Below are 69,747 nucleotides of genomic sequence, written 5' to 3' on the forward strand. Positions count from 1 at the left end.
AAAAGCAGCTCAGGCATGGTGCCCAGGCCCTGAGTTCAAGCTCCACTACCTACGAAACAAAAACAAAACAGAAAAAAAACACAGCTCATGCAGATACCTTGTAGTCGAGGCTCAGAACTGGCATCAGCCTGGGCCCCAGGATTTCTTCCCTGTGGCATCTCTGGGCTTGGACACATGAAAACTTGACATTTTTACCGGTGCTCTTTTGTTTCTCTGGTGCTAGAAACAGAGGTCCTGAGATCCCCCTGCTTGCTGCATGAGGGGACTCACATGCCCCCTCATGGTGGCCTAGGGAGGGACCCTGGGTCATTTATCGCCTGACAACCCCCCCCCCCCACACACACACACATCTCAACCACAGCTCACCACTCAGAGCTACTGTGCCGTGAGGGGAGGGGGCCAGAGCCACACCTTGCCGGCCCTTGCTGGGGAAGGCTGGTGTCTCAAGGGGAAGCCTCACCCCTCAGTCCAGCCGTCCTTCAGCAGAGAGAGGGTGACCTGTGCCTTTACCAACCTCATCCACCCTGTGGGGCGGCATCCAGAGCGACACCTCCAGACATCAGATTAGGAGAAAGAGACTGCACGGAAAACACCATTCTGTTTCCACATGTACACTTTCGCCATTGCATATTTAGGATGGGTGAGGGTTCAGCGACGCACATGCATAGACGTTCTCACATGGCAGGGTCACCCACCCGTCTGACACAGCGTTTGAGCGCTGTGGTCACAGCCCACGTGCCACATCGCGGAGGACACAGTGATCTCCTTACGTGAGCAGCTCCGAGGGAGGGAAACCCTGAGCCAAACAAGGAAATCATCTTGATTTTACTCAGTTGCCACATTCTGGGGAACATTTCTTCTTTTGTACTAACATTGGCCCCAAAGCATTATAGATCTGCACGGGACCAGCTGAAGATGATGGCGGGCAAGTGCTGATTAGAGGCATGGTGCTCCCTGTACTGTGTCTAGCAGGAGCCCAGAGGCTGGGCAGCCACAGAGGCGGCAGCCCAGGCTCTGGGCAGAATGGTTCCAGGCTATACAACCTTCAGCGCTCAAGGACCCCACCAGCTGAGGCCTCCGGGGCCCCTCGATTCCCGTGGATGCCAGAGAATAGCAGATTGGCAGTTGGTTACATTCAGTGGGATAAGCCAGGCGCAGAGAGATGAGCACCACATGTGCTCGTCAGGGAGCAAACGCCACAAAGGTGGGTTTTGTAGAAGCTGAGACCCTGCCATTCGATTAGAATTGGGGATGGAGTTCACGAAGGTCGGGGATGGGGTAGGGGAGGTCAGGCAATGGTATCCAAATGCATGCTGTCAACAAGAGGAGAAAGTGACAGTGCTGGGTAGCACGGTAGGGTGATGATAGTTAACAACTATTGGTTGCATATTTCATGAGGAAGTAGAAGGAAGCTGGATGCTCAGGACTCATGCCTGTAACCCCAGCTATCAAGAGGCTGAGGGTTTTTTGTTTGTTCGTTTTGTTTTTGTTTTGGCCAGTCCTAGGGCTTGAACACAGGACCTGGGCTCTGTCCCTGAGCCTCTCTGTGCTCAAGGTTAGTACTCTACCAAGTAAGCCACAGCCCCATTTCTGGCTTTTTCTGTGTATGTGGTACTGAGGAATCGAACCTGGGACTTCATACCTGCTAGGCAAGCACTCTACTGCTAAGCTACATTCCCAGCCCTCTGTGAGACTCTTATCTCCAATAAACTACTCAGAAAAGGGAAGTGGTACTGTGGCTCAAAGTGCCCCTCAAGCAAAAGAGCTCAGGGACAGCGCTTAGGCCCTGAGTTCAAGCCCCAGGACCAGCCTCCTCCCCCCCAAAAAAGGAAAGAAATATGACATGTTTAAGCAGAGGCCACAGAGTAGGCTGTGAGCTGGAGCTTACCTGCTCTGCTCTAACACCGTGTTAGGAGATGGCAAGGGGTCGTCATCCAAATGTGTCGCCCCTCTGGGGCTCCCCAGGCACTCCTGCAGCAAGTCAGGAGTCTTGAGGGTCCCCAGCCAGCGTGGCTACCTGCTCTGCTCACCTGGCCAGACCATGGCCTCCAGCTATTTGGCCAAGACTCAAGAATGTCCCAGAAATCCTGTCTGAGTCAGGACACCGGTCTATCTGTCTGTCTGTCCGTCATCTCCTGTCAATGATGTCCACCTGACAGCCTCCTACTTCTGTGTGTCTTGAGAACCTTTATGGATTGCACAGGCCTTGGTTAACGCACAGGTATGGACCGGACCGCCTTTGTGAGAAACAGAGACACCTGAGGAGATAAAAGCCGGCCAGCAGACATCACCAATGGGGTATGAATGGGGTGCCAGGTGGTCACAGAGCTTCCGGAGGGGGACAGGTAAGGAGCTGCTCCTAGGTTTGCATCTTGAGCCACGTGGTGGTCAGCAAAAATGCCCTGGGCTGGGCCAGCCTGGTCTGAAACACTGAGATGGGCCAGCCTGGGCTGCTGGAGGAAGCATAGGATCAGATACATCGGGGAGGAGGAGATGCTGGGGTATTTGCCATTTCTCCTCAGCCAGGGGAAAACTGAGCTTTCAAATCAGCCATGGAATTTTCCACTGAGCGAATGTAAATAAATAAATAAATAAAGCAAACAGGCCTGATTCCCAGAATTGTATATACATCCCTGTGTAATTAAGGACCAAAAAAGGTTCCTCTGAGACACAAAACAATGCAGACAGTATTCTGAGGACGGCTGTTTAAAATCATGTTTGTCTAAACAACCATCTGTTCCGGAGATTAGCCCCCGATTGGGCCCCCACCCCCTGGCCCAGCTGACAGGCTGGAGTTTTACAGTGTGCAGGCTTTGTCTTGGGTGTTTATCACCGTGTCTGGAACATCAGGTGTTCCCGCATATCTGCAGAGTCCATTTCCCTCACATCACCAGCAAACAAACAAAATCGTTCTCATTCTGTTCATCTGCACTCTCTTTTGAAAACCATCCATGTAGTACGTTTCATTTTTCACTTTTACACGATAAGATTTAACTGTAGAGTATATCACAGTATTAGTCACCTAATTAGATCATGTTTGATTACCTGCTGTTTGTAAATCATATACTAAATATAAAATATATGTAAAGATGATATACAAATATGTATATTTACAAAATCATGTATATTGTATTGAGTGATACAGCTATACATGGGTAACATTTGTAAGCTTGCAATTACATGCTAAAAATCAAGTAATGAGTATCAATTTGTGTGATGTATTGTAGTTACACTGGCCTAAGGACATGTCGGCATGTACCCAGATAGAGACCATCCTTGAGGAAGACTGGATATAAGCTGGACATGGTGGCTCGCACCTGTAATCCCAACCACACAGGAGGCTGAGCTCTAAGGACTGAGGTCTGGAGACAGCCTAGGCAGGAAAATCCCTGAGACTCTTACCTCCAGTGAACCAACCAAAAAGCCAGAAATGGAGCTGTGGCTCAAGTGGTAGAGCACCAGGTTTGAGCAAAAAAAGCTAAGGGATAGTGCCCAGGCCCTGAGTTCAAGTCCCAGTACCAGTATATTAGTGCACAAAGCAAGCAAGCAAAGAAGGAAGAAGAAAGAAAGGGAGGGAGGAAGGAAGAAAAGAAGGAGAGGGAGGGAGGAGGAGGGAAGGGGAAAGCAGAGAAAAGGAGAGGAGAAGAGAAGGGGTTTAACCCTTCTTTGTCTCCTCACCACACCCAACCATCCCCCTCAGGTGGCTCCAGCCACCTGAGCTGCACCCTGTAATGCTGACCTCTATCCTAGCCCAGGAGCCACCGCTGTCCGGACCACAGGACAGGGCCTGTTCCTCCCGTGGAAAACTCTCCATGGTTGCCTCTTGTCCAGAGGAAAAGCCAAAGTCACTACTATTAAAACAAAATTTAAAAAATTTTTAATTGTCTGGGCATTGGTGATTCAGGCTTGTCATCCTAGCTACTCAGGAGGCTAAGATCTGAGAATTGCAGTCCGAAGCCAGCATGGGCAGACAAAGTCCATGAGACTTTTATATCTAATAAAACTATTCAGAAAGGGCTGAAAGTGGCCCTGTGACTCAAGTGGTGGAGCCCTTGCCTTGAGCACAAAGAGGCTCAGGAACAGCACCCAGGCCCTGAGTTTCAGCCCTAGAACTAGCAAAATCAATCAATAAAATAAAATAAATCAAACTGGACTCGAGGCCTTACTGAGCACCCAGAACCAGGCATCTATGGTGCACAAAGCTAAATGTGAGCGGATCGTTGTAAATGAGACTTCAGCTGCCTCCCCACAAGAGCCAGAGGTGGACTGCAATGGGGGCCAGCCATGGAGGGATTGAATATGCAGTGAGCAGCGGGCTGAGCTGAGCCCACCTGCCCAGGGGGAGGCCTCTCGTTCATGACCTTTTCTTTTGTATACATGGAAAACTTAAAATTCTTTTCATTGGCAGAAGATAATTGCACCCATACCATGTGATATTTTGATCTACGTGTACAATGTGCCATGATTAAATCAAGCCAATTAACACGTCCATCGCTTCCATTTACTTTTTTTCTGGCATGATTGTTTAAGGTTTGTGTCTGGGGCTGGCGGGGGGGGCCCTCACCCAGCAGACACAAGGCCCTGGGTTCTGTCTCCTGTTCGGCAGGAAAATCAACCCTGTCTCAGGAATGCTGACATGCCGCAGTCACCAGCCGCATTCCTTTCCTCCCCTGGAACTTTGTCCCTTGGGCCAGCATCTCCCCCAAACCCTTCCCCAGCCCCCAGCCCCAGACCAGTGCTCTGCTTTGTGTTTCTTTGAACTAATTCAACGTTTCAAGGTTTTAATTGGAGTGAAATCATGTGGTATTTATCTCTCTGGGCCTGGCTTATCTCACAGAGCATAATGTCTGTTCCATAGCACTTCTGTAAATGCTTGAGTTGATTGGGTTTGAGACCTGGCTATGATCACGAAGCGATGGTGCCTCTCCTACTTTCCCTCACCCTCTTCTTCTCTGACCTCCACCCACCCAGGGAGAGGCCTTGCCAGCCCCCACCTGAGCCCCCTCTGTCTCTGCACCTGTCCACCTCTCCCTGAGAGGGGAAGAGTCCCGCCAGCTCAGACCGGCCCGGCTTCTGAGAGCCCTCACTGTGGTCCCACATCCTGTCAAACATCAACGAACAGTGCGTGCCCAACAATGTGTTTCTATACAACATGGGCCTCAGATGGCCAGAATCAGCCACAGCCAGCCAGAGCTGGCCAGAAACATGGTCACCACAGTCGTGTCATTGCCCAGCACAAGAACCTCCCCAAACCACAAACACACGAAGCAGCGCCTGTCCTAAGCCTCTGGGGCCCCAGCCTCTGTTGACCGGTTGTTTGGTTGTTGGCTGGTTGGTTGTTGCGTTGACTGATTGTTAGGTTGTTGTTGTTGATGGTGGTTGTTTTGAGACAAGGTCTTTTTATGGAGCGCAAGCTGGCTTTGCATTCAGGATCCTCCTGTCTCAGTCTGGGATTTCAGTGTCTGCCAGTGGTGATACCACATTGTTCTTCTTTGAAAAAACAAAGAAAAAGATGTATTTGCAGGACCCTCTGAGCCGCTCACCTCCTGATACACCCGTCTCCCCCTCTACCACTCTACTCTGGGACAGTGAGTGCCCAGGCCAGGAAAAGTGGGGGGTATGGGGGAGAGGGGGCAAGGAGGGGACTGGCACCCATCTTCTTCTCTAAATTCATCTGTCTGGACAAAACAGGGATGGATGGATGGATGGATGGATGGATGGATGGATGGATGGATGAATTGGTTCCATTTTAGAAGTACAGGAGACAGCCTTCCTTCACCTGGTCTCAGACAGTGTTCTCACCGCGCCCCCTGGTGGCAGGTGTTGGGAATCACAAGCGAATGCACGGGGCTGCTCAGACCTGCTGAGTTTCGGTGGAGCACAGGCAGTGAGTTCTCCCCCCACTCGCCCCCATCCCTTCCTCCCTTCCTGTACCCCATTCTGAAGGAGTGCGTGCGCCCACTGATGGTAATCATTAGGCGCACCCATTGGTGATCTAGTGAGGAAGCCTTCTGTGTGTGCATCTGGGTTGACTAAGGTTCTAACGCTTGGCTTTGCAGTTGGTAGGCCCACACCCTACCCCTGGAGCCCTACATCCAGCCCTCAAGACAAACATCTTAATCTATTTGTGCCTCTTTCCTTACCTGCTAAATAACATTCAGATCTAAATTGAATTAGGGTGTGGGACTCATGTCTGAGGTATAGGACACACCATGAGTAGCAGAGCTGTTTGCGCCTAACACAATGTAACTCTGGCGCTCGAGACTCTGAAGCAAGCAGAAAGCCTCAACTACATATGGAGACCTTGTCCAAAAATAAAATGAAAAATTGCATTGTTTCCTTCTTTCTCAATAGAGCCATAATTCAGCATTTTTCTAAAATCAGGGAGCAATGGTAATAGTAATTTGGGGCCTGTTGAATTATACCCTAAGAAATGGACATTGTTCTAAATTTTTTTTTAAAGAAAGAAATAGACATTGTTCTGACCAGACCAGACAGATGTGAAACTCACACAAATTGTAGTGTGGGGCTGGGAAGGTGACTTAGTGGTAGAACGCTGTTCGATTCCTCAGTACTACACAAACAGAAAAAGCCAGAAGTGGTGCTGTGGCTCAGGTGGTAGAGCACCAGCCTTGAGCACAGACAGGCTCAGGGACAGCGCCCAGACCCTGAGTTCAAGCTCCAGGACCGGCAAAAAAAGAAGGTATAGTCTGGCATTACAGAAACAATGGGGCCACTGGGCTTTGGGTCTTGGCGATCTGCAGTGACAATCTGGTGGCATTGTACTATACACTTGCTTTCTTTTTCTTTCTTTCTTTTGTCTTTTTTTGTGTAGCTAGGCTGGCCTGGGGCTCAGGGCTCTCCTGCCTCTGCCTCCCTGGTGTTGAGATGACAAGAATGTGTGGAAAATATGCAACCACATGCATCACTTTTCCTGTCTCTTTCTAACAAGAAAAAAATAAGTTGCTTTTTTTTTTCCAGTCCTGGGGCTTGAACTCAGGGCCTGAGCTCTGTTCCTTGCTTCTTTTTACCCAAGGCTAACACTCTACCATTGAGCCACAGCGCCACTTCCAGCTTTTTCTGTTTATGTGTTGAGGAATCAAACCCAGGGCTTCGTGCCTGCTAGGCAAGCACTCTACCACTAAGCCACATTCCCAGCCCCCCCATTTTTTAAAGTAAGGATGCTCAAACCAGGCACTAGTGGTTCATGCCTATACCCTAGCTACTCAGGAGGTAGAGATCTGAGGTTTGTGGTTCAAACCCATCCCCGGCAGGAAAGTCCGTGAGATTCTAATCTCCAAATAACCACCAGAAAATTGGAAGTGATGCTGTGGCTCAAAGTGGTAGAGCATTAGCCTTGAGGGAAAAGAGTTCAGGGACAGCGCCAAGGCCCTGAGTTCGAGCCCCATGACTGACAAAAATAAAATAAAGAATAAAGTAAGGATGCTCAAAATTGTAGACTGAGCCAAGTCAGCAATAAATGGGAATAGAAGTTCTGCCAGGAGCAGTGTTCTGAGAAAACTGATGGAAGTTGGGCTGGGGATATAGCCTAGTGGCAAGAGTGCCTGCCTCAGATACACGAGGCCCTAGGTTCGATTCCCCAGCACCACATATACAGAAAACGGCCAGAAGCGGCGCTGTGGCTCAAGTGGCAGAGTGCTAGCCTTGAGCGGGAAGAAGCCAGGGACAGTGCTCAGGCCCTGAGTCCAAGGCCCACGACTGGCCAAAAAAAAAAAAACTGATGGAAGTTAAATCTTTGGATTGCTAATCCAATCTGCTTGATAGGGTGGGGCTTTGACAGGGCTTGATGATCCTAAAGTTAATCCTTCACAAGTGATGAGTTTTTTTGAGGGGGGTGATTGGTTCATTATTTTCTTTTGAGAGATCAGCCAACTAAACAAGGGTGGGACAAGGTGTTGAAGGTTTAAATGAGGCTCCCCTTTGAGACTGATCTCCACAAGCCCAACATCTCTGCCAGCCAGGCTCCCTCCCTGGATTTTCACTGGAGTTCCTTGCAAGAGACTATGTTCAAGTAAAAGGTAATTTTTATGTTGTTTTACTGGAACTTTGTTATTTTATCTGAAACCACAATGTTAAAGAGAAGGCATTCTGTTTTTAGCATGGTTGGGGTTTGTGTGTGTTTGTGCCAGTCCTGGGGCTTGAACTCAAGGCTTAAGCATTGTCCCTGAGCTTTTTTTCCTCTCAGAACCGGTATTCTACCACCTGAGCCACAGCTCCACTTTTGGCCTTTTGATGGTTTCAGTGGAGGTGAGTGTCTCACATATTTCCTGCCTGGGCTGGCACCCTATCCCAATTCCCAGATCTCAGCTTCCTGAGTAGTTAGAATGACAGGCAAGAGCTCTGGTGACCAGCTTGTTATTGCTGTTTTCCCATATGTATCAAATGTACTTCAATCACATTCACCCCCTTGCCCCTGCCCCTCATGCTGGTGCCTTTCCCACTGAACTCCTTTTTTACAATCATGCTGTCTTTTTTATTGTTGCTTAATTTGGGGGAGGTCTACGCATGTGCTCTTTTTGTTTAAGTTCTGTACATTTTATTTGTAGAGGAAGAATGACTCTTCATGTTATACATGGTTCCACCAAATATCAGACAAGTCTGGGAAGACTAACTAGGAGACCGTGAACATCGAGAATAAGATTAACGGGTGGTTTCCTTTCAATTGTAGAATCTGCAAGGACTTTGCCACTGATGCTAAAAGCGTGGTCCTCAGACACGGTGGAGGGAGACAAAGGTGCTCGAGCTTCACTTTGCGAAATCACACCTCCTTTCTTCTTGATAGATTTACCTTTGTGAATACCACGCTGCTGAAGATGTCTGTGGACTTGTCTCAGCAAAACACATTTCAACCACCCAAGAAACCCCAGGGGTACTGGGGGGTCCTGAAAACTGGGGGCACCAGGGCCAATGACAAAAAGCTAACCTATAGAAGCCTGAGACACAGGAAAGGAAGTGAAATGCCTAGGAAGACATCTTTGTTAGTAACAAAAATACTCACAATGACTAAAGACAAGTTGTCAGAAAAGGGAAGTGACAAAAAGAAGGAAAATTTATCTGTTCTAGAGATGTATGAGGATTTCTTGAAAGAAAACAACCCTGATCCAAATGAGAAATTCAAGAGCTATCAATCCAGGTATGTGTGCAGCAAGAGAAATAAATTGTTGAGCTTAGATTATATGATGAAAAAGGACAAAAATGTGAAGCTTGGACCAACATCCCCGACTAAGTCTAACAGACATCCTAACCAAGATGAGATTGTCCTTTCCACTCAGTCTCCCTCTGCTGGAAGAAGTGACATATTTCCACCAGAATCAAAGCCAAATCAGAACAACCCAAGAAGAGACACCACCCGAGGGGCTTTCCTTGAGTTCTACCAGTGGGAGCAAGGGGGAGGCTTCCCCAACTTGGGGAACACGTGCTACATGAATGCCGTTCTGCAATCGCTGTTCGCAATCCCATCATTTGCTGAGGACTTACTCACGCAAGATGTGCCCTGGATGAAAATTCCCTTGAATGCTCTGATTAAGCCCTTGAGCCAGCTGCTTCTTTGGAAAGATATTTTCAAGGTAGAGACCAAGGGAGAGTTACTTCTGAGTATTAAAAAAGCCATCTCGGCTGTTTCAGACATATTCTCTGGCAACCTGCAGAATGATGCTCATGAATTTTTAGGCCAGTGCTTAGACCAGCTGAAGAAGGATATCAAGGACTTGAACAGGAGCATAGAGAGGGAAACTGAACACAAAAACTCACCCACACCAACACAGCCAGACGGTGCAGCCGTCGGAGTGTCCCTTTGTCCAGTGGTGGCAAATTTTGAGTTTGAATTGCAGATTTCCATTACTTGTACAGCCTGTGGTCAGATGACGCACAAGACAGAGTCGAGTAATTACCTCTCCATCAATCTACACCAAGGTGACAGGCTACTTCCACCATCTGTTCAAAGTCTGCTCAACCTTTACTTCAAAACCGAAGACGTGGAGCATACCTGTAAGGAGTGTGAGAGCAAGAACGCCATGTTACAGTGCAGGTTTAGTCAGCTCCCCAGAGTCCTTATTGTTCACCTGAAACGCTACAGCATGGATGAGCGCTGGCAGCCGGTGAAGAACAGCCAGCAAGTTGGGATTCCCGGGCATTTATGTTTAGCTCCTCATTGCAAGGAGAACCCCCAGCCGCCACCCAGACACAGACCCATGGTGGATGACCAAGTCCTGGAAGTCTTTCAAGACTGGACTTCTGAGAACCTCGGCTTGCCGACTCCATCTGTCATGCTGAGCTCAGCCAGCCAGCCCCTGGCTGTGCCTGGGAGACCAGAGGAATATGCTGAACAACAGCGAGCCCAGATAGCCGGTCAAGAAGGATTGAGGCACGAGCTGGAGCAGAGCAGCCTGGGAAATGGTTCTGCACTGGAGCTACAGCTGGGAAACTCTGGATCTATGGTGCAGGATGGAGAGAGGCTGCCAGCCCCTGCTTCAACAGTGGGTGAGGGAGACGTCTCTCTTTGTATGATCCATGAAGATGAGAAAATGACAGTTAGCGTCCCTCACTCACATCTTGGAGACATGCATCCTCCGCAGGTGCCTGAAAATCCAGAACTGAGTCCTGAGGAAACTGCCATGCTTACAGCGGCATTAAATTTATTAGAAGGATTTTATGATCATATACAAATGGAGACTCTAGAAAGAGGTCAGAGAACAACTGGCTGGTTCCACCAGAATGACCAGAAGCGGATGGAAGAAGAACTCCTTCATCAGGTAGCATCTCTAAGCGCTGGGAAACTAGATAGCCTGGAAAAGACAGAGAAGGACCTGAGCGGGTCTTCAGAATTGAGACCTCAGAAGACTGACCCAATTTCCCTGGGTGCACCGGGCTCCAGCAAGGCTCCTGAAAATAAAGACATCTGGGAAAGCGAGAGCTCCACGGTTGAGGCCGGCGACCCAACCCTTGAGCAGACAGGAGATCCTCTTGGGGCTTACCGGCTCATCAGTGTGGTCAGCCACCTGGGGAGCTCCCAGGAATCAGGCCACTACATCAGTGATGTCTATGATTTTGAAAAGCAGGCATGGTTCACCTACAATGACCTGCAAGTGTTCAGAATTCCGGAGGCTGTGGTGAAGAAGGCAAGGCGCCATTGTGGATACATCTTTTTTTACATGCACCACAAGCTATTTGAAGCCCTGGTAGGAAGGCAGCAAACTCCCAGCTAGTCAGCACACAGGTGGGGTGAGCCCTCCAGCGACTCTGAGGAAGGTGCTTTCTCCTCAGACATCTTGCTCTCCCGTCTTCCACAGATGGAACCTGGGAAGCCTTTTCAGGATGAAGAAAACAGCAGCTCCAGATGAAAATGCTCCAGGAGAAACACTCATGTGGAGCCCATTCTCTCCTACAAGCTTAGAGCGGGGATTGTCATGCTTGAATGGAGGTGGGTTTGAAAATATGGTTCCTGATCACCAACAGGGCTGTGGAAGAGATGGGTTAGAAATACAAATGTTGGGCTGGGAATGTGGCTTATTGATAGAGTGTTTGCCTTGTATACATGAAGCCCTGGTTTCAATTCCTCAGCACCACATATATAGAAAAGGCCAGAAGTGGCGCTGTGGCGCAAGTGGTCGATAGAGTGCTAGCCTTGAGCAAAAAGAAGCCAGGGACAGTGCTCAGGCCCTGAGTTCAAGCCCCAGGACGAATGCTGGGGTTCAACTCCAGAGTAACCAGAAGAGAGACTCTATGATTTATGCAAATGCCCCCACCCCAAAACTTGAGAAGCTCTTGTTTAGTGTGTGGGATATCTTAGTTCATTTTGGTGGTGCACACATGAATTGCATATGTCCTAAAGCCAGATTAAATCCACCCATATAAGTCTTTCTTTGTAAACCTATTAAAAATCAATAAGGAAGCCCTGGATGAAGACAGATTTGTGAGCTCAAATGAACTCTATGGCCACAGGACTTAGCACTACAGGTTATTTTAGCTTCTGTTCTGTGGACAGTACAAAGCATTCCAGCCAGAGATTTGAAGTGAGTATCCCACCATCCAGTTTGCTAAATGTAATGATCTGATCATGCTGAATAAATGTGTCTTTAAAAAAATTTAAATTAAAAAAACAATGTCCTTGCTTGCCTTCTTCATGTGTTTGTGACTCATTACCGGCCAGCTTTTCTGGCTGGAAAACCCTCATTTGCATATGCAAGTGCTTACATTCCTCCCCAGGGCTGCTGGGCACTCTATCAGGGTTACCAAGGTTGGGAGTGGTGGTCACTCCTTTAATACCAGCTTCTCAAAAGGTGCGGATCAGGGGCTGGGGATATAGCCTAGTGGCAAGAGTGCCTGCCTCGGATACACGAGGTCCTAGGTTCAATTCCCCAGCACCACATATACAGAAAACGGCCAGAAGCGGTGCTGTGGCTCAAGTGGCAGAGTGCTAGCCTTGAGCGGGAAGAAGCCAGGGACAGTGCTCAGGCCCTGAGTCCAAGGCCCACGACTGGCCAAAAAAAAAAAATTAAAAAAAAAGGTGCGGATCAGAGGATCTGCATCCCTATGCTCCCCTCCAACACTTGGGGCCAACTCATTGTCTCTTAAATTGTGATTTCTGTTCTCATTGTGCACTTCTCCCTAAACTTCCTGAGTAGTTTGATTTTTTTATTTTTGCCAGTCCTGGGGCTTGAACTCAGGGCCTGAGCACTGTCTCTGGCTTCTTTTTGCTCAAGGCTAGCACTCTACCACTTGAGCCACAGGGCCACTTCTGGCCTTTTCTGTTTATGTGGTGCTGAGGAATCCAACCCAGGGCTTCGTGCATGCTAGGCAAGCACTCTGCCACTAAGCCACATTCCCAGCCTAGTAGTTTGAATTTTTAAGCAAAATTATGGAAGCTGCAGGACCCATCCTGAATCAATAAATTACATACATTTATCTGTTTGGCTGTTTCTTTTGGTGGTGGGGTTTGAACTATAGGCTAGCATTCTATCCATGGAGCTACAGCACCAATTTCGGTTTTCTGAGTGGTTTATTGGAGATAAGAGTCTCACAGACTTTCCTGCCTGGGCTGGCTTTGAACTGGGATCCTTAAATCTCAGCCTCCTGAGTAGCTAGGATGACAGGTGTGAGCCACCTGCGCCCAGCGGGTTGTTTTTTTTTTTTTTTTGTTTTTTAAGAGACTCTCCTATGGTATAAGAAAGTAAATCAAAACTCTAGCCGGGCTCTGTGGCTCACGCCTGTTATCCTAGCTGCTCAGGAGGCTGAGATCTAGGGATTGTGGTTTGAAGCCAGCCTGGGCAGGAAACTGGAAGACTCTTATCTCCAATAAACTACTGAGAAAAAAAAAAAAAGCTGACGTGACACTGTGGCTCAAGGGGTAGAGCGCCAGCCTTGAGCACATAGAGGCCCTGAGTTCAAGCCCCAGGACCGGCAAACAAATGAACCAAACCAAACCAAACATGTCTAGGCTATTTGCAAAAAGCTCCCTGAGCGCTGGGTGCCGCGGTTCAGCCGCGGAGGACGCCGCCAGGCCCTGGGTTCGGCCTCAGCGCCGTAGACATAGTAGGGTGCGTCCGAGGCAGCACCGCGACGATCGGCCTGCGGCCGGGGAGCGCGCGTGAGACCGGCACCGCCCGCGCATCTCCTTCACCATAAGGCAGAGGGCTTGAAAAACACATTAAAGTCCTGAGATTCTCCAGGAAGATGGACTGGCCCCGTGTTGTGTCTCGTTCCTACAGATGTCTCTCTAGGACGAAGGCCGGTGGCACTACGCCCGCCCTGGGGCCAGGAGTCGCCGCACTGTGGGGGCTCCAGGTGCTTCACACCCGGGAAATTCGACCGCCATTCACTGGAAACCCTGGGAAAACTACATTACCCACAGGGCTGTGCTTTGCACGTGTGCTAGGCGCAGCTGGGGCCGCCTCCACCAGAGGGGGCGGGGCTTCCGGGTTGTCCCTTGCCGGCGCCATTTATATCCGGGCTTGGCCCCGGGGCGTCCGGGGCCGCTTTCTGGGCTTTGGGGAAGGAGATCGTAGCCCGTCGACAGCGTTATGGCTGTGTTCTCTAGCTGCCCGCAAGACGCGGCCTAGGCCCTATAGTGGTGCGTCATCTCCACGGAGGAGAAGCGGCGTGACCCGGCGTGAAGGGCCGCCGGGTCGTCCAGCCGCAGGACGTGAGGACGTGCGCGCTCTCGTGGGTCCCGCGGGGGCGATGGCGACGGCGGGGGCGCGCACGCAGGTGAGCTTCGCGCCGGCTGGGCGGGGGCGCGCACGCAGGTGAGCTGGCGGCGGCCCACCCTGGCCGAAGTTGGCCCGTGGGCAGCCGCTTTCCGCCCCTCCCTTCGCGGCTGTCGTCCGTCCCAGTGCCCTGGCGTGGCACGACTCCCGGTGCACACGCGGTCCTGGGAACCTCGGAACCGTGCTCAGGAGCGGGGGGCCGGTGGCACACGCCTGTCGTCCCCGCCACTCGGGCTTAGTTCTAGGGCTTAGATCTAGGATCTCAGTTCGAAGCCAACCTGGGCTGGAAGGTCCGCGAGGCTCTCAGCTTCAGGGCACCGCCGAGCCGCCGGAAGCGGCGCTGTGGCTCAGGTAGTGGGTCAGCAAAGAGTGACAGCGCTCAGGTCCGGAGTTCAAGCCCCAGGACCGGTGCTCAGTGACATTGTGTGAATGATTTCCCGAAGGACTCTGAGGAGCAGGCGACCCAGGCAGAGGACGTGGAGAAAGACAATGTTCACGGCTGACTTGAGGAGGCCCAGGAAGGCTTTGAGGGTGCTGTGGCTCCTCCAGCCAGGACAGACACTGCCTGTTAACCATCCTCGAGCATGAGGGTTCCCTGGCTGGAAAATGCACTGGGCTGCAGGATCGAGGGTTGTGTGGGGGCCCCAGGGCAAGTCCAGACCTTGGGGAAATCAGACCCCTTTAACCTGTCTTCTGTGAGGTCAGTGATGCCGGCAACCTCTGCTTCCTCTGGCACATGTACAGAAACACCTCCAGGAATGACATGGACTTAACATGATCACTACTTCCTACTCCCTCTCAGTTCCTAGGGCCCTTGCCGCCTGCATCTCACAGTTCACAGATTCTTTCTGTCCTCTGATTTTCTCTGATGGCTCTGCCATAGGAGGGGTCTCTCCCTTCAGGACTATATTTTGTTCAAAGCAGGGTCTTTTTGGTGTTTGAGCTCAGTGCAGAGCATAGAACACTGGATGTGCTGTGACATCTGGAACTTCTCTCTGCTTTCTTTCCAGAAGGAACAGGCAGGTTTCTGTCTCATTCAACAGCCCCAAGGCCAACACTACTTCTGTTTGACTTTGCAGATGTCTGTGACCTTTGAGGATGTGGCAGTGACGTTCACCCAGGAGGAATGGGGGCAGCTGGACCCAGATCAGAAGGCTCTGTACCAGGAGGTGATGATGGAGATCTTTGGACTCCTGATCTCACTGGGTAAGGCTATCTACCCCCAACAAGCTGTCGACCTGCCTCTTCCCTTCCACCCTCTGCCCCAGGCTTGGCTAATCCAGGTCTCTAGGTTCAGCTTTCCCCCTTCCCATGGCTGCAGTCAATTTCTGTGTGCAGATCTTTCTGCTTCCAGCAGGTCCGGAGCAGAGCACATGCTTTGTGTGCACCTTACCTACACTAAGGAACTATTTCTCCATTCAGACCATGTGCATTCTGCTCTGTGCCCAAGGCATGCCAGATTTGACATCCTGTTCCCATCCACCTCCAGCCTGTGAACCCGTCCTGAGAGAGGCAGGCCCTCCTCACTAACAAAATCTCTTTGTCTTTGTATGACTCCTGGGTTACAGTGCCCTGCCCACTTTCTCGTTATGGTAACTCTCTGGCCAGAACCCAAATCTGCCACCAACTGCAAGTTAGAATTTTCCAAAACTATCCTCAGGCTCACAATGACTTGCTAAAAAAACTCACCTAACCCTCAAAGACCTATTATACAGTCATGCTTATTACTGACAAAGAGTAGAAATGCTCAGGATGGAATGATCCAGGCGTGAGGTTCTACAACTTCAGGCTCATATTCTGTCCTGGAGACAGCATCAGCACCCCCAGGAGACTAACTGGTGCTGCCTGCTGGTAAGGAGCTCTACTGAAGCTCCCTCACTTAGGCCCGTCAGTAGTCCTTGCTCTTGCAGCTCAGGCTTCACGGCTGCTGCTTTTTCCAAAGGTCTAGCTGATCAGCTGACAGATGTGGCTCATGTTCCACTCCTCCTTTGCAGTACTGTAGATGAAATCCAGGCCTTGTGCGTGCTAGGCAAATTTGCTGCCACTGAGCTGTATCCTCAGCCATTTTTTTTTAAATGCTATTTTTTAAATTTCCCTTTTTTAAGTTGTTGTACAGAGGAGTTGCTATTTGTTTTTGTTGCCAGTCCTGGGGCGTGGACTCAGGGCCTGAGCACTGTCCCTAGCTTCTTTTTACTCAAGGCTAGCACTCTGCCACTTGAGCCACAGCACCACTTCTGGCCGTTTTCTATATATGTGGTGCTGAGGAATCAAACCCAGGGCTTCATGTATAGGAGGCAAGCACTCTTGCCACTAGGCCATATTCCCAGCCCCCCTCAGCCATTTTTATTTGAGACAGTGTCTCACTGTGGTCCAGGCTGGCCACACATTTGTGATCCTTCTCTGGGAATCACAGGTGTGTGCCATCATGGCCAGCATTTGAGCCCTCATTGCATGGTTTGTTTTTCTTGTGTAGCCAGACCTCTCCTTGAGCCAGCTTTTCAGGACAATACAGTTGTCCTTTGCTATATTGCAGTTCACTGATTGTGGTTTCACTGTATCATGGGTTTTAACACACACACGGTGATCCCTCACCTGTCGCAGAAGCTACATTCTAGAGACCCGGCCCCCCACCCCCTACTACAGTATATGAAAGTCCACGAAGTAGCATTATTAGTTGTCCCTGACTATCTCTCAGCTCACTTATTGCAACCTGGCAAATTTTCACCTATTGTGAGGGGCTGTGGAACGTAGCTCCCGTGATGGGCGAGGGATCATTCTACTTAGGAGTCCACGCTTATTCCCTGCTAGCAGAACTAGCTGTTGCAATCCTAGTAACCTACTATGAATTCAAATCTGAATCTGGAAGTCTTAGCTCTTGGAGGTGACTCTCCTGAGGCAGTTGAGTTTTTCACTACATCCCATCTTCCCTGTGGGTACTTAAAGGAAATTTAACCCCAGGGCCATTCAAACTCTGCCCAGCCCTGGCCATCTGTCATTGTGAGGTGACCCCCGTGACCTTCATTTGGTGACCCAGCCTCATCCCAGAGTGGTCCTGTCATAGCATCTGAAGGCCAAGGACCAGAAGAAAAGCAAGATGCCAGATTAACATTCCAAGATCACATGGAGGTGCTGTTTTCAGCTTCATCTTTGAAATGAACCCAGTTGTTTCGTCTATGCTGTCCTTACTCTGTGTATGCTGGATTTTTTTCAGGTGACCATAAAGAAACAACAGCCACAGAGTCGACCACTTGCTGGCCAGTTGTATGTGAGGGAGCCTCATTCCAGGCATGGTTAACACCCGGAGCCTTGGGGGACTCCTGGTTGGCACAAGAAGTGGGCCAGAATGGCCCATCTGGAGTGTGGAAAGGGCTCTTGAAACCAGGGTCAGAGGCTCAGATGGAGAAAAGGCCCAGGAAAAGGAGCCCTGGACAGAGTGGTGGAAGGGCAGGTGAGGATGTGTGTTCAAAGACTGTCCAGGAGGAGGAAAATGTCTTCAAGTGCAGTGCGTGTGGGAAAGTGTTTAACAAGAAACATCTCCTAGCTGGCCACGAGAAAATCCACTCTGGCGTGAAGCCCTATGAGTGCACGGAGTGTGGGAAGACATTCATCAAGAGCACACACCTCCTGCAGCACCAGATGATCCATACAGGGGAGAGGCCCTACGAGTGCCTGGAGTGCGGAAAGGCCTTCAACCGCAAGTCCTACCTCACCCAGCACCAGCGCATCCACAGCGGGGAGAAGCCCTATAAGTGTGGGGAGTGCGGGAAGGCCTTCACCCACCGGTCCAACTTCGTCCTGCATAGCCGGCGGCACACTGGGGAGAAGTCTTTTGTGTGCACCGAGTGCGGGCAGGTGTTTCAGCACCGGGGAAGGTTCCTGAGACACTACGTGGTTCATGGTGGGGAAAACCCCTACGAGTGCTTCACGTGCGGGAAGGTTTTCAAGCACAGGTCCTACCTCACGTGGCACCAGCAGACACACGCAGGGAAGAAGCCTTTCGAGTGTAGCGAGTGCGGGAAGGTCTTCCTGGAGAGCGCGGCGCTGATCCACCACTACGTCATCCACACTGGCGAGAAGCCCTTTGAGTGCCTCGAGTGCGGGAAGGCCTTCAACCACAGGTCCTACCTCAAGAGGCACCAGCGCATCCACACCGGTGAGAAGCCTTTTGTGTGCGGTGAGTGCGGAAAAGCCTTCACCCACTGCTCCACCTTCATCCTGCATAAAAGGGCCCACACTGGAGAAAAGCCCTTTGAGTGCAAAGAATGTGGGAAAGCCTTCACTAATCGGAAAGACCTGATCCGGCACTTCAGCATCCACACCGGGGAGAAGCCCTATGAGTGCATGGAGTGCGGGAAGGCCTTCGCCCGCATGTCGGGCCTCACGCGGCACAAGCGGATCCACAGTGGGGAGAAGCCCTATGAGTGTGTCGAGTGTGGGAAGTCGTTTTGCTGGAGCACAAACCTCATTCGACACGCTATCATCCACACTGGGGAGAAGCCCTATGAATGCAGCGAATGTGGCAAGGCCTTCAGCCGCAGCTCCTCCCTCTGTCAGCACCAAAAGAAGCACAGCGGGAAAACCCCCCCCAGCATGGCAAGTGATCGAAGGCCTTTCACGAACATGCATGTCTCAGTGACTCTCCGAGAACTCCTGGTGGGGAAAGGCTTTTTGAGTGTACCCACTGGGGGAAGCACATTGCCAGAGAAAACATCTTCCTTAGCATCTGGTCATACCAAAGAGAAAGTCCAAAAGTGTCTCCCCTATGAGGAGGAGTCTTTCTGTTCATCTTTTTTGTCATCTAAAGATGGATACTAAAAACTGGCCTGGTGTAGAGCATTATTGTCCACCTGAGAGACACCGTCACCTGCATCTCTCTTCTAGTTTACACTGCAACATCATCTCAGGAATTGTTTTTAAAAGGAGATGTAGAAGAAAATCCAACGCAAGCACAGATCTCTGGGCAGCTCTCTGCCAAGCCTGCTGCGCTCTGTCCTCGACTCCTCAGCTTCTGTTAGAGGTGAAGGCCTTGGCCTTTCATTGTCTTGTGTACACACTAGTTGCTGCCTGGTGTCAGGAGTGAGATGCTCAGGAAGGCTGCAGGTGTCTCACTCCCATACTTGCTGTGTTCTGCAATAGCTTATTAGGGGGGCTTGAGTCGTGAAGCACTTTTATGTTTAAAGTAATAATGCACATTGGAACGAACATACTTTATTGCACCTGTTAAGACTTGTTTAAGGCTTGAATTCTAAAAGAAGCCAGTTTTTGTGTGGTTTTAGAAACTTCACACTGAAGCTGGTATGGTGACAACCTTGTAATTCCAGCCCTTGGATAGGAAGGAAGAAAGAAGCTAGGGTTCTGTGCCAGCCTGGACTATATAGCCAGACCCTGTCTCAGAACAAAAAAGAGAAATACTTGTTCTTGGCCTTTTGTCTGATTGCTGTCGCTGTGTGGTAAGTCTTCAGACTGTGTGACTCTTCTAGATTATTTAAAACCATTGTAGCATTTCAAGTTCCTTCTGGCACTGTTGGGACACTTTTATGTCGGCCTTTTGATGACAGCAGGATGCTCTTACCCTCTCCTGCATCTGCTTCCTTAACCCTTCTCCCTGCTTCATTCCCACTTTTTCCCCTACTCCCTTTTTGTGTGAGAGACAAGGTCTCACTATGTGGCCCAGGTGCTTCTTGAGCTCCAGGTCCCATCTGTGAGTAGCTGAAACTTGCAGGCACCTAGGCTGCCGCACCTGGCTATTCTCTGATCTTTGTCAGTATTCTTACACATTTGTCAATTTTCATGGTCATTTCAAACTCATTAGCATGTACATTAGTTTCTTTTTCCTTCTCTGTTTCATTTGGGCAGTACTAGGGTTTGAACGTGAGATCTCACCTTTTCTAGGCAGGTGCTCTACCATTGAGCCACTCCCTTTCTTGCACTGGCTATTTAAACTTTTCTATCAGTGAGTTGGGGTTAGAGGAGTGGCTCAGTTGGTACAGCCCTAGCCAGTGAGTAAAAGTGGCAGGTACCAAGGTAAAGTTCTGGTCTTGGACCAAAAATAAAAGCCACAATTCAAGGTGGTGACCTACAAAAGCATAACCATTGTAATAAATTCTATCACACTAGATCTTTCAATTTAGTGATGACAAGGACCATAGAGGTATGGTGAGAGAAAGACCTCATCTGTCTAGTGTATATGTGTGTGTGTGCCACTTGAAGTCTTGTATTTCTGCTGGACTTACATATAAAGTTTATGGCTGAAAGTGGTCTGGCTTAGAGATGCTGTCATTATAGCACTTTTCTGCCTGATAGAATGTCCAGATCTATGAGATCTATTTCTGTGATGTGGATGTAATCTAAACAGTTTCTCAACCCTATATTGCTGCTATTTGAACTGTAGTTGCTGGCCTCATGAGAGAAAGCAAAAGGATGTGTGGCTCAACGATTCCTGTGGCATTAAATGCAGGGAAAAAAACCCCAAAAAACTGAAGAGTGTTACTGCAGTTCTGGTGTGTCTTCCTTTTTCTGGCCAGAGCAGTAGTTGGTCACAGCTGAGAGGCCCTGGGAAGCACTGCAGCTTGCTTTGGGCTTGAATGGGTCTGAGGATGGTATTTCCTGGCTTGAACGGGTCTGATTGTGGCCATTCCTGGCTCGGTTGCAGAAAAGTGGGTGGTTTTTGGGATGTTCAGTGATTTAGTTTTGACAGCTGGTGATGTGTACTCTGTGCTGGCAATGCAGCTCAGTGGTGGAGTATATCGGCTTCTGCCACTGCTCTACCTGCTGGTGACTTTAAAGACATTTCTGACTGGGAGGTATAGCTCTGTGGCAGAGTATGTGCCTAGCCTAGGATGTGCCAGGCCCTGGACTCAATTGTAGCTCCAGTAAAACAAAACAAAGTCTGGTCCACTGCTTGAACATCCAAGATTTAAACATTCATCTCTATTCTGCTGTTACGGCAAATGGGATCTTTCTGATACCAGAGTTTTGCTTGCTCAAGGGCAAGGCAATTCCAAGATGCCCAGGGGCTTCACTTTCAGAGAGCTTAGGAATCCTCAACAACTGTCTGGCCCAAGTTCTATCTGTTCTCCCTCCCACAAGGTCTCAAGAAACTAACATGGCTCTCTGAAATTACCCAAACGAGGCCATTCTAAGCTTGGCACATTTCAATGTTGAAGGTCTTAAGGACGAGTACCCTGCCCCTTTTCTCTGTGAACATTCCCCAGGCCTCATCAGTGGTTTGGGACTCAGTTACCTACCTAACTGTCAACACTATCCATTCTCTGTACCTGCTTTCAGGGTTCCCCGTAAATGAGATGCAGTAAATGGCTCCCAGGTGGAAGCAGTGGAACACACCTGCACTCCGAGCTTCTGCAGAGGCTGAGCCAGGAGGATGGATCACTTGTTAGAGGTTTTCTGAATTGAGGTTTTATTACTAATCATCCCCCTCCCCCACATGCTACATACTCGTTGGAGTACTTACCACTGCCAGAATTGTCTTGGGGCTGGAAATACCCAGTAAGGTGTCCAGGAATGGTGCTGGAACTCGGCTGTGGGAAGGAGGGGAAGAGCCGGTGAGGCGCTGAGTCGTCACCATGGCAACTGGGCCGCGTGGCCCCGGGAGTGTGGCGCGTGTTGAGGGGGGAACCAGGCCTCAGGAGTTCCACCGTGGGGACCTCCATACCCACCTCCGTAGCTGCCCCATGCAGAGGACCCTAGGGCGTGGCCTGAGGTGACAGGACCCAGACATCACCTGTGGTTTCGGGGTTTGTGGACTGCACAGGAGTCCGCCCGCCGTCCGGAGATTATGTGTATTTGAACGCATGCATGCACGCACGCGCACGCACACACGCACAGGACGTACGTCCACCTCAGCCTGCCCACTCGGACTACAGCCAACCTGCTACCTCCTTTGCTCCACCCCCTGGTGAAGCCCCGCTCCACCTCTGGCGTCCCATTGGCCAGTCGCAGGAGGGAGGGGTAGATATCTACCCTATTGGACACACTGCAAAGGGCGTCTGGATATTTGACCAGTGGAAATCACCCAAAAGCTGCTGGCCCTGCCCTGGGAGCTGCGAATCCTATAAAAGGCCCCAGGGCAAGCGTCGCGGTTGGGTTGGGGTCGTCGCCCTTCTACTAGGTCTTCCCTGCGGTAGCTGAAGTTGATTGGCATAGGCCTAGGTGTCACCTCCGTTCCCCTCCCATCCCGCACTCCCCCCTGGAGCACATGGACCCCAGGACTGAGGGCCTCGGCTCTCCCTCACCTCGGCGCATGGTGTCCTCTGCAGAAGCTCAGCCTGCAGAGAAGGGGTGAGAACCTGGACCAGAGGGCGGGGCAGGCCTGGTGTCTGCTGTTGCAGCAGGCCTGCACGGAGAAACCGCTGAAACCCCTTCTCCCCATCTGCTTCCCAGGCCACCTGAAGCCCAGTGCCCCCGCCCACTGAGTGTGGAGAGTGGAGGTGGACCGGGGCCGGGGCCGGGGCAAGTGCACTGTAGGCCCACGGATCCAAGACGGCCAGTGCTAGGCCCTTGGCAGTGGGGGCAGAGGGAGAGCAGTGTCGGGGGGAGCACTGAGCACCTCGCTGTCCTTCCTCCCCGGCACCCAGGCTCAGGCACTTCTTTCCTCTTGGTTCAGGAGGCGTCTCACAATCAATGACTTTGAAATCGGGCGTCCTCTGGGCAAGGGGAAATTCGGGAATGTGTACCTGGCTCGGCTCAAGGAAAGTGGCTTTGTTGTGGCCCTAAAGGTCCTCTTCAAGTCACAGCTGGAGAAGGAAGGGATGGAGCACCAACTGCGCAGGGAAGTGGAGATCCAAGCGCATCTACAGTAAGGCCGCTTGCCTGAGTCCCTGCTTATTCACTTACTGTGGGCCTTTTTCTTCTGTTTCCTCTTCCTGCTGTGCCACTTGAACCCAGCCTTTCCCACTAACTCTCTTTGCTTTCTTTGCTAAGCTCTTTGCTTTCAAGTTGGGCTGCTCTGCAGCCCATTCCAGTTACTCTGTGAGAAGCTTTGTTTCTGTAATATGGAGGTCAGATCTGGCCAGCGCCATTATTGGCCACATGGCAAGTTGTGCTACCTGGCATCTTGTCTTGATGTGTGTGCCTAGATTCCTACAGGAAGGGAAGTCCCATCCCTAGGTAATGGGTGTTCCTGAATCCCAAGAGACAGGGGTGGGCACATGGCCTATAGGTTATGAACCTGTCTGTCAAGTGCTTGGAACTGGGAGCTTCCTGTGACCCAGCCCCCTGACCTGACCCTATTTAGGGTCAGGCCAGCTCAGGTGTCATTATGCCATGCCACATGTCTCCATGTTTACATCCTGTGTCCTGTCTCCTGGCTCATTTTTTATCCCCATGGCATCCCAATTCAGCTCTGATACAGAGCTGAATTGGTTTGTTGGTATCATTTTTTTTCTTTCTTCCCTCTCTGGCCTGTTTCCTAATAGTGTTAAGGCCATGTGTAGGCTGCAGGAGTTACTTAGAAATCTTCTGGAAGTAATTCTCTGTGCCTCTGTCCTGTTTCAGTCTGGATGTTTCTCCCTTGCTCCCCTCACAGGCCCCCAATTTGGGCTGTTTGTATCAGACCCTAGCACAGTATGCTGGGACTGTGGGACTCATGCTTGTGGGACTCAGAAGTCTGACCTTTCTTTGTCCCTCCTTCAGACACCCTAATATTCTACGCCTGTACAACTACTTCCATGATGCTCGGCGGGTATACCTAATCTTGGAATATGCTCCACGGGGTGAGCTCTATAAGGAGCTGCAAAAAAGCCACACATTTGACGAGCAACGGACGGCCACGGTGAGGTGGGACTGGAAGTGACCTGCATTCATGGGCTTACTGTGATGACTGATGGAGAGATCTCTGGTTGTCCAGATTGCCTGTTTAGTTTATTTCTGATTTTTTTTTTCAGTGCTGGGAATTGAACCGAGGGCCTTAGGCAAGCAAAGCAAGCACTCTACCAAATGAGCAAGTCTCAGCCCTTGTCTTTCTGATCTGTTCTTGAATTTGCAATCCTCCTGTCTCTGTCTCCCAAGTACTAGGATTACATAGATGTAGCCACCACACCTGGCCCTGAATTTTATTCTGTAAAGTTTACATAATGACCCACCATACACCTGCACACTGCTGCTAGTATTGCCCCAATACTAATAATACCTACTCTGTAAGTGGTTTATCTGGTTGCAGTTGCACTACCTTATACAAAAAAAAACAACAGAGCTGGGCATCAGTGGCTCAGGCCTATAATCCTAGCTACTCAGGAGGCTGAGATCTGAGGACCACAGATTGAAGCCAACCCTGGCAATAAAAGCTTGAGACTCTTATCTCCAATAAACTACTTTAAAAAGCTGGAATTGGTGCTGTGGCTCAAGTGGTAGAGTACTAGCTTTGAGCACAAAGAGGCTCAGGGACAGCACCAAGGGCCAAAGTTCAAGCCCCAAGACCAGGAAAAAAAATACATGTATTGAAAGATTTCTAGATGGCCCTAGGAAGGGAGCCACAGCAATATTCATTCAAATAGTAGTGGTTGGATCATCTTGCTAATTGAATGAATGGCATTCCATATCACCTCCTCCTGCGTCTCCATCATCCCTCCATGTCACCTCCAGCTGCTCTATTATTCCCTCAAGACTAAGGCTTCTGGGAGGCCATTGGATTAGTGGACATTTTGTGTCTGGCTATTTGCTATGACCACTGGGAGAATCTGTCCATTTTCAGCATCCATTCTATACGACCTCACGAAGTAGGGGAGAGAAAATCCTTGACATTAACTATAGTTGCTTATAAAAAGGAGATATTGAAGTGATTAACCAAGAAATTAAATTCCACTGCAATGGAATTGGAGAGCACCCGGTTGAGGGAAACAAGCCAGATAGAGAAAGACCAATATCACACCTTTTCTCTCTACAGAATCTAGACCTAAACCAAGAAATTACATGAATGCAAAATGGGGGGGGGGGGTGTTGAGAGAATGGAATCAGTAAGAGCACAAGATGTGTCAAATATAATGAAATTATTGTATAAACATTTATGAAAATAGAAAAGTGATGAAACTGGACAAGAATGGGTAATAGAGGTGGTGGTGAATCTGATGAAAGTGTACATGAATGGAAATAGCATGAGTACCTGTGCAATTAACATGTACTAATAATAAATCGACAGTAGACGTATAGACAGATAGAAAAAAGTAGAACTGAGGATAACAAGACTGGAGAGGAGGGCTGAGAATATGGCCTAGTGGCAAGAGTGTTTGTCTCGTATACATGAAGCCCTGGGTTTGATTCCCCAGCACCACATATCTAGAAAATGGCCAGAAGAGGCGCTGTGGCTCAAGTGGCAGAGTGCTAGCCTTGAGCAAAAAGAAGCCAGGGACAGTGCTCAGGCCCTGAGTCCAAGCCCTAGGACTGGCAAAAAAAACCCAAAAAACAACAAGAGGAAAGAGGGGCATATTAATGACTAAAGAGATTTTGCTTGAGATGATGAAAATGTTCTGGAAGCGGTGATATGGTTGCATAACAACATGAATGTGCTTAATGACATTGTCCATTGAAAATTGCCATAGTGCTTGGTTTCATGTTATGCATAACGATTGACACATAATTAAGAAGTCATAGCGTGTTCTTCCTCATAGGTAGTGGTAGAAGGCTTTCCATCTGGATTGCTTTGAGTTTGTTTGTTCACACAGATAATGGAGGAGCTGGCTGATGCCCTGGTCTACTGCCATGACCAGAAGGTGATTCACAGGGATATTAAGCCAGAGAACCTGCTTCTGGGGTTCAGGGGTGAGGTGAAGATTGCAGACTTTGGCTGGTCCGTGCACACCCCCTCGCTGAGGTAGGTCAGAGCGATGGGATGGGCCCGTGCAGTGCAGAATGACCCGCCTGAGCTCCTTCCACACACAGCGCCCAGACACAAAGCTGGCTTTGTGCTTGAATATTCCCCTTTTCAAACACCTAAACTATCCTTGTAGACTTAAGGAATGTGGCCAGTTAGTCTTCTTTATTTTAATTTGGGAAGGAGGAGAGGCCACAGATGTTTGAACTCATGTTTCTGCACTTAGTAGGCAAGTGCTCCACCACTTGAATCACACTGCTAGTCCCCAAATCTTTCTTTTTTGGCCAGTCCTGGGCCTTGGACTCAGGGCCTGAGCACCATCCCTGGCTTCTTCCCGCTCAAGGCTAGCACTCTGCCACCTGAGCCACAGTGCCCCTTCTGGCCGTTTTCCATATATGTGGTGCTGGGGAATCGAACCAAGAGCTTCATGTGTAGGAGGCAAGCACTCTTGCCACTAGGCCATATTCCCAGCCCCCTCAAATCTTTCTTGATGCTGGAAGTCTGTTTCATGAAGGGATTCTGGATCAGGAGCTAAATAACTGTGTGGGTAATCTCAAAACAAGGACTTTTCAGGTCTCTCCTGCCCTGGGTCCATATTGGAAATCGAGGTTGCCAACAGGGTCTGTGACCTCACTGAAGCTGGGGAAGGAGATTTTTGCTCATTTTGGGCCTCTGCATAGTGCTCCCTGTGGTGTCCTTCAGGAGAAAGACCATGTGCGGGACCCTGGACTACCTGGCCCCGGAAGTGGTGGAAGGGAGAACCTATGATGAGAAGGTGGATCTATGGTGCATCGGGGTGCTCTGCTATGAGCTTCTGGTGGGAAGTCCACCCTTCGAGAGCACCTCTCAAAGTGAGACCTGCAAGCGCATTCTGCAGGTACAGTGGCCAAACTTGGGGCATGTATAGAGGGAGTTGGTTGGTGATAGCTCCTGGGCCTGCAGAGACCCACAGAAGATTATGCATTGCCAGGCATGGTGGTACATGACTATAGTCCCAGCTATTCTGGAGGTGGAGGTGGAGGCAGGGGGATTGAGAATTCAAAGCCAGCCCAGGCAAAAGATAGCGAGACTCCATCTCAAGAACAAAATAGAAACAAAAGGGCTAAGGGCGTAGTTCAAGTGCTCAGGTATTTGCTTCACATGTATGAAGCCCTAAGGTTTAGTGGTCAGCGTGGAAAATTTTAACTGTTAAGATCCCAGGTGTTTTGGGACACACTTGTAATCCCAGCACTCAGGAGTTTGAAGGAGGATCATGAGTTTCAAAGCCAGTTTTGGGTGTGTAACAAGACTGTCTCAGAGAAAAATCAACCCAACAAGACCCCTCCCCCAAAGAGGAATGCTTTGAAGTGACTCAGTGCACAACATTAACCAAAGAAGTTAACAGGACTTCTTTCTTTTTATTTTTTTCCCTTTCCCTGTAGGTTATGGGGCTTGCTATCCCTGTGCCTCTTTGTGTTCAAGGCTAGTGCTCTACCATTTGAACCACAGTGCCACTTCTGGTTTTTGAGTGGTTAATTGGAGACAAGAGTCTCATGGACTTTTCTGTCCAGGCTGACTTTGAATTGTGATCCTCAGATCTCAGCCTCCTGAGTAGCTAGGATTATAGGTGTGAACCACTGGCACCTGAACAAGGGACTTCTCTTTCTTGTTCCCTGCCCTCATTAGGTGAATGTGAGGTATCCTCCATCAATGCCTGCAGGGGCCCAGGACTTGATCTCTAGGCTTCTTAGGTACCAGCCCTCAGAGCGGCTGCCCTTGTTCCAGATCCTGCAGCACCCATGGGTCCAAGCCCACTCCCGCCGACTACTGCCTCCTTCTGCCTAGAAGATTTTGGAGTCCATCTGTCTCTTTCTGTCCTTGCTCAAGAAGCTCACCCCTTCTGCCAGCAGGTGTCTTTGTGTTTTCTTTTAACATGCTGATTAATAAAAACTGAGTCATTTAGCTTCAGTCTTTTCTGATTTAGTGAGTTAGTGTGTGGTGATACCGAAGTTTGAATTCAGGACATCATGCTTGCCAGATAGGTGCTCTACTACTTAAGCCACTCATCAGACTTTTGTATCTATGCACATGTGAGTATATGGGGGGATTTTTTTTTTAAATAGGGTCTCACTTTATGCCCAGGCCAGCCTGGACTTTAATTAATTCTCCTATGTGTGCCTCCCCTAGTCACTGGGATGATCAGCGTCCTCCCTACCCAGCAGCCATTGGTGGAGACAGTCTCAGGTACTGCTTTTGCCAGGCTATGTGAGCTGTGAGCCTCTGATCTCTGCCTCCCAACTGGCTAGAATATAGCCTTGAACCCAGAATCTATTTGCACCAGGTGTGGGTGGCTCGTGCCTGCTATTCTTTTTTGGCATTTGATTTTTCTATTGCTCTTTGCCTTAGAAGAAGATCCAAGACAGAAAAGGCAATCGTAGAAACCAGGGGCCGGTGAGAGAGGAGCTTTGTATCTTTACTGAGTCAGTGAATCTCCATTTCCCAGCCAAGAATGGATCGTATCGCTCCCAAGACCTCCTGGGCTGTACAAACGCAGGTCACACACCCATGCCAGGCCTGCTTCAGGCCAGGAGCCCGGGCTCTGGACCGCGAACTTCTTCGTGTGGTCCTTGGTGACAGAACTACCCTACCCAGAAAGCATTGCGCGCGCCTTAGGCGGGTCGGGCCGCTAAGGCAATGGCGTCACTCAGGCGCGACGGTTCTGTCCACGCCGGCTGTGGGGCGCGCGGCTGCGTTTCCTGTCGCTTCTCGCCGGTCTGGTCCGTAGGAGCGCCCAGTAGAACGGAGCTGTCCTCCGGTCCTTCACGTTCCATGGAGTCTGGAGCTTCCGAGCACCGAGGCGCGTGACCCTCAGCCGGGGCCACCCGCCGGGGGCGGGGTGGCGCGGCGCCTGCTGGGGCCCAGGATGGCGGAGGCCCCGGTGGGCCGGGCTCAGGTGAGCGGACGGGGGTGGGGGGTGGGGGGGGGAGGAAGGGCGGCCTGCGCGGAGGCTGGAGACCCGGGGCCCTTGCGGCTTCCCTATGGGTAAGGAGGCCTCGGAGCTGGCTGTCACAACCCGTTGCCCGGTGGCACGGAACTGAAGAGCTCGCAGACGGACGGACGGACAGACAGATGGACAACAGCCAGGCCGTGCTGTAAACCAGGCTTTGCGCTTCGGTCCGCGGCAACCTCCTTTTCTGCGCCAAGAGCCCCGGCTCTACAGGGTTTCTCCCTGTAGTGACAAAGCTGGGAACTAAATTAGAACTCCCGTGACAGCCTGCCCCAAACGGCCGCCACTGTTTTGGTAACTTCTAATATGGGACCAACCACAGACAGCCAGTTTTGCATGCTAAACACCATTTGCCAGTGAGTCCTCCTACAGCTTCTCCGCGACCACAGCCCCAGGCTTACAGCGGCTGCTCAAAGATTGATTGAGGTAGATTGGTTGAGGTTCCGTGCAAAGGGCTCATACCCATAATCCAGACGTTGAGCTCAGGCCTACACTTGTCTGCTTTGCCTGAGCTTGGATGTTGCCTCCTTTCCGTTTCTCCAGCTCAGGAGATAGACCCACTGACCATGCAAAGTTTTCTTCCCTCTGTCAGACTTTGCCCTTGTATTTCACTCTGTCTCGACAAAGTGGAATTAAAATCTGGTGAATTTGTGGAGGAGGTTCCTTATCCTGAAGTCAGTGACATGGAAGGGATGAATGAGGGTGTGTGCCTCAGAAACTGCAGGAGATGTAACAATTCCTAAAACCCTGTGTGAAGTATTTTTTCTTTTAGTCTAATGGCTTTTTTTAAATGAAGTAAGAATTAGTGTTTCTCTTGACTTCAAAACTGGAGACTTATAGTGGCTTTAACACAGAATGTGAAGGCCTCAGAGTAGGCACCTAGCCAAAGTAGTGAGGGCTTAGGTATTGCTGTTATCAGTATCATTGTCAATGTTGTGATCATTTTTCTGATTTCTGTGATATCCTAGAACCTTATTGTCTCTGTATCAGTCCATGACTTGTTTCCATTGTCAGCCATTTTCTTGAGGCTCCCATAGGAAGTCATATGTAGTACCATATGAAGTCCAAAGAAGCTTCTCCCTCCCCCTAATGCCCAGCACAGAGCATGGGTCTCAAGATATGCTGTGTGATTTTGGACTTCATCTCTTTCCACCATCTAATGGCCTGAGGCCAGTACTAACACTTGTAGTTGACTTTGCAGGTATGTGTGACCTTTGAGGATGTGGCAGTGACTTTCACCCAGGAGGAATGGGTTCAACTGGACCCAGATCAGAAGACCCTGTACCAGGAGGTGATGATGGAGATCTTTGGGCTCCTGGTCTCACTGGGTAAGGCCATCTATCTGCCTCCAACAAGCTGTTGACTTGCCTCTTCCCTTCCATCCTCTGCCCCAGGCTTGGCTGACCCACGCCTCCAAGCTCAGCTTTCTTGTCTCCAAGCTGGGTGCCAGTAGTTTACACTTGTAATCCTAGCTACTTAGGCTGAGCTCTGAGGATTGTGGTTTGAAGCCAGCCCAGGCTGGAAAATCCATGAAACTCTTTGTCTCCAGTTATCTACCAGAAAACCAGAAGTGGAGCTGTGGCTCAGTGTGGCAGAGCTCTAGCCTTGTGTAAAAGTGCTCAGGGACAGTGCCCAATCCCTTAGTTCATACCCTAAGACCAACAAAAAAAGAAACAGTCCCATTAGGCTTCCAACATAAAATGAAGAATAGAGTGGAAGGAAATAGGTATTTACAAAACTCACAAGCACGATTTCCAGCCAGGCCCTATGAGAACTGATGGAAAAAATGAACTACCACAGTTGAGTCCCAGTGGAGACTCAGGGTCTGTCTTCTCTCCACCAACATCCATGTGCCCACTGTTTTTCTCACTGAACAGGGCATCCTGTTTCCAAGCCTGCACTGATGGACTACCTGGTGCAGGAGCAGGAGCTGTGGACAGTGACACGAGTCCTCTCCCAAAGCACCTGTTCAGGTAAGTGTTCAGATCTTACAAGTGTGAGACTGAGAGACCACTGGCCCTGGAACCCCCTAGGAGACTTCTCATTGTGATCTTACTGGGGGGGGCGGGGTTGGAGACATGGGAGCCTTTTGACCTGTGGTTCCTCTGCCCCCCACCCCACCCATTGTACTCGTCACAGCCTCTGGGAGGCCTGCTCCATCAAACCCAAACTAGCTGCTGTATCAAACTCCAGAGTCTCGGTAACTCAGATACCTGTGTGGGTCAGCTGAGACTTCTGTATTAAATAGTTATTAGATACCCACACCCAGCTGGATTTTGTCTCCAACTCCTAAGATCAGGAGGTTCAGCTGGTATCTGACTCAGAGCCCTCATGATTTACTTATCCATTGGGATTTCTTTTTTGGCCAGCCCTTGGTCAAGGTCTTCAGAACACACTCTCTAGGCGGTTCCAGATCAGCTGTATGAAGGCAAATGGGTTCCTTTGAAGAAGTAGTTGATCAGAGTTGAAGATGTCTGTTAGAAGAACCTCTGTCCACTTCTCTACCCTCCCCACTAAGGAGAGGAGGTAGGGTCAAGTATTCAATTCCAGAAACAAACAAACAAACAAAAAAAGGAATTTCAAACCAGAGGTTTAACGATGCTTTTGGCATCATTTTTTTTTTAAACTGCTATGGTAATGTTCTGTGTTGTCATTGCTAACTGGCCCTGTTGTGTTGAATTGTTTCAGAAACCAAGGCTACAGAACATGTGGACTGTGAGACAGCTCTGTGTGAGGGAGTCTCGCTCCGGGGAGCGTTAACCCGAGGAGATGTGAGGCACTTGCAGTTGGCACAAGCCAGGGGTCAGGATGGCTCATCAGCATTGCAGGAAGGGCTCTTGAGCTCAGGATCAAATGCTCAGAGGGAGAAGCTTCCTGGGAACAGGAGCCTTGGACAAGATGGCTTAGGGATGGCTGAGGATGTCTGTTCAAGGGTGGTCCAGGAACAGATTTCTCCGGAAGATGCTCTTCATGACTCTGACTCCAGTGCATCAGATAAGGATCCTGTGGCTCAAAAGGAAGAAAATACCTTTAAGTGCGGTGAGTGTGGGAAAGGTTTCAATAAGAAACGTCTTCTTGCTCGGCATGAGAGAATCCACTCTGGAGTGAAGCCTTATGAGTGCACGGAGTGTGGGAAAGCCTTCAGCAAGAGCACGTACCTCCTGCAGCACCACAGGGTGCACACGGGGGAGAGGCCATATAAGTGCACTGAGTGCGGGAAGGCCTTCAACCGCAAGTCCCACCTCACCCAGCACCAGCGCATCCACAGCGGGGAGAAGCCCTACAAGTGTGAGGAGTGTGGCAAGGCCTTCACGCACCGCTCCACCTTTGTCCTGCACAACAGGAGCCACACTGGAGAAAAACCTTTTGTGTGCAAAGAATGTGGGAAAGCCTTTCGAGACAGGCCAGGTTTCATTCGACACTACATCATCCACAGTGGGGAGAATCCCTACGAGTGCTTCGAGTGCGGGAAATTCTTCAAGCACAGGTCCTACCTCATGTGGCACCAGCAGACACACACGGGGGAAAAGCCCTTTGAATGCAGCGAGTGCGGGAAAGTGTTTTGTGAGAGTGCGGCGCTGATCCACCACTACGTCATCCACACTGGCGAGAAGCCCTTTGAGTGCCTCGAGTGCGGGAAGGCCTTCAACCACAGGTCCTACCTCAAGAGGCACCAGCGCATCCACACTGGGGAGAAGCCCTATGTGTGCGGCGAGTGCGGAAAAGCCTTCACCCACTGCTCTACCTTCATCCTGCACAAAAGAGCTCACACTGGAGAAAAGCCCTTCGAGTGCAAAGAATGTGGGAAAGCCTTCAGCAATAGGGCAGACTTGATCCGGCACTTCAGCATCCACACTGGGGAGAAGCCCTATGAATGCATGGAGTGCGGGAAGGCCTTCAACCGAAGGTCAGGCCTCACGAGGCACAAGCGGATCCACAGTGGGGAGAAGCCCTATGAGTGTGTCGAGTGTGGGAAGTCATTTTGCTGGAGCACAAACCTCATTCGACATGCTGTCATCCACACTGGGGAGAAGCCCTATGAGTGCAGCGAATGTGGCAAGGCCTTCAGCCGCAGCTCCTCCCTCTGTCAGCACCAAAAGAAGCACAGCGGGAGAAACCCCCCCAGTGTGGCAAACGACAAAAGGTCTTTGGCGAGTGATCAGACCTCTGTTGACATCCAGGAACTTCTGCTGGGGAATGACTTCTTAAATGTGTCTGCAGAGGGAAATCTTTTACAAGCACCTGATTGTTCATACCAAAGAGAAACCCCTGTGACAGAGGCGTGTAGCTAAAGACTGATACTAGAAACTGACCCCAGCTAGGAGCATTCTCCACCCCAGTCTTCCTCCAGGAGGCCCTGTGGAGTTTGTGCACTTAAGAAACCTCCAGCCACATCTGCCCTGCTTCACCGTGCAGTGTTCTCTCAGGAATTTTTATACAGAGGAGGCGAGGAAAACCACCCAGCACTGCTTTCACACTTGCCCCTTTGGCCTCTGGCACTTGCTCTCAGAGTTCCTTGTTTATTGAGGTGGAGAGGATTGTGGTTCAGAGGTGATGACCCCAGCCATGTGCGTCTCCTATGCACATCGATTGCTGGCCACTATCGGGGAGACAGTGGAGGCTGGTCTGGAGACTTGCCAGGGTTTCCTTCTTCCACAGCACTGACCCTGTTCTTGTGGAGCATCTGTTTTTATGAGAAATAGGAAGTCTTGCTTTATGAAATACTTTTATATTTAGGGAAACGTGTGTCTGCGTGTGTGCGAGCACGCGCCACATGTGGTGCTAGGGATTGAACCTATGGCCTTGAGCATGTTAACTAGGAGCACGCTAAGCATGTACTGTACACTCCCACTCCAGGGACGTAGGAGTAGATGGGCACTTTCTAACCTACCACTTAAGACTTAAGTGTTTGACTTGACATCTGTTTATTTACTGAATTGCTGTAACTGTGTAGTAAATCTTTAAATTGGGTAAAGTGGTTCTTTTCATTGTTTTTTAATTGATCTGTGGTGGTCTCTTTTTTTTTTTTTGCCTTCTTATGCTTAGGATGATTTTGATTTTGTAATGGAATCTTGCTCAGATTTGATAGAAGCAGATCTGTTGATCAGATTTGAATTGGTATCTTTATTGTGTCCAATCTCAGTTCATGAATGTGGTACTCTATTTAAAGTATTCTTTGACTTATTATTGTTTTTATGGTTGACAGCGGCTGGCTCCTGTGTATTTTTAGCAGTACTGAGGTTTGAACTCAGGTCCTTGTGATGGCTAGGTCCTATTAGCATTTTTTACAAAAGATTTATATCATCTTAAATAATTACAAATGGCATTAATGTCCACGCTTAAAATTTCTACATGGTATTTGGTGTAGCATATAGAATTTATAATGTTTGAGGCTATTGTTTTGATATCCTACAGCTGCTAAACTCATCATTTCCAGTGTTTTTTAAAAATTTGAGAATGCTAAGGAGTTTAAATAGAAGTGTTGTCTAAAACATTTATTTCTTATCTGCATATCTTTGTGTCAGGTCTCTGTGTTACTGAGCCAGGCAGGATTTCCACCATGGGAGTGAGCAGGATTAGAAAGAATTTATCCACACTTGCTTCCTTGTATTCCATGTTGTTTCTCCTAAGTATTATGTTAGATATAAGGTTGTGGGACTTAAACCCAGGGCCTAGGCGCTGTATCGGAGCTGTTTTACTCAAGGCTACTGCTCTATCACTTTGAGACACAGAGCCACTTCTGGTTTTCTGGTGGTTAACTGGAGATAAGAGCCTCACAGACTTCACTCTTGGGCTGGATCCTCAGATCTCAGCCTCCTGCGTAGCTAGGATTGCAGGTGTGAACCACTAGCATCCAACAGAGGTTTTTTCTCTTTTAAAATCACATTTAGAAAATTTCCTTTCTGTTCTTGGTTTATGGAGTTATTTGTTACTACGGCCTGTTGGAATTTGTCAGATGCTTTTGATCACTTGTTGTGATTGTGATGTGTTCTACCTGAGTCCACTGGTATGGTGCACTAGGCTGGGTTTTGAATATTGAACCAGACTTGTATTCTTGAAATAATCCCCATTTGATCATGGAGTATCGTTTTGTTTGTACATTGTGTTATTCTATTTGCTATTCTTTTGCTGAGATTTCCCCAAATTATGTGTGATAGTAATATGTAACTTTTTCTTTTTAGGATGCTGTTGGTGTCAAAGGGATACTGAAGCAATACTAGCACGCTCCCAACCCGCCTCCTGCCCCAGGCAGGGTGCTTTTCTTTTTGTTCATTATGTGTTCTTGTGATGTTGGTAGCATTCTCCAGTGAAGCATATGGTGCTGGAAGATGTCTTTTTAGAAGTTTGATTATGTATTTATTTTATTTAAACATATTATTTAAACTTGAGTATTTCATATTGGATTTATGGTTTGTTCAAGGAATTGTTCATTTTATGCAAACTTCTACTTTGTTTGAAGTATTCCCTATTATCCTTTGGACAGTAGCAATTTCACTGATTGCCCTCTGAACTGTATTATATACCTGTGTTCTATTTGCTTTGTATCTGGTTCTGAGAATTTCTTCTTTATCATTTTTTTGTCCAGTCCTGGGGCTTGAACCTCAGGGCTTAGGCACTGTCTGTGAGCTGCTTTTGCTCAAGGCTAGCACTCTACCATTTGAGCCACAGCACCATTTCCAGCTTTTTCTGTTTACTGAGGAATTGAACCCAGGGCTTCATGCATGCTAGGCAAACACTCTACCACCAAGCCCCCATCCTCAGCCCTCGTTGTGAGTAATTTCTTGAGGTAAATGTTGAGATTATTGCTATTAGGCTTTTTCCTTTTTTTCTTTTTTCCTTTTGCCAGTTCTGGGCCTTGGACTCAGGGCCTGAGCACTGTCCCTGGCTTCTTTTTGCTCAAGGCTAGCACTCTGCCACTTGAGCCATAGCGCCACTTCTGGCCATTTTCTATATATGTGCTGCTGGGGAATCGAACCCAGGGCTTCATGTATATGAGGCAAGCACTCTTGCCATATTCCCAGCCCTGGATTTTTCCTTTTTTAATGTAAATATTGCTGTCATGGCCTTGTTAACATCCAGCTTCATCCATAATTTTAATATGTTTTAATTATATTTCATTCAATTTGGGAATGTTATTTCTTAAGACTTTCTTCCCAGTGTATGACTTTAGACAGAAGTGTACTGTTTGAGCCAGCTGTGGAGTGAAGTGGAAAATAGAGGGAATATGCTCCAAATTCAGCCCAGGCCAAAACGAAAAAAAGTGCTTTTATTTCCTGCTCTTTTGAGTAGTTCCTACTATTTGCTATTGTTTTCTAATTTTTCTCACATCTGCCCTATTTAAACTTTGACCCCAGTTATGGTCTATCCTGTTTGGTATTGCTGTTTGACCAGAATGTGCATCCTGCTATCACTGGTGGAATTCGCACAAATCTCTACTTCACCCTATTTATTGGAGCTGTTATTCTGACACTCCCCATCCTTGCTGGATTGTCAGCCGACAGCAGGAACAGAGCAACTTTTTCTGGTACCCATATATAGACACTCTTACCGTCTTTAATGAATGTTCTCTATTTTTCCGTCATTTTGACATTGAAAACATTATCATTGTATTTGAAGTAAGTTTCTCATGAACAGTGTATACTCAGGTCATGCTTACATGTATTCTACATAAGATTTTTTAATTGGTATGATTAGACCACTTACGTTTAAAATACTGATTGGTTAGCACTTTACTGTCATATTATAATTCCACTTCATGTTCTCGTTTTTTTTCCCCCCTTCCTGTGGCTCACTTCAATATGTCTTAGAATTCCATTTGATATATCTGTAGAGACAGATAGTTGGCCCTAGGTGTTCTTGAACTTGTGCTCCTCCTTGCCTTGGCCTCCTCAGGGTTAGGATCCAGCTACTGTTGTGTTTTTATTATATATCTTTGTATTGTTGTTTTTAGCTTTGCTCTAAATATTACAATATACATATGTACCTTATCAGTTTAAGATCATTCATGTAGCACTTTGATGTATAAACACCAAACAGCTCCCAACAGATCTGTTTACAACTAATGTAATTGATAGGTGTTAACTCTTTGTACACTGAGCACCATTTTGTAAGTTGTAATTTTTACTTTAAAAGTATTTTATAAAAGCCCTGCGAAGTCTTTGTGACCTTTCCTTTTATTCATCCCAGTGTTTATCCATTCTTCTTGAAATTTCAGGCCTCCTTCTGACATTTTCTTTGGGAAATTCCTAAACCTTTCTTCCTGAGGTCTGCCATTGGTACAGCCATATTATTTTCTTTCATCTGAAGGTGTCCATGTTCCTTTCTTTCCTGAAAGCTGTTTTTGTGTGGTACAGGATTCAGGGAGGGCAGAGCTCTTCTTTAGTTCTAATTATGTCTATTCCTTCTGGCCACCACAATTTCTGATGAGAAACTTATTTGAACTTGTAATGTTTAGAAGTTTAGAGTCTGGGAATTGTGTGGCGCACACCTATAATCCCCACTACTCAGGAAGTGAAGATCAGGCGGATCACCTTTGAAAGCCAGCTCTGGTTTTATTTTGTTTTGTTTTTTGCCAGTCCTGGGGCTTGAACTAAGGGCCTGAGCACTGTCCCTAGCTTCTTTTTGCTCAAGGCTAGCACTCTACCACTTGAGCCACAGCGCAACTTCCACCTTTTTCTATATATGTGGTGCTGAGGAATCGAACCCAGGGCTTCATGTATACAAGGCGAGCACTTTCCCACTAGGCCATATTCCCAGCCCCAAGTCCTGGTTTAAAAAAAAAAAATTGATCAAGATCGCCTTATCAATCAAGATGGGTATGGTGGTATGCACCTGTCATTTCAGCTATGAGAGTCAATAGGTAGAAAGGTGGTTGTCTGAGGCTAGCCCCAGGTAAAAATTCCTTATCTAAGAAAAGACATGTAGAGTAAGTGCCTAACAGCAAGTCAGAGGCCCTATGTTCAAACAACAGTACTCCAAAATAAAATAACTTTAAAAGTGCATTTTCAGCTAGACATCAGTGGTTTACACCTGTAATCCTAGCTACTCAGGAGGCTGAGATCTTAGAGTGGCTCAAAGCCAGCCAGGGCAGGAAAATCCATGAGACTTTTACCTCCAATTTGCCACCAGAAAACCGGAAGTGGTGCTGTAGCTCAAAGTGGTAGAGTACTAGCCTTGAGCAAAAAAGTTCAGGGACAGTGCCCAGACCCAGAGTTCAACTCCTACAACCAGTACACACACAAAAGTGCATTTTCAGGCTTAATCTCTTTCACATGGTTGTAAATTTCTCCTGGAAGGAGTGGATGGGCTTGTCCCCACCAGTTCAGGTAGTCCAGTGAAACATGCTAAGACCTGGGGGAACCTGATCTGGTGTACACAGTCTTGTATGCAGATTCCAGCCTACAGATGGTCTCTCAGGTGGAAATCTAGGCTGCTCCAGTGCTCAGTGATGGGGTGCTTTACTTTTCAAGGACTTACATGTTGTTCATGGAATTTTTTTTTTTTTTTTTTTTTTTTTTTTACTGTTTGCTACTAACAAAAGATCTGTTTATGTTACCCATTTCACAAATGAATGGTGTCAGCTAAGTTGTTGAGTGGACAGTTTCTTTTTTTTTTTTTGGCCAGTCCTGGGGCTTGGACTCAGGGCCTGAGCACTGTGAGTGGACAGTTTCCTTTGCCCCTTGTGGATGGACAGTGGGCATGGACCTGCCTGGCAGGCAGATTATCTTCATGCTCTCTGTCCTTGTTCTTACTCATTACTGGATATGATGGAGATCCGTATCTACTCTTCCTCTCCTCAAGATATATAGTCAGCTGTAATTTTCTGATTTTTTAATATCAAGATCTCATGCCTGAGAAAAAGTGTGGCATTTTCTGTGACAGCCTTACTTTTCTTAAGAAGATAGCCAGTTGCATCCTTTTAATTTATTTATTTACTTATTTATTTATTGCCAGTCCTGGGTCTTGAACTCTGGGCTAGGGTGCTGTCCCTGAGCACCTTTTTACTCAAAGGAGGGCTCTACCACTTGAGCCACAACACCACCTCTGCCTTTTTCTGATTACTTTATTGGATATGAGTCTCGTGACCTTCTGACCTTCCAAATGGGTTGGCTGTTATCCTCAGTCAAGACTTCATTTTTATGAGGTAGTAGGTGAGGGCAGGAGGGAAGATGGGGTGTTGGGATACTGGCCCAGTGGGGACAGCAGTGGGGGGCGAGCATCAAGACACCCCCACCCCCACATGGGGAAAGCCCAGCAGCTATTCACCTGGGGTAGGGCACTGTCCCTGTGCATCTTTTTGCTCAAAGGAGGGCCCTTTTTTTTTTTTTTTTTTTTTTTTTTTTTTTTTTTTTTGCCAGTCCTGGGGCTTGGACTCAGGGCCTGGGCACTGTCCCCTGGCTTCTTCTTCTTCCTTTTTTTTTTTTAAATTAAATTTTATTGACAAGGTGATGTACAGAGGGGATACAGTTACATAATAAGGTAGTGAGTACATTTCTTGTCTTATTTGTTATACCCTCCCCTACTTTTCTTTCCCTTCCCTAGTTCAGATAAGCATATATACAATATTCCCTGGCTTCTTTTTGCTCAAGGCTAGCACTCTACCATTTGAGCCATAGCATTATTTCTGGCTTTTTCTGTTTATGTGGTGCTGAGGAATCCCAGGGCTTCATGCATGCAAGAAAGCACTCTTACCACTAAGCCACATTCCCAGCCCTTCTGAATTTTTGGAGGAACTATTTTAAGTGGTGGCACTATTTTGCATTCCCACCAAGAGAGCACTGCCCTCTTCCCTTCCAGCACTACATTTCCTGCTCATGTGTGAAAATCCTAAGGTTTTATTTAATTTATTTATTTATTGTTGCTGGTCCTGGGGCTTGAACTCAAAGGCCTGAATACTATCCCTGAGTTTTTGTGCTCAAGGCTAGCACTCGATAGGGTTTATTTTTTAAGTACACAATTTCTTTATTGTGGTAAGATACACATAACATAACTGTTGAGTAGTTGGAAGTAATGACTTTCTTGCTTTCAGAAGGCAAAGAATTTGGGATGAGGCTCTTGTTGACAGGCTAACATTCAGACACATGTTCTTATTCATAGGTGTCTAATGCATTGTGGTTTTTTTGTTCACAACCCACTTTCTGGAATATGAAAAATAAGAGTTGCCAGTCCTGCTTTGTATTCTTCCCTCCACAATTCTGTGGTCCTGAGGCAATGTCCAGGTCATAATCATCCATTTGCAGTCTGCACTGACACTGGGTCATTTAACCAACTGGAATAAATAGCTCACTGCTGAATTGTAATACACTATAAAAAGTGAAATTTGTGACATTTAAAATAAATTGTCAGGGCTGGGAATGTGGCTTAGTGATAGAGTGTTTGCCTAGCATGCGTAAAGCCCTGGGTTCAATTCCACAGTACCGTATACACAGAAAAAGCCACAAGTGGTGCCGTGGCTCAAGTGGTAGAGTGCTACCCTTGAGCAAAAGAAGCTCAGGGACAGTGCCCAGGCCCAAGTACAAGCCCCAGGACTGGCAAAATTAAAAAAAAAAAAAATAGGCGATTCAGGACCCAGCACAAAAATCATTAAATCTAGGACAGATCGTGTTACAAAGACACAGCTACCATTGTGCCTAAGATCCAGTAAATAAATGCTCATTGAACATTTACTAGCATAATATTAAATATGACACTGGCTTCCTGTTCATGTTTGCCTTTCTAGTCACTCTAAAATTATCTTTACCTTTTTCTAGAATGCGTTCAAGGTTACAGGATGGCTACAGGCTGTGTTACTCTCCATACTTCAGATCCCTTGCTCCAACTTCACTAACAACTGTACTTTCACAGACAACGTTCATACATGGCTTTTCCCGTTCTCCTCATCAATGGCTTCAGGGATACCTATTTTAGAAGGGTTTTTAAGAAGTAATTCTAACGTGTCATTTCCAGCCGGGAGATGAGCTGGTGGGGTTTGCAGCCTGTAACTCACGGATGGGATGCCCCTTCGAATGGTTGCTTTGACTGTTCGCAGGCCACGCTGTATCCTGCTGTGTAAGGATATGCAAGATGGTCTTTCTCAGGTAGGTTTCGGGATTTTAAAATAAACAATCATACATAATGAAATATCCGAGTAAGAGTGTTGTGGCCCTACCTGTCTGTAACCCCCGTGCTCCGGGGCAGCCGGAGCACGATCCTAGATAATTCCTGCTCCTGCTCCTGCTCCCCGCGCGCCAGGGGTCTCTGGGAGCCGCCCGTGTGCGTGAGGGCCCCGCTCCGTCTGGATAGCGGTTTTCTGAACTTCCCGGTGCGGCCCGCACGGGGAAAGTCTGGGTGCGGGTCCTCCCGGAGCCAGCGGAACCCCACCCCGCCCTCGAACTCCCTCCCGCTATCCCCTCGACTTCTTGGCTCTCACCACCCTAACATCGGCGTGGGGGACCCCAACAACTCCGAGCCATCACGGAAGCCGAGTGAGGCAGCGGGTGGAGAACTACAATACCCAGAAGCTCTTGGGACGCGCCGACGCCGCTGAGCCAGTGGGAGCTCGGATCGGGCGCGGGCTCGGCTAGCCTGGGCGGGACTTCCGGGGGCTTCCTCGCGGCGGCGGTGTTCCCTTCTCTCGGGAGGCGGTCTACTAATTGAAGGGTTGCGGACTGGTGAGGGCGCTGCAGGTCCGCGCGAGGAGGCGGGATTCCGGGGTGTGGGGGGCAGGCCGGGGAAGGTGCGGCCCGGAGACCCGAGCCCGCAGATTCCTGTCAGGATCACGCGCATTCCGCTCAGGTTCTTCCCCGGCTCACCAGGCCGCGCCCACGGCCCAGGTAGGTGCGGCCTCGCCGGGCCTCCCGCATCCCCCGCTCGCATCCCAGGACCCTGCATCCCCTGGTCCCGCCCCAGCTCCGCACCGACGCCGGGGTCCAGGGCGCCGGCCAGGCCCCGCAGTTCGCCCCGAGTCCAGAGTGAGGCGAATTAAGAGAGAAGAGCACAGGCCGGGTGGGGTAATGTGGGGAGGTCACGCCTCCCGCTCCCCTCAGGTCCAGGGCCTTTTTATTGTATGCTGGCACCTACCACTTGAGTCACATCACTCCCATTAGCCCTTTTGTAAGGATCTTGGTGATTCTCTAGGGCTGGCCTAGGACTCAGAGCCTCTTGTCTCCACCTCCCAAGTAGCTGAAGGTACAGGTGAATGTCAGTCACCACCACCCACTAGGAAGGGTTTTGGTTTTTTGTTTGTTTTGCTTGGTTTTTCCAGTCCTGGAGCTTGAACTCAGGGCCTGAGCACTGTCCCTGGCTCCTTTTTGCTCAAGACTGGCGTGTGCCACAGGGCCACTTGGAGCTTTTTCTGTTTATGTGGTGCTGAGAAATTGAACCCAGGGCTTCTTGCATGTGAGGCAAGCACTCTACCCCTAAGCTATATTTCCAGCCCTGAAGGTTTTATATATTAATTTATTTATTGTCAGTCCTGGGGCTTGAACTCAGGGCCTGGGCACTGTCCCTGAACTTCTTTTTCTCAAGGCTACCACTTGAGCAACAGTGCTACTTCTGGCTTTTTCTGTTTATGTGGTGCCAAGGAATTGAACCCACGGCTTCATGAATGCTAGGCAAGCACTCTACCACTAAGCCACATTCCCAACCAAAAAATAACTTTAAAAGTGGGAGGAGAAATACCCAAAATTTCAAAACTCTTCCCCTTTGTGTTAAAAACATACACAAAACTTTAATCTTGAGAGGTGGAGATTGAGAGGATCGTGGATCAAGGCTAGTAAGGGCAAAAAGTTAATGATCCGTCATCTTAGCAAACATGCTGGGTGTTGGTACATGTCTGTAACCCCCAGCTTGGTGGTAGAGCACCTCCCTAGCAAGTGTGAGTTCAAATCCAGTATTGCAAAAAAGAAATTCCTATGTAATAAAATTATTTTAATCCCATAGAATGTAATTTCTGACACATTGTGCATTCTAATTTTGTTTTATACCTGGATGAACCCTGTGATGTGGGAACCATTTTTGTTCTCATCTTATAGACACAGGCACTGAGGCTTAGGGGGCCTCTGGCCTTGTCTAGAGTCACAGAGGCAGGTGGCATGGTCTGAAGTCTGGGAGCTGACCTTAGCTTGGGTCCCTCTGCTCAGGGCAGGGCAGAGATGGGTGTGCAGCTTGGATGCTGAGATTTCACTGCGGTGGTAGCCTGTTTTACATAGCCTCCTTTCCCTCTAGGGCCCCCTGGAAGTGGTGGTGCTCATGGAGCTTGCGCAGGTAAGGGGCAGACATCCCAGGCTGTCCTGACACTTCATCTCTGCTTCTCCTCCCTTGGGCCTGGAGACCCTGTAGCTCTGCTATACCAGGACTCCTGAACTAAGCCCTGGCTAGAGCAGCACTCACTCTGAAAGCCTGGGGGGAAGGTGTGTCAAGTGGTGGGGTTCAGGAAGCCCTCAGAAGAGGAGGAGGTGGACTGATTGGGATTTGAACACACTTCCCCTGCAGCGGCGTGGAGAATGTGGTGGGAAGGAGGGTGGGGGAAGGACCGGAAGGGTTGTTGGCAGCTTTGGAGATGGGAGGAGTTCCTGGCTTCTGGATGGTTCTGTGCACACTGGGAAGTGGACAGTTTAGATCCAGAGAGGAAGGAGGAAGGAGGTTCAGAAGTTGTCCACTGTTAGCATTGTTTGCAAAGATGGATACTGCGAGCCCTGCTGTATCTCATCTCATGGTAGATGGGATCTTCATGGAGTATGAGGAAGGAGGTCTGGCTGAGTCACAGTGTTCCGGCACTGCAAGGGGAGGTGCTGGTGGCCAGGTGTCTGCTCTGGCCTGAGTGAAGTGGAGGTGGTGGTCAGAATAAGGCCTGCACAGCCTGATGGCGAAGCTGACAGATGTGGGAGGCGACTTCAGCCTCTGGAGCCTGGAAACGCAACTGTTAGAGGAAGAGGGAAGAGAGCAGAGGGTCTGAGTTGGTGCCAAAGACTCACACCTATAGTCCTAGCTACTCAGGCTGAGGTATAAGGATCATGGTTGGAAGCCAGCTGGGGTCCATGAGACTCTTACCTTCCATAAACTACTTAGAAAAAGCCAGAAGTGGGGCTGTGGCTCAAGTGGTAGAGTGCTAGCCTTGAGCAAAAGAAGCCCAGGGGCAGCACCCAGGCCCTGAGTCCAAGCCCCAGGACTGTGTCTCACCTGGACAGTGGGCGAGGTGTGGGGGAGGGGAGAGGGGCCCGGGCAGTGTGGACACGAGGTGGATGCTGAGGTGTGCCTGTCATAGTGACCAGGTGGTGTTAAGGTCCTCGGGGAGCTGTGGCCACTCTGAGGACTCCCCGGGTTGTGTGTATTTGGTTCACCTCGCTGACTTCTTTTGCACTTGGAAAGCGGGGTCCGATGTGAGTGAGGTGGGGCTTGGGGTGGGGAGGAAATGTGAGGCAGGTGCCGCTGGCAAGGCTGGGGTGGGAGGTAGGAATGGAGATTCGGCTCCAGGTGGGAACCAGAGTGGCTCCTGGGTAAACGCAGGTCTCTGGTGAGGTGAGTGTGCTCACCATGACCCTGTCCTGGTTTGCTTCTAGCAGGGCCGGGTGATGGCTGAGGACGTGGCCATTTACTTCTCCCAGGAGGAGTGGGGGCTCCTCGATGGGGCCCAGCGGCTGCTCTACTGTGATGTGATGCTAGGGAACTTCATGCTCCTGTCCTCGCTGGGTGAGTCCCCCACACCCCACCTGCACCCCACACCTGGGGTCTTTGCTGGATGAGGTTCCGGCACCTCACACCTGACGTGGGCAGTATTCCTTCTGTGAAGACGCCTCTGTTCCCCACGCCACACACTGCACTGTCAGTGCTGCTCCTCCCCTGGTTTTCTAGCAGTGCTGTGGGAGCCAGTATTAGGCCCTGCCCGATACCCATTCCCACCCAGCCCCAGCCCCTGCTGCTTTCCGCACAGGAGTCAGGAACCTTGACTGAGGCCTCAGCCTCAGGTTCCTCTCCAGGTGCCCAGCAGCCCTGGGCCGTGTCCCTCCCCTTCCTGTTGTCAGTTGCCTTCCTGAGGAGAAAAGGATGGAGCCTGATGCAGGTCCTGCTGCGGACCTGGAGGCACAGGTGCCCCTGCCAGCCTCTATCTCTGCTCTGCCTTTTCCTCTTTGATGTTATTTCTCCCGAGTTTTGATCGTGGGCTCTGGCCTTCACATCTCACAAATTCGCTTCTCCCCACTGTGGGGTTCTTGACATTTGATCTACACAGAGGGCATTTTGTGGTTCTTCAGTCATCTCTGAACAGCCACTGCTGTGCTGGAATCACAGCTTCTTCACTCTCGTCCCTGCCACCAGAGCCACAGCCAGCATGAAGCCCTGCGCAGCAGTGAGCTGAAGACACCTGCCCTGCCCAAGCCTCCCCACCAGCACGTTTGCCCACAGGGGACCTGCCAGGGCCAGCCCTCCTCAGGGGCCCTCTGGCTAATCCCCGTGGGCTCATGAGGGAGTGGTGTGGCGTGTGGGGTGGGGAGCATGCACCTCACTAGCCTTCCTGTTCTCGCAGGTCTGTGGCATGGAGCTGGAGGTGAGGAGGCACCCGCTGGGCAGGGTGTTTCTGGAGGAGCGTGTTGGGTTAGGACCCCAAGGCCAGGTCCTCCTACCCCGAAGTCCCGGCCCTGTGGGACATGCGGCTCACTCTTGAAAGCCATTGTGCACCTGGCTGCGCAGAGCGGGCCGCACCCCAGGCAGGAGCTGCGCACGCATCTAGAAGACCTCTACCGCCACCCAGTGCAGGTGTCCACTGCGGGTCGTCCTGGCAGTGCCCAGCGAGAGCCATGGTTTCTGAAGAGCCACCGAGTTCACGTGGCAGTGGGGCCCTTTGTGGGCAGGCTGGGCGGGAAGGGCTGGACCGCCAACTCAGACCTCCAGCAGTCGGCTACTGGCAGGGTTGGGGTGCCCCACGGGGAGGCCCTCCACAGGAGACAACATGATTTCCGCTGCCAAGAAGGTGGGAAAGACTTCTGCCCTCAAAAGATGCTGTTTGAGCCCCAAAACACCTGCCCCGGGGAAAGGCCTTATGAGTGCAGTGAGTGTGGGAAGTGGTTTAGGTACAGATCCAACCTTACCAAGCACCAACAGCGGCATGTGGGCCAACAGCCCGCCATGTGCGGCCAGGACGGGAAGGCCTTTGGCTTCCAGCCCCACGTCCTCAGGTGCGGGCAGACCCATGCGGGGCAGTGGCCTTTCCCCTGCTCCCAGTGCCCCAATGTCCACCCCGAAGGGGTCTTCACAGAGAGCCCCGGCTGCGTGGAACCCCCAGAAAGCCCCTCCAGGCCGCGACCATTCCCGTGCAGCCAGTGCGGGAAGGCCTTCCTCACGCAGGCCCACCTCGTGGGTCACCAGAAAGTCCACGCGGGGGAGAGGCCTTTCGAGTGCAGCCAGTGCGGGAAGTTCTTCATGTACAGCTCCACACTTACCAGACATCAGAAGGCCCATGCCAGAGAGAAGCCATCTGGCTGTGGTGACTGCGGGAAGCTCTTCGTGGACGGCTCCACGCACATCGTCCATCGGAGCGTTCACCCCGGGGAGAAGCCTTTGGCATGCGGTGAGTGTGGGAAGCTCTTCCGCTACCGCTCCATGCTCCTGCGGCACCGCAGAGTGCACACCGGGGAGCGGCCCTTCGAGTGCAGCCAGTGCGGGAAGTTCTTCGTGGACAGTGGCTCGCTGGTGACCCACCAGCGGGTGCACACTGGAGAGCGGCCGTTTGTGTGCGGGCAGTGCGGGAAGCTCTTCCGCTATGGCTTCACACTCAGCAGACACCAGCGGCTGCACTCTGGGGAGCGGCCATTCTCCTGCGGCCAGTGCGGGAAGCTCTTCGTGGACGGCTCTGCGCTCAGCAGCCACCAGCGTGTGCACACCGGGGAGCGGCCCTACGCATGCGGCCAGTGCGGGAAGCTCTTCCGCTACCGCTCCACGCTCGACACGCACCGGAGAGTGCACACGGGCGAGCGGCCCTACGCATGCAGCGAGTGCGGGAAGTTCTTCAGACACAACTCCAACCAAATCCGACACCGCAGGAACCACCTGGGTGCCAAGCCCTACGCATGCGGGGACTGCGGGCGCCTCTTCAGCCAGAACGCCCACCTCACCCGCCACCGCCGAGTGCACACCCGAGAGAGGAGCCATGCATGCAGCACGTGCGGGAAGCGGTTCGTGGACAGTGCAGCCCTCAGCAGCCACCAGAGGATGCACACGGGGGAGCGGCCGTTCGCGTGCGGCCAGTGCGGAAAGGCCTTCAGCTACAACTCCAGCCTCATCAAGCACCGGCGAGTGCACACCGGGGAGAGGCCACGCCCACACACCGACCACAGCCACGCCTTCCCCCCAAACACCCACCACATCCCGCACCAAAAGGCCCATGCCAGGTAAAACAAGTCACAGTACAGGACGCGTGCCAAGATGGACAGAAATACACCAGTCATCACCGAACCTCGATTTCTCATGTAACCAGGGTGCAGGCACCAGAACCATGTTTAAAAGTCTTTCCATCTTTCCAAACAAAACCCTGTAAAGAAATGAGGTGCTAGTGGCTCACACCTGTGGTCCTAGCTACTCAGGAGGCTGAGACCTGAGGATCATGGTTTTCAGCCGGCCCTGGCAGGACAGTCTGTGAGACTCTTCTCTCCAGTTAATCACCAAAAGACTGGAAGTGGTGCTGTGCCTCAAAGTGGTAGCGCGCTAGCCTTGAGCAAAAGAGCTCAGGGACAGCACCCAGGCCGAGTTCAAGCCCCACATTGGGCCAAAAAAAAGAAAACACCCCAAGACCCCATAAGCTTTATAGATAACTAGTTTTCCACTACAGCCAAGGCATGACAGTTACCATTGCTACCATTATTTCATATGTGGAAAATTAAATTTTGATCTTCCTATTTTGTGTCTTATTTCACCTAGCATAGTATCTTCAATGATAAGGAATTCTTTCTTTTTTACAGTAGAATTTTTGCAATGTCAACATAGCGCTTCTCCTGTGCCCTCTCACCCATCAGTGGAAGTCTGGACTGTGAAGGTTGCTGCCGTGAGTGTGGGTGTTCGGGTGACACGGGAGGCCCCCAGTGGGCCCTCAGTGCATACACTAGTGGGATTGTGCGGCTCAGGGTAGTGTACACAGACACCCTTTTTGAGGCAGGATCTCACTGTCACCTGAACTGGTCCCCAACTCCGGATCCTCCTGCCTGCTGGGAGCACACACCCCCATACCACCATGCCTGACGTCTTTTTTTTTTTTTTTTAATGGAGACTGCTTGGAACTGGGTAGATAGTTCATATAATGGTTGAGAAGTTAAGTCAAAACTTTTTTTTTTTTTTTTTTTTTTTTTGCCAGTCCTGGGGCTTGAACTCAGGGCCTGGGTACTGTCCCTGGCTTCTTTTTTTGTTCCAGGCTAGCACTCTGCCACTTGAGCCACAGAGCCACTACTGGCTTTTTTTCTGTTTATGTGGTGCTGAGGAATCAAACCCAGGCTTCATGCATGCTAGGCAAGCACTCTACTTGCTAAGCCGCAAGTATTTTTCTCTGCTTCTCTTCGTGAACCCCAACTCCTTGAGCTCATTTTTATAAGTGACATGCAAAGTCCAGCTTTGTTCTTTCCCATATGGGATCCAGTTGGTTTTTGTTTTTGTTTGGGATCTAGTTGTTTTAACAGTTTGTTTAAAAGCCTCCCAGATGAACTTCTTCACACTCTTGTCACAGATTTCTCCATAAGCATGGAGGTTTATCTCTGGGCTCTTTGTGCCATTGTTCAACAGTCAGCTTTCCATCACTGCCACCAAGTACCCATATATTCAGGCAACTTATAAAATGGAAAAAGGCTTATTTTGGAGTTTTTCACGCATGCTCAGTGTGGCCTGTTGCTTTGGGGCCTATGGTGTGACCGCATATGTCATGGTAGGGTTGTTTGTGGAAGGAAGTCATTCATGAGTGGGGGGCGGGGAGGAGGCAGTGAGGAGAGGAATGGGCCTGCCTGGTCCCAGGGTCCCCTTCAAGGAGGCACCCAGAGTCAGAGACAGGAGGGTCTGAGTCTGAGGCCAGCGAGGGCTATAAATCAAGACCCTGACTTAAACCCATGGCTAGGTCTGCAGCTCGCTCATTGGTAGAGCAAGGTACTAGGTTTGAGCTTCAGCACTGCAAAAGGGAAAGTAAAAGTGCCAGGTGCCAGTGGCTCACACCTATAATCCTAGCTACTCAGCAGGCTGAGATCTGAGCATCGAGATTCGAAGCCAGCCTAGACAGGAACGCCCATGAGAATCAGCTCCAATTAACCACCAAAAATAGCCAGAAGTGGAGCTGTGTCTCAAGTGGTAGAATACCACCTTGAGTGAAGAAAATAAAATTAAGGGACCACACTCAGGCTCTGAGTTCAAGCCCCAGTCCTGGCATAAAAGAAAACACTCAATCTGTAGTATTTTATCTGAATATACTTTCAGTGTTCTCGCCAGCTGTACAGGGAACCTGATAATTTTAGCTAATGGTTTGTATGAAGCACAGTTCCTTAAGATAGCCCTGAAAAGCAAGTGGAAGAAATGGTGGTTTATACCCGACAGGGTGCAGGGTGCCAGTGCCCTTGATGTTACAAAATACAAATTGGTCATCACTGCATATTCGTATAAGCTTGAGAGACCACTGAGCTTCCGATGGTGCAGAGGGAAGTGTGGCTTGCTTGGGGAAGGGGTGAGACCTGCAGTGGTTTCATGGACCAAGGCTTCGTTCTGTGCTGTGATGTCTTGTGCTGCGTCATTTCCTCTTCAGATGTACATCTAAAGCAGATAAATACTTCAGATAAATACTTTCTCAGAGGAGAGGAGAATCCATGTGCAGAATTCATATCCACATGGAAGCATTCCAGGGCAGCTGAACTCAGTGACTCACACCTATAATTGCACCTCCTCAAGAGATCGAGATTGGAAGCCAGTCTATACATGAAGCTCAGAAGACCCTGTCTCAACCAACAGCCAGGCATGGTGGTATGTGGTTCCAGGGAGAACTCACTCACTGAGGAAAAACCAGATGCTCCAAATGCAGAGTTCAATCCTGTGTGACGTGCAGATGTGGGGCGCATCTTCCCCATGATGCCACCTGCATGTCTGCTGAAGACATTCTACCTGTCAGTAAATCTAGAACTTTCCCTCTATCACTTTAATTAAGCATATGAACATGTACCTTGCTTTGGAGACATTTGCTCTTTGGGGAACAGATAATTAGGGTGTCTGGCTCGTTTCCAGTGTCATATAAATGAGTGATTGAGTTAGGATGCTAAGACAAATGTGGAAAGTACTTTCCTTTCCACATGGATCTGAGACTGGGGATAAAAATGGACATTGTTTATGAGAAGAGCACTCAATCTGACATTCTTAGCAGAAGCATGAGAAATTTCAAAATAAGTTAATGAAGGGACTTTTTTTGGGGGGGCGGGTATCAGTCATGGGGCTTGAACTTAGCTGGGGCACTGTCCCTGAGCTCTTTTCAGTAAAGGCTAGCACTACTACTTTGAGCCACAGTACCACTTCTGGCTTTTTCTGAGTAGTTTATTGGAGATGAGAGTCTCACAGACTTTCTTGCCTGGGCTGGCTTTGAACCACAATCCTTAGATCTCAGCCTCTTCTTGAGTAGCTAGGATTACAGATACAGCAAAAATTATTTTTTAATTATGTAGTCAAGATAGGATCTTAAAGGTGTGTATTATGACAGACTGAACTAAAATTTTAACAGTCTTCAAAGAATACTAGTCATAAAGTAGGTAAGCTATATTTTTGGTAAGTAATTTCACTTAAAGTGATAAATTTGGAAATACTTTGAGTAACAGTGAAAATAGTTTCTAAAGGCTACTCTAGTAAACTGGACACATTCTTGTTTAAAACCATGCATATAACCTCTTACTATGCAAAATCTCAAAGTTTTATGCAAGTGATTTCTATTGATCTATGTAATTTCTGAGTTATAAATTGTCTTCAAATGCCAGTAACATTCCAGTTTTGTTTTTTTGTTTTGTTTTTTTTTTCTGTTAGAAACCCCATATTCAAGCCAGGCACTGGTGGCTCAGGCCTGTAATCCCAACTTTTTAGGCAGATGAGATTGGAGGCAACATGAAGCCAGCCCAGGCTGGAAGTCTGTGAGACTCTTATCTCCAATTACTCATAGAAAAAAAGCTGGGAGTAGCATTGTGGCACAAGTGGTAGACCTTGAGCACAAAGAGGCTCAGGGACAGTGCCCAGGCTGATTTTAAGGCCCAGGACTGACTATAATTGTGTGTGTGCATGCATACGCATGTGTGTGTGCGCACATGCACTTTTTCTAGTTTTTTTTTTTTTTTTTTTTTTTTTTGGCCAGTCCTGGGTCTTGAACTCAGGGCCTGAGCACAGTCCCTGGCTTCTTTTTGCTCAAGGCTAGCACTCTGCCACCTGAGCCACAGCGCCCCTTCTGGCCGTTTTCTATATATGTGGTGCTGGGGAATCGAACCATGAGCTTCATGTATAGGAGGCAAGCACTCTTGCCACTAGGCCATATTCCCAGCCCATTTTATTTTATTATTATTATTATTATTATTATTTTTTGGCCAGTCCTGGGGTTTGGACTCAGGGCCTGAGCACTGTCCCTGGCTTCTTCTTGCTCAAGGCTAGCACTCTGCCACTTGAGCCCCAGCACCACTTCTGGCCATTTTCTGTATATGTGGTGCTGGGGAATCGAACGCAGGGCCTCATGTATATGAGGCAAGCACTCTTGCCACTAGGCCATATCCCCAGCCCCCACATGTACTTTTGTGTGTGCTAGTCCAGGAGCTTGAATGCAGGGCCTGGACATTGTCCTGAACACTTTTTGCTCAAGGCCAGCACTCTGCCACTTGAACCCACTTCACTTCCAGCTTTTTGCTGGTTAAATGAAGATAAGTGTCTCACAGATTTTCCTGCCTGAGCTTCCTTTGAACTCAGTTCCTCAGAACTCAGCCTCCTCAGTAGCATGGGCAGGCATGAGCAACAGGTACAATTTTTCATTGTCAAACTGCATTTATTTTTTACTTGTCAGTGGTGAGGCTTGAACTCAGGGCTTGGGTGCTGTCCCTAAGTGCTTTTGCTCAAGGCTAGCGCTCTGTCACTTGGAGCCACAGCACCACTTCTGGATTCCTGGTGGTTAACTGGAGATAAGAGTCTCAGGACATTCGTGCTGGCTTTGAACTACCTAGGATTACAGGCATGAGCCACTGGCACCTGGCTGCATTTACTTTTATTTATTTTGAGAAATACATGGAGAAAGTGACACATGGTTATTAGTTCACATTTTCTCTTGTTTTCACTATATTAAATGTACTTGTGCTAAGGGTTTATTCCCGCTCTTTAGATATGATTCAGGGAGGATTAGGAAATGTACTACTGGGCATGTGGAAGTTGTGAGTCATGTGGCTGGTGGTTGAGATTTCCTCAGGGGAGGTGTTTGAACCAATGACATCCAACTTCCAGTGAGTGGCATCCATTGTTACAATGAACATGGGGATGGCACAGCCCCAGCCAACCTACAGCCTCTCCCCAGTGTGGACTTTCCAGTGCCAGATGAGCGAAGCCCTCTGCCTTCCCACACTCACTGCACTTGTATGGCCGCTCTCTAGTGTGAATCCTGTGGTGCTGAACAAGGACATGCTTGTGACTAAAGGCTTTGCCACACTCGCTGCACACGTATGGCTTCTCCCCATTGTGAACCCTTTGGTAAGCAATAAGATCACAGTGTAACTAAAGAACTTCCTGCGTGCAATACACTCGTGAGGCCTCGCTCCAGTATGAACACTCCAGTGTTTAATGAGTCTATACTTATGGCCAAAGTACTTCCCACATTCGCTGCACTCATAAGGTTTTTCCCAGTGTGCACACTCTCATGCTGAACGAGGGTGGATTTATGGCTGTAGGCTTTCCCACACCCGCTGCATTTGTAAGGCCTGGCTCCGGTGTGTACACGCTGGTGCACAATCAGGTTGGAGCTGTGATTGAAGAATTTCCCACACACACTGCACTCATAGGGCATTTCTCCCGTGTGGATTCTCTGGTGCTGCATGAAGATGGGCTTCGGGCTGAAGGCCTTCCCATACTTGCTACACGCATACGGCCGCTCCCCAGTGTGCACTCTCCGGCGCTGAATAAGGGAGTCTTTCCGGCCGAAGACCTTCCCACATTCACTGTACATGTTATATGATCTTTCCTTAGCAACACTCACCCATGAATAAGCCTGCTTCCCAGCTACCAGGGTATTATTATCTTCAGCAGACATCACCACAAGTTCTACATGGTCAACTCAGGGAAAAGCCCCCTCCATGCTTGTGCAGAGCTATGGCAATGTGGTTGTGTTAGCCAGGCTTTCCTCATAAGGGACAGTGATTGAGACTGATAGGAATGCTTTCCTCTAACAAGGCCTGGCCCAGTGGAATTCAAACTGCTCTTCTGCTCCACCTGGTGAGGCTTTAGGTCTTGTCCACTCTGCCTGGCCTCACCTGAATCCTCCTAACCTCTGGCTCCTCTTTCAAGTGAAGATGGAGAGGCAAGTGCCCGAGTTGTGTCTCAGCCCCAGGTTCTGGATTTTGAGGCCTAGTTTATGCTCCCTGCTGAAGGCCGGAAGGTACTGTCTTCTCTGATAGGACCTCCCGGCCCTCAACCTGGATTGTGACCTGGGGAGATGCCCCCACTAAGTTGAGAGTGACGCTGGGTACAGTCAGGGTTCATGAGCACCCACTCCAGAACCCCAAAGTCTGCCTGGCCAACACCTTCTGACTAGACCCTCTAAACTCTTCCTTCCCCTAGACCCCAAGCAGAGAGAAAAAGGCCCACTTGTTGGTGCGCGTCTACTTGTTCCCCTTCCTCTCTGCTAGCCTGTGGCCCATGTGTCAACATAATTCCAGGTGGTGTAGGAATGAACTTGTAGGAACCCTTCCTGTCCTGAGGAGCCTCACAGAGGATCCCTGTTACAGGTGCTCCAGGGCCGAGAGGCAATGCATGAGAAGCTCGACTACGGTGTTGGGCCTGCTTTCAGCAGCAGCATGCAAGGCCTGTGCTCCAGGGCTTGCTCCGGACAGTGCAGCTGCCTGGAGACCACAGCAGGAGTCCCATTACGACCTGGCCAAGGAGAAGGAGCAGGTTGCCTCCGCTTCTGGCCATTCGAAGCTGGATTGGGCAGCAGTTCCTGCCCAAGAAGCTTGCTACGCTACTTTTGTGAGCAGAGAGACTAGACACAGCCGGAAGGTGCCTCCTGCCCTGAATGGACTTCCCCAGCTGATTTCGGAGCAGCTCACCAGGATGGATGTGGTGAGGGGCTGGACAGGGCTGCATGTGAGGAGTTGGGTTTCATATGCCCTCTGCTGCCCAGGCCCGAGCTTCCTTTCCCTGGAGCCCAAGGATTCTTTGTTTTTGTTTTGTTTTGTTTTTGTTTGTTTGTTTGTTTTTGGCCAGTCCTGGGCCTTGGACTCAGGGCCTGAGCACTGTCCCTGGCTTCTTTTTGCTCAAGACTAGCACTCTGCCACTTGAGCCACAGCGCCCCTTCTGGCCGTTTTCTATATATGTGGTGCTGGGGAATTGAACCCAGGGCCTCATGTGTACGAGGCAAGCACTCTTGGCACTAGGCCATATCACCAGCCCGCCCAAGGATTCTTGCCACAGCCCCAGCACACCTGGCACCTGTCTGTCTAGGACCATTTGGTTAAGTGCAATCCCTAAAGAGGCGAGCCCTGCTCCCCTGCCAGGAAATGTATGGAATCAACCAGTGGAGCAGAAAGAGAGGCAGGCAGGATACAGCTCAGCCTAAAGTACCAGGAGCCGGTAGTCACCTCACTTCCTCAGCAGGCACCTGAAGTGGACCTGATGGGAGCTAAGGCCAGGGATGGGAAAGGGTGCTAGTTTTTGTGGTAGGACTTAAGCCAGTGGTTTTTGGACACAGACATGTGCTGGCTGGGCCTGGGCGAAAGAAGTTTTTTCTGGGGTCAGGAAGGTATTTGGGAGGACTGAGCACACTTGGGCAAACACCACCGTCTCCTTCCCACCATAGTTCCCTTGGAGTCCCTGTGGGGCTTGGTGTGCTGGGCGTTCAGCACAGCACAGCCAGAGACGCCCAGAGGCTGGAGTATCCTCCTTCCTGCTCTGAGTTCCATAGCCGTGTGTGTGTGTGTGTGTGTGTGTGTGTGTGTGTGTGTGTGTGCACGCGCGCGAGCGTGTGTGTGTCTTTGTGTAGGGTCTGGGATCCCAGGCCTGGGCCTGGGCACTGTGCTGGGTGACATGGCCTGGTGACCCTGGCCTACCTCCCGAGGAGCTCTCTGTGAAGGCAGAGCCCAACCAGTGCGTGAGGTCTATCTGGTCCCAGAGTTACAACAAGGGCAAGCCACGCCTGGCCCCCAGCATCAGGGTCATCGTGGTGCACTTTAACAACGTCATGTCCTTGGTTACAACCCTCTGTCTTGGGGACCTCAGCATGAAGCCTCAGTCAGGGCCCGTCTGCTGGAATTTTGGATCCAGGTGGCTGAGGTAGGGGAGGAGCTCTGTGGCCTTGGGTCTCTTGCTGTCCCTTCCAATCTCTCTTTTCTGTGCGTCTTGGAATTGTGCTCAGGTGCTCGATGGAGCACAGTCCCATCTTGCCAGCCCCATCCTTGGTAGGGCCAGCCAGTCCGAGTTCACCCCTGGCTGGCTCTTCCTTCTATCCTGCTCCTCAGCCTGTGGGGAAGCTCCAAAAGCTGCCCGGGATGCCCTAGCTCCCTGCCAAGCCCTGCCACTCCAAGCATCCCTCTCATGTCCAGGGTAAATGGTGGCAACAGTGCCAGGGAAAGCTCACACAATCTTCCTTCCCAGGGTTGCCACTTCCTGAGGAATTTCTCCTCACTGCACGCCATCATGTCTGCCCTGCAGAGCAGAGCCATCTTTTGTCTGCACAGTTTGTGGCAACAAGTCTCCAGGTAGGTCCGGATTCAACCAGGAAATGCCCTGAAGGTACACATGGTAGACGGCACCCTCCCTGAGCTGGGGCCACAAAGTCCAGGCCAGGGAATGTGAATGGCACACTTGCTGCCTAGGCACAGCTTCGGCAGTCCTTGGCAGGCTCCGACACTGAATACAGGCACACACAAACATATGATTATCGGGTTTTCTGAGGTGGCCACACATCTGTGTCTTTTTGAAATGAAAGCAGCACTGACTAGTGGAAGTGGGCTAGCACAGCTTTCTGCCAGGAACAAGAAACTGCTCATGGCACATGGGTCCGGGCACTCAGGGAAAGCCTTTTGGACACTCTGGTGCTGCCCCTTGGGAGGCCTGCTGCCCATACAAAATGGAGTCCAACTGCCTCCCCCCACACCTTCTCAACTGTCACCTTCACTCTGTCGCTCCTGCAGGAAGGACTTGTTCACATTCCACAAGCTGGCCAAGATCACCTCTCCTGAAAACAACTACTCCAAGAGCAGAGAGCTGCTACTGAAGGTATGCTATGAGGAGGGGAAGGCAGAGGGCAGAGGTGGAGAGGGCACTCATGCTGAAGCTGTGTGGCCACATGGTTGCCCTTCTCTTGGGGGAGAAGGCAAGGTAGGAGCTGACTGATAGGCACTCATGCACGTCAAGAGCCCTGGAGTCCTAGGAGGCCTTACTTGTTGGGAGATAGAAGGGGAACACAGGGTGATCCAGGGAAGCAGAGGATCTCGCAGACTGGGGACTGCTTCTACCCAACCACATGTTGCCAGATGTGCTATAGGCCCCAGAAACATGGCTGCCTTTCCCTACATTAGGCTGGCTTTCGTGCAGGATACCTCCATTGACTCCTGCCCCTAATTGTTTAGACACACTGTTCAGAAGAGGCCTGCTCTGATAGGGGCATTTCAGGGGTGCCCCTAGGCCAAATGCTTAAGGACCCTGGGTAGGGGTCCAAACACCCAGAGCAGCGTTGTGCCGCCAGAGCTGCTGTGGGGCTCTGAATGTATCCACAGAGCTGATGCTGCTCATGCTCAGATCCCAGCTGAGAGGTTCCCAGCCCACAGCAGAGGCTGTGCACAGCCCAAGGCCTTGACAAATAGGGCTGGCCAAGCCCCACTAACTCTTGCCTCTCAACCTAACTCAAACTCTGACAAGAGGATATCTCAGCATTGCTGTTCCAAGATAGCCTGGCAAGGAAAACCTGGAGATGACCCCCAAAAAGGGGAAATGGAGCTGTGGCTCAGGTGGTAGCCCAGCCACTAGGAGCTTCAACATTCAAAGGACACCCACACCCTGCGCTCTGCTAGTGGCAATGAAAACAAATTAGAAAAACAAACCCCTAAAGAGGAAGGTGAGATAGGAACCGAGACCTGGTTCTTCTTTCCTGAGCTCTTCCCATTTAAGGGCAAAAGAATGCACATCCCCTCCAACGCTGGACATGCTTGTGTGCACAAGTAGGCCCTGGGATGCTCCTGTCCCAGCTGCACACAGGTAGAGAGAGCTTCCTGCCCCAGCCCTTGGGCCTGGGCTGTGGAGACAGGGGAGGATATTGCAGGAGTCAGGAACCCCACCCTACTCAGCTGATGAGAGCCAGGATGTTGTGGTCAGGAAGGATTCTGGAATGCCATGGCACTCTCCCTTTGTGCCCACCTCCCGGGAGGACTCTGACCCGTGGAGAAACGCTAGCTGAGTGGACTTGCTGAGAGGCTCATGGACCCTTTCCCAATGGGCCTTCAGGCCACAGGACAGCTCAACAGCCTTCTGTATCCTTCAGTTTTCTCCAGGAAAATATGAAGGATTACACAGCTCCCAAGGCTGAACAGCCTGGTTGGCTTTTGTGCTTCCCCCCAAAGGTGAAAACAATGAACCCTGCAGAGTTCTGAGGCGGCACTGACCACCCATGCCAGGCAGGTCACACCATTGGAGGCAGGCAGCAGAGGACCCTGTCTAGTCCTCAGTGCCAGGAGGTGGACTGTGCAGTTGAGGAAGCAGGCAGAGGAGGCCCGGTGGTCCAGGGGAGATGCCCAGCAGTGAGTGCAGGGGCAAAGCCTGAGCTAGAATTGGTCAGCCTGGCCGTTAAAGTTTTGCCCCTGCACAGCAACCAAATGCATAGCACAAGGAACACACTGGCACTAGGAAGGTGCACAAGACAGAGCCCTCACTCAACATGCTCGATCCCGGCAGGAGACCCGCAAGCTGGCTGCCAAGGAGAAGCTGCTCAATGAAGGTCCAAGGCAGTCTCAAAAGATGGTGAGTGACTGAGGCCTCTGCCAGGATGCCTCACAGAGAAGATGCTAGCATTACCTAGCTCTGTTAGCCTTGGAGCTCACCCTCAATGGCGGCAAGCAGAAAGGAGGATTACACTATTGGAGATGGGAGCCCTGATCAGTGAGCTGTCAGATCGGGAGAAGTAGAGCCAGCAGAGCCAGGGCTTGGCAGAGTCTAGAGGGAGGCTGGTGGGCAGAGGTGGGCTATTTCCCTTTGGGCTCTGCATGCAATAGCCTAGAGCTGGACCTTTAGTGTTTGGAATTGCCAGCAGCAGGAAGGGGCTCTGAACAGAGGGCTCACAGGTTCTCCAGGACCCCGTGCTTGGGAGGTCCTGTGTGGATGCAGGCCAGCTGAGAAGTCCGTTGGGATTGGGGAGGGGTGGGCCCTGGGCTCTGACCATCACCCTGCCAATCCTACAGGCAATGAGCAAGGGCATCATTCCCTATGTGAGAATCTTCCTAAAAGACTTCCTCCTGGTTCACCTGGCCTACATGGACATCCAGGATATGAGTAGCCAGGACCTAGCTGGGCGCATGGAGCTGGCATCCTGAGCTCTGTCACTGCTGGTGGCCTCAAGGCCGTCCTCTGAGCTGAGTGCAATGCCCCTGGGAGCAGGTGCTGCCCACAACCGCCTGACCCCTGTGCTGTGGCACAGAGCCCAGCTGGGACTTCAAGTCCCATAAGGGAGGATCTGGGGGCCCACCTGGAAGCAGATTTCCTAAGACAACCAACCTGTGGCCCAAGCCAGGCCTTTTCCCCTGAAGCCACAATGTCCATCCTAGCACAGAAGGGTCAGTCCTCACACTACCTGCACCTGACTGCACACTGGGTCCCCAGCCCTGCCCTCTGCAAGTTGGTCTTCTTTCTGTGCATGCACATGGGATCCTGTGGCTAGAGGAGGCCCTGCTCAGAGGTCCTAGGGGCAGAGGGGCCCCATTCTAACTGCAATGCCTTCTACCTTCTAGGAGAAAAGCATAGGGAAGTAATTGATCAAGGTGTGTGGTAGCTGCCCAGACAGGACAGGGCCGGTGGGGGCCAGCAGGGTGGTGCAGTCAGGCCTGCCACTCTGCTCTTTCCTCCTGGGGGCAATGGCAGTAGAAAGAAGTGCTACTCCAGGCAGGGTGGGGTGTGAGGTGGCACCCAGGAGATTCCCCACTGGCAGGATGGAGTGTGAGGACATGGCTGTGAGGTCCCCAGCAGCCTTGGGAGGTTCAGTGGAGGTTGGGTGGCTAGAGCAGGCAGAGAAGCTGGGTCCCTCCCAAGACAGCCTATCCCAGCCCTGTCACTGCCCTTGTGCTGTCCATGGGCAGGAAAACGAGATCCTGGAGCAGATGAAAGAGCTGCAATGCAGTTGCCGCTTTTACAATATTACAGTGGACCACCATTTTACTGAGTGATTCAGGGGCCTGGAGCGGCTCAGCAAGGATGCCAGGTAGGTAGCACTGTCTGGGGCAGCGAGAGGGTCCGTCCATAGGGGGGCCCAGAGGGACTGAGGTGTTTATCTGGGTTAGGGGGATGGGACAGACACTCAGGAGGCCTAATGAGGGGTGGGTCACCAAGCTCCGACACTCAGGCCACTTTGGGCAGGGAGCTGTACACAGCACTTGGTCTCCTAACTGGCATATTTGTCTTAGCTATGAGCTGTCCTGTGCCCTGGAGCCCTGCAGGCCGACTGGCTGTCCAAGCAAGAATCGCTCAGCTATTGGCAAGCCTGGGAAGAAGTAAGTGGATGGGCCCTGTCAGGCAAGGGACCAGGACAGATGGGGGGCTTGGCAACCCACTGACCAGACAGGCTGAGGCTGACTTGGCACAGGTGACAGCAGCCCTGTTATTGGGCTCAGAGGCTCAGCTCTCTGGGACTCACTTTCTTCCATATCCAAGTCTCTGGGATCCATCCCTGAGAAGGGGTCAGATTTAGGAAAGCAGTGATTGCCAAGAAATTGGACTGGAGCCAAGTGCTAGCAGGGTACTAGGGAGTGGGAGCTTGGACTGTGCTTGAGGCTTGCACTCTAAGAACCTCTCTGATGCCACCATTCATAAAACACTGCCTTCCCTTGCAGTGGCGGCTCCCAGCCACTCCTAAAGACCTTTCTCCAGAGGACAAAGAAGAAGCATAAGTGTGCTTCAGCTTTCTTCCCAAAAAAAGAAAGGGCCAAAACCTTTAATATCATCTCACGTTAGTCTGGCTGGACTGGGGCTAATCACTACAAACCTACAGTCCCAGGCCATACCTCCCCTCCATTCACCTCCAATCCTGAAACCCTCTGAATCCTTCTTCCCCAATCCTATATTAAGTGAAATATGGCAGCCTTGCCTATTAGAATGTGCAAAAAAAAGAAAGAAAAAAAACGGAAAAAAAGAAAAAAAAAGAATAATGAAAAAAAAAAAAAACCCAACAAAAAATTTCCCAAGTCTTCTCGCCCCCTTTGTGGCCGGCAGGAGGCAACTCTTTGCAGGAAGATCACTGGAGAGCTTCCTGGCTTCTTTGAAGAGTCATGGAGTCACATTTAAATAGATGTGACCATTTCATAGTAATTCTGATATTATTTCATTCTTTACATTGTCGTAATAAACAAATGTAGTTTTAGAACCTGTGTTTTAATAGCAATTTTGAGTGTTAAAGTTTGGCAGTTGCAGACATTGAACACTAGGGGGAGCCAGTTGTATTCACATTGGGAACGTTCCTGTAATTGCTAAGATTTCTTTCTTTTTTCTGTCCTGGGGCTTGAATTCAGGGCCTGGGCTCTGTCCCTGAGCTCTTTTGCTCAAGGACAGTGCTCCACCACTTTGAGCCAGGGCTCCACCTCTGTTTTTTTCTTTTTTTTTTTTTTTTTTTGGCCAGTCCTGGGCCTTGGACTCAGGGCCTGAGCACTGTCCCTGGCTTCTTCCCGCTCAAGGCTAGCACTCCGCCACTTGAGCCACAGCGCCGCTTCTGGCCGTTTTCTGTATATGTGGTGCTGGGGAATCGAACCTAGGGCCTCGTGTATCCGAGGCAGGCACTCTTGCCACTAGGCTATATCCCCAGCCCTGTTTTTTTTGACTGGTTAATTGGAGATAAGAGTCTGGAGGCCTTTCCTGCCCAGGGTAGCTTCAAACCAATCCTCACATCTCAGCCTTCTGAGTAGTTAGGATTACAGGTGTGAGCCACCAGCGCCTAACTCAAGATTTTTTTTTTTTTACAGTTTTGCATAGAAAATCTCCCAAATAAGAACAGATTTTTTTTTTAAGATTATGTGTGTATGTTTAGGATTTTTTTTCACAGAACAAAAAGTTTATCATCAGAAGTTATATTCGTGGAAGTTATAATTTTCAGTGCTTTGTACATAAGTAAAATGCATATAAACACGTATTTAAATTTATAACAACTTGTACTAATGAAGCTCCTTTTAATCTATACCTAAGGTAGGTAAATAGGAGAGAATTATAAAGTAAATAAAAAATATGGTGTCCAATTTCTACAGCTGAGCAATATAACTAAATGCAATGCAGTAGAGTTTATTATACCCTAGAAAAGTAACAAAAATAGCAAACTAATTAAATAAAAAATGGGCAAATGAGCCGTGCACTGATGGCTCACACCTGTAATCCTAGCTACTTAGGATGCTGAGATTTGAGGATCTTTGATCCAAGCCAGCCTGGACAGGAAAGTCCATGAGACTCTTATCGTCAATAACCACCAGAAAACTGGAACGGGAGCTGTGGGTCAGTGGTAGAGTGCTAGTCCGGAGAAAAAAGAAAAAGAAAAAACTCAGTGAAAGGGCCAGGCCCTGAGTTCAAGTCCCATGACTGACCAAAAAAAAACAAACAAAAAACAGAAAACAAAAAAAAGAGACAGGAAGATCATGAGAGCCCAGCCTGAGTTACATAGTAATATTCTATCTAAGAAAAATCACACAACCAAAAGTACAACTGTTATATGATTCAGGTTCCCCATTCCTGAGTGTGTGTGTGTGTCCGCGCGCGTGCTTATGTGTGTATGTGTGTTTATATATCCAGTGGAGATGAAGTCCTCGTAGAAAGAGCTGTGCATATACTCTTGTTATTGTGGAATTATTCACAACAGCTAAGACATAGAATCAGCTTTGGTATCCATCTATGTAAGGTTGGACACATAAAATGTATATAATACAAGATATTATTCACCCATAAAGAAAATAGCATTCTCTCTGTCGCTCTCTCTCTTTCTTTCTCTCTCTCTCTCTCTTACCCTCCCTCTCTCCCCAGTCCTGGGGCTTGAACATAGGGCCTTGGCACTGTCCCTGAACTTTTTATTGAAGGCTAGTGCTCTGTACTTTGAGCCACAGCTCCACTTCTGGCTTTTTCACGGTTAAGTAGAGATAAGAGTCTCATGAACTTTCTTGCCAAGTCTGGCTTTGAACCTCGACCCTCACATCTCAGCCTCCCGAGTAGCTAGGCTTACAAGAGTGAGTTATTGGTGCCCAGCATGTTTTTCTTTTTATTATTATGTACTTTATTATTAGTTGTGTGCCAAATATGAACCAGTGAGGTGGGGAGCATCCATGTCCTCAGCCACAGGACCATATTTCCAGCCTGAACTATCTTTGTATGTGTAATATGTAGTTATTTCTGTTTGAAACCTTTGGAATAAACTATTAAATATACATATATTCTTTATTAAATGTTGAAAAACAGGCTTGTAGTTAGGAAATCTGTTATGCTGTTTTCAAACATATTTTTAGCTACCTACCAGTGGTTGAGTACACAGGTGCTCAAATCCACTTGTGCTTTTACTTCATTTCACCTACTGGACATTCTCTAAAGTTCCTCATCTGTTAACATGAAGAGCATTGACTGTAAGGCATGTTTAGCTAATCTACCAGCCTTACTAGGCTTGATATGTGTTTTGAGATCATAATCTATTATAAAGAGCATCTGCTAATTTGCAATTTGTGTATGCATTATACTGGTTTTCCTTTTTTTTTTTTTTTTTGTCAATTCCTGGAGCTTGAACTCAGGGCCTGAGTACTGTCTCTAGCTTCTTTGTGCTCAAGGCTAGCAGTCTACCACTTCAGCCACAGCACCACTTCTGGCCTTTTCTATATATGTGGTGCTGAGGAATCAAAACCAGAGCTTCATGTATATGGAGCAAGCACTTTACCACTAGGATATATTCCCAGCACCACACATTTAGTTTTGTGTGCCGGCTCTCCATGAGATTGTTCCCTGCCAAGGGAGAGCCTCAGTGATGTGGGCCATTTCCTGTTCTTGGTGAGATGGGGACTTAGGAGCCCCAACATCTGATGATCTGGTAGGAAGTAGCTGGAATGGGATCCCCAGGGATCAGGGCCAAGTGGCCTTGGATCCCCTGAGAAACACAATGTCACCTCCAGGGGCCAATCTGGGTGGGGAGAAACAGTGTGTTTAGGAGCCCACATGGATCGATCTCCCTGAAGGTGGACACCACTGCCAAGGGTCTAGGTGGGGACAGTGAGCTGGGGGTGGAGTCATCCTGGCTAGTAGGGGTCCTGAGGTAGGCCCATCCAAGGCATGAACAGGGAGGGCACTCTGCAGAGGTGAGGTCAGAAAGGCTCAACTGATGAGCTGTGGAGAGATGACCTCACAATGGCTCATAGAACCTAGAGCCCTGGTGCTTCCGGGCACCAACAGTCCATACAAGCCACAGACCCGTGTACTTGTGTGGATAGTGACTATTGGAAAATGTTTGGTTCTTGTTGGCAAACTCATCCAGGCTCAGGCCTGAATGAAAGGCGGCGAGGCTGCTTGGCGCGCGTCTATCCACGCTGGCTGCGCCCTGTCCTCTGCCGCTGCCTCCGGAGATTGTTCCGGAGGACAACACAGGTGACATGGGGCAGTTAAGGGCAGGAAACTGTTGGTCTGACTCACCAGCTTCATCTCCAGGCTCCCTCATAGGCTCTCCCTGCAGTGTGTGTGTGTGTGTGTGTGTGTGTGTGTGTGAGTGTGTGTGTGTGTTCCTTTTTGTGTGGGGTCTTTTCTCTCCAGGTACCTGAGTCAAGTGAATGGTGATGAGTCTTTTGGTCCATTGCACTTGAACTGTCCCTCCATGGTCGTCCTCTAGAATGAAGATGGCTTGGCCCCAGGCAAGGAGGAAGCCTGCTGGTCAGAGGTCGTCAAGGCAGGCACACCAGAGGAGCATGTAGAGCGCTTGGTGCTTGCCCAGTTGATCCAGGACTCCATCTTCATCTACAACTTCTTGGACACCTACAGCATGTTTCAGGACACCCAGGAGGTCCTGGATCTGCTCTTCCAAAGGTGAGTGCTAACTGGAATGGGATGGGGTTTCTCACCTGCACTGGGAACCATGGGAATGCAGTGTGGTGGGTGGAGTGTGCCTAGAAACTTACTCTCTGGCAGTTGTCTTTGCCTGGGGAATCAAGCAGGGAAGTCCTTGGAGAGGCCCGGCCTGGCTGGCAGCTTCCAGTGTCCCGTGTGGGGCTGTGGGCTCTTCCCTTTGACTCTGTTTGTTTCAGGCCTCCCACAAAGCAGTGTCTCTCATTAGCAAGAAGGAAAGCGATGCTTGCTGGGCAAAGGGTGTCAGCCTAGATGTAGACAGAGCAGGCGTGTCTAGGCCAGAGGCAAGACACCGGGACTCGTCAGTTGATCAGGGCAGGAGCTGCTTGTCCTCATGCAGGGCAGCGATAGCAAGTAGCTAGAATGGTAGGGCCATGATGCAGGCAATGAGCTAAGAGATGGGAGAAGAGGACGTGCCAGCTGTCCTGGGCCTTCCAGTGATGCTTAAACTCCTCCGCAGGTTCAGGACTTATGAAGCCCCCATGGCCACCTCAGGACAGAAAGCTGCCCTTCCCCACTGCAGCCAGGAGGTCATTCCTCGGGACCAGCTCTGCTAGTGAGTGGGCTTTGATCTCCACGGAGGTCCCATGCCTCCACAGTGCTGACAGATGTGTGTGTGGCGGGGGGGGGGGGGGTTGAGGTTTGCAGGGTGAGGCTTGGCCAACCGAGGAGCCCTCTGCTCTTGTACTTGTCACCAGAGACTTGGGTTGCGGGCTCCATCTGTGGGAGGAGGAAGACTCTAGGGGCTGGGTACTAGTATAGAATAGCAGTGGAGTCCAAGGCTCAGCACAGAGCCCTGTGAGAATCCATCCTCAGCACAGCCCATGTCATCCAGGCTTGCTCAGCTCTCCTTAAGGTCCAGCTTAGGTCGAGGGACATGTGTCCTTAGACAGGTCCCCAGACACGCTGTTAGGAGTCTGGATGACAGCTCAGGGCCACCCTGAGGCACATCAGCAAGTAGAAGGTGTGGAGTCTGTAGACAGCCCATGTGGGTTGCTGGGGAAGGAGGCAGAGGAGTTTCCAAGGAGGTGTGCCAGAACCCTGTGCGTGCCAGGCAAGACAGCAAGCCTTCTTGGAGTCTAGTGTGTAGAGGCCCAGGGGAGAGAGCAAGAAGGTGGTGCAACTTGCAGAAGAGGACAGAGCTGTTCCCAGCTGTGGGTCTGGCAGCGCTCCTTGCAGCTTGTCTGCAGGCCTGGCCTGGGATGGCTTGGCACTGGTGGCACAGCTCAAAGGTGCTCATGTTGGCAAATACTGGTCTCTGCCAGGACTTTGAGCAACATAGGGGGGTGAAGAAGACTATGGAAGGTGCTGGCCTTTCTTGAGACTCTGCTTGCCACCCATGTGCCTCCAGTGCCATCTCGGGCCTCATAAACACCTGGCTGGACCGCCGCCCACAAGACTTCTTAGAACCTGGCCAGCATCCGTGTCTCCAGCGTCTCCTTGTTCACCTGCGGCTCCATATGTGTGGCTCCGAGCTGGAGCGCGGTGTCTCCCATCTCCTGGCGCAGTTGGGGATCCAGGAATCCATCCAGGGCGAGGCCGTGGGTGCGCAGCCTGCGTCAGAGCCGTGGGTTGGGCAGGGGGGGATGGTTCAGGGTACCCCAGGGAGCAGGCTCCCAAAGGATCCCTGGGCCAGAAGCAAGACAAGCATGGGCCCAGGCAGCTTGACTAGGATATGGGGAAGATGCCATGCTGGGAAACCCCAGGGTGGAGGGTGTTGTGGGACTCCTCAAAGACTGGGCCACAAAGCAGTCATGGAGAAGATCTTGTGTCCTCCTGCAGCTCCGGCAGCAGCCCCACTGGTGGCTGTGACCCCGACTCCCGAGTTGAATTCCGCTCCATGTCTGAAGGTGGCCCCCAGCACGCTGGGTGGAGCACCGACAGCTGCCCAAGCAGAGGCCCCTTCAGCCTTGAATCCAGCTTGCAGGCCTCTGGGAGCCCAACCAGCATGTGTGGATGAAGAGCCACGGGCCACGCCGGCTCTGCTGCCAAGGCCTGAAGAGGCAGGAGCAGCCCGCGGGGAAGCGTCATCATCCCCCACTTGGGCTTCAGAGCTTAGTGGCCAGGGACCAGCGGCGGCCAGTGCTGAGCTGGAGCCCTCCTGCTCTGGGGCTCCTGGGTTGAGTGTAGGAGAGCCAGCTTCCCCCATGGCTCGTGGCCCCGGTGCTGATGGAGCTCCAGCATGGAGTGCTGCCGACAGGGAGCCGTGTGCCAGCTGTGCTCCCGTGCTCCCTTGCAGCCAGCCGGCCTTTAGTGCTGAGCTGCTAGTGTTCCTGATCCTGGCCCTGGCGCTGCTTCTCTCCGGAGGACCCGATCTGTTGCTCTCAGCTGTGGGAGTACTCATGCTGCTGCTCCATGCTTTCAGAGCACTCAATTCTTGTGCCAAATCAGAGTCACCTACCAGCTTGGCTCTGGTGCACAGTGCTCAAGGAGCAATGGGAAGTAGCGATGACAAGGAGCCCAGTTTTCCCTTGTCTCCTCGTCTCAGTCTCAAAGAACCAGACTCCAGTGCAGAACTGGAGGTGCTTCTCACCGTAGGTCTGTTGTTCTACCTTGTTGGAGCACCAGCTGTGGTGCTCTTTCTGGTTGGAGTACCGGCCATGGTTCTTGCCGTGGTCACAGTTAAAGTATGTCATGCAGACTTGGAGCCATCGGCCACCTGGGCTCAGGTGCACAGTGTAGATGGAGCTCCAGCCTCCAGGCCTGCTGCGGAGCCACAATCTAGCTCAGCTCCAGGATTCAGTGTCGGAGACGCAGCCCCCAGTGCAGAGCTGGACGTGTCTCTGCCCCTGGCTGCGATGGTGTCTCTGGTGCAAACACCTGTTCTGGCTTTGTGTGTTGGAGCAGCACTATATATTGTGCGCCTCCTTGTAGGAGCCCCAATTTCCCACACACCATCATGGAGTGCTCAGATGGGGCCAGATTCCACCATTGTTTCAGATATCAGGCGTGAGGACACAGCAGCCTCCGGGGCCGAGATGGAATGCCCCAGAAGCTCGACTCCGGTGTTGGGCCTGCTTTCCACAGCAGCAGGCAATACCTGTGCTCCAGTGCTCGCTCAGGACAGCGCAGCTGCCTGGAGACCTCAGCAGGAGTCCCATAACTGCCTGTCCAGGGCGAAGGAACAGGCTCCCTCCGCTTCTGGGCATTCAGAGCTGGATTGGGCCGCAGTTCCTGCCCAAGAATCTTTCTACCGTCCTGTGGTGAGCAGAGAGCCTGGGTGTGGCCAGAAGGTACCTCCTGCCCTGATTGCAGATCCCCATAGGATGTCGGAGCAGCTCACCAGGATGGATATGGTGAGGGGCTGGACAGGGCTGCATGTGGGGGGTTGGGTTTCATGTGCCCTCTGCTGCCCAGGCCCGAGCTTCCTTTCCCTGAAGCCCAACGATTCTTGCCACAGCCACAGCCACAGCCCAAGCCCCAGCACACCTGGCACCTGTCTGTCTAGGACCATTTGGTTAAGTGCAATCCCTAAAGAGGTGAGCCCTGCTCCCCTGCCAGGAAATGTGTGGAATCAACCGGTGGAGCAGAAAGAGAGGCAGGCAGGATACAGCTCAGCCTAAAGGACCACGAGCTGGTGGTCACCCTACTCCCTTGGCAGGCACCTGAAGTGGACCTGATGGGAGCCAAGGCCAGGGACAGAAAAGGGCGCTAGTTCTTGTGGTAGGACCTATGCTAGTGTTCCTGGACACAGACATGTGCTGGCTTGGCCTGGGCGAAAGAAGTTTTTTCTGGGGTCAGGAAGGCATTTGGGAGGACTGAGCACACTTGGGCAAACACCACTGTCTCCTTCCCACCTTAGTTCCCTTGGAGTCCCTGTGGGGCTTGGTGTGCTGGGTGTTCAGCACAGCAGAGCCAGAAACTCCCAGAGGCTGGAGTGTCCTCCTTCCTGCTCTGAGTTCCATAGCCGTGTGTGTGTGTGTGTGTGTGTGTGTGTGTGTGTGTGTGTGTGTGTGTGTTTAGGTGGGGGCAGGAATCCCAGGCCTCGCCCTGGGCATGGTGCTGTGTGACAGGGCCTGGTGACCCTGGCCTTCCTCCACAGGAGCTCTTTGTGAAGGCAGAGCCCAACCAGTGCCAGGTCTACATCTGGTCCCGGAGGTACAGAAAGGGCAAGCCGCACTTGGCCCCCAGCATCCTGGCCATCTTGATACACTTTAACAACGTCGTGTCCTTGGTTAAAACCCTCTGTCTTGGGGACCTCAGCATGAAAGCCTCAGTCAGGGCCCGTCTGCTGGAATTTTGGATCCAAGTGGCTGAGGTAGGGGATGAGCTCTGCGGCCTCTGGCCTCTCGCTGTCCCTTCCAATCTCTCTTTCCTGTGCATCTTGGAATTGTGCTCAGGTGCTCGGTGGAGCACAGTCCCACCTTGCCAGGCCCATGCTTGGCAGGGCCAGCCGGTCCCAGGTCACCTCTGGCTGGCACTACCCACTGTCCTGCTCCTCAGCCTGTAGTGAGGAGCCCCACAAGCTGCCTGGGTGGCCCTAGCTCCCTGTCAAGCCTTGCCACTCCAAGCATCCCTCTCATGTCAAGGGTAAGCGGTGGCGGCAGTGCCAGGGAAAGCTCACACAATCTTCCTCCCCAGGGTTGCCGCGTCCTGAAGAATTTCTCCTCACTGCACGCCATCATGTCTGCCCTGCAGAGCAGATCCATCTGGCATCTGCACAGTTGCTGGCAACAGGTTTCCAGGTAGATCCAATTAAACCAGGAAATGCCCCAAGGGTACACATGGTAGATAGCACCCTCGCTGAGCTAGGGCCCCAAAGTCCAGGCCAGGGAATGTGAATGGCACAGTTGCTGCCTAGGCACAGCTTCGGCAGTCCTTGGCAAGCTCAGCCACTCAATGCAGGCCCATGCCCACACACACACAAACACATGTAAATCCAGTGACACACAGACACGTGGTTATCGGGTTTTCTGAGGTGGCCACATATCTGTGTCTTTTTGAAATGAAACAGCACTGACTAGTGGAAGTGGGATAGCACAGCTTTCTGCCAGGAACAAGAAACTGCTCATGGCACACGGGTCCGGGCACTCAGGGAAAGCCTTTTGGACACTCTGGTGCTGCCCCTTGGGAGGCCTGCTGCCCATACAAAATGGAGTCCAACTGCCTCCCCCCACACCTTCCCAACTGTCACCTTCACTCTGTCGCTCCTGCAGGAAGGACTTGTTCACATTCCACAAGCTGGCCAAGATCACCTCTCCTGAAAACAACTACTCCAAGAGCAGAGAGCTGCTACTGAAGGT

At 50.4% G+C, this 69,747-nt stretch overlaps 4 protein-coding genes across 4 annotated transcripts; all 4 read left to right on the forward strand.

Annotated features, from left to right (window-relative positions):
* Positions 1 to 9,020: 9,020 nt before the first annotated feature.
* Positions 9,021 to 11,225, forward strand: LOC125368152 (ubiquitin carboxyl-terminal hydrolase 29-like). Its single transcript, XM_048369009.1, has one exon. It carries the CDS (start codon positions 9,021 to 9,023, stop codon positions 11,223 to 11,225), a length of 2,205 nt encoding a protein of 734 aa, XP_048224966.1.
* A 2,770-nt stretch (positions 11,226 to 13,995) lies between these two features.
* LOC125368153 lies at positions 13,996 to 34,320 on the forward strand. The gene is made up of 13 exons (XM_048369010.1): positions 13,996 to 14,226; positions 15,305 to 15,431; positions 17,437 to 19,022; positions 22,438 to 22,523; positions 22,626 to 22,694; positions 22,849 to 23,040; positions 23,877 to 24,015; positions 25,901 to 26,049; positions 26,752 to 26,926; positions 28,814 to 28,981; positions 30,237 to 30,363; positions 30,913 to 31,008; positions 31,724 to 34,320. Exons 1-13 carry the CDS (start codon positions 14,200 to 14,202, stop codon positions 33,325 to 33,327), a joined length of 4,545 nt encoding a protein of 1,514 aa, XP_048224967.1. The 5' UTR covers positions 13,996 to 14,199; the 3' UTR covers positions 33,328 to 34,320.
* Positions 25,624 to 28,152, forward strand: LOC125338497 (aurora kinase C-like). The gene is given in 3 exon segments (XM_048329327.1): positions 25,624 to 26,049; positions 26,752 to 26,926; positions 27,715 to 28,152. Coding segments are annotated over 3 exon segments (567 nt in total). The 5' UTR covers positions 25,624 to 25,903; the 3' UTR covers positions 27,961 to 28,152.
* Positions 34,321 to 41,098: 6,778 nt separating the features above from the next.
* Positions 41,099 to 47,586, forward strand: Znf17 (zinc finger protein 17). Its single transcript, XM_048369011.1, has 7 exons — positions 41,099 to 41,112; positions 41,213 to 41,499; positions 41,810 to 41,847; positions 43,241 to 43,279; positions 44,575 to 44,704; positions 45,537 to 47,326; positions 47,365 to 47,586. Exons 1-7 carry the CDS (start codon positions 41,099 to 41,101, stop codon positions 47,557 to 47,559), a joined length of 2,493 nt encoding a protein of 830 aa, XP_048224968.1. The 3' UTR covers positions 47,560 to 47,586.
* The last annotated feature ends 22,161 nt before the right edge of the window (positions 47,587 to 69,747 follow it).

Source organism: Perognathus longimembris, chromosome 20, assembly GCF_023159225.1.
Source record: "Perognathus longimembris pacificus isolate PPM17 chromosome 20, ASM2315922v1, whole genome shotgun sequence".
Classification (NCBI taxonomy): Eukaryota; Metazoa; Chordata; class Mammalia; order Rodentia; family Heteromyidae; genus Perognathus; species Perognathus longimembris.

Coding starts and splice junctions, on each gene's coding strand:
- LOC125368153 (XM_048369010.1), top strand. CDS start 14,200: ATGGCGACGGCGGGGGCGCGCACGCAG. Junction 19,023..22,437: donor TCTGTTCATCTTTTTTGTCA/TCTAAAGATGGA, acceptor TCCCCCCTGGAG/CACATGGACCCCAGGACTGA. Junction 22,695..22,848: donor GGACCGGGGCCGGGGCCGGG/GCAAGTGCACTG, acceptor CTCTTGGTTCAG/GAGGCGTCTCACAATCAATG.
- Znf17 (XM_048369011.1), top strand. Junction 43,280..44,574: donor TGCTCATGGAGCTTGCGCAG/GTAAGGGGCAGA, acceptor GTTTGCTTCTAG/CAGGGCCGGGTGATGGCTGA. Junction 47,327..47,364: donor ACACCGGGGAGAGGCCACGC/CCACACACCGAC, acceptor CCCCCCAAACAC/CCACCACATCCCGCACCAAA.
- LOC125368152 (XM_048369009.1), top strand. CDS start 9,021: ATGACTAAAGACAAGTTGTCAGAAAAGGGAAGTGACAAAAAGAAGGAA.